Genomic DNA, 61,187 nt, shown 5'->3' on the forward strand with positions numbered 1-61,187 from the left:
GACAGTTTTCCACATTTTAGAGTAAAACTTCACAGGAGTTTACGGAAACAAGGACACGTTTAGGGACAGCACTAATGGAGACCAATTTCTTTTGCTGGCTACCTTCCCAAGGAATTTTCTTGTTTGTGTTTGGTTTGTTGGTTTTTTTTGCCAAATGGACCCAACTTAATTTCTGCAGTGAGAGATGGAAGAAGGTAGCAGTGGGAAGAGCTTTCTCCTTCTCGGAAATGAACTCCAGCCTTTCTTTTCAGAACAAAGAACTAGCTCCTCTGCATTAGGCCCTGCCTTCTCTCATCTTTGTAACTTTAAAGACTAGTCATTTCATTGGCTAGCACTGTGCCTTTTCACAAAGTGCCACCACTAGTGCTTTCCCAGAGAAAGTTACACATTGTTGAGCAAAAAATGCAGGCAGTTCCATGGCAAAACATGGCATTACAACAGTTTCAGAAGGTCACATCTGCTAATATGCCACACGTACCCCTTGGTCTACTCCTGTAAACAGTTAGGTATATTTACACAATTGACACAGCCTGCGTTCAAACAAAGTCTATTGTGTTGTCCACTCTCTAGCTACTCTGATTTATGAAATCGTGCAGCATTCAAAGAATGGATCTATAACTATAATGACTAGAAATTGAAAAATAGCCATGCAATTCTCCACGTTCCAGAAACGCCTCTAATTTGGCTGCTGCAAACCCCCTGAAATGTCCGTAACTCAGAGCCAACTAAACTCTTCTGTGAAAATTGTGTGAGTTTCCAGTGCAAAATTAACGAAAGGTATGAAAAATGGTAAACAGCTTCTGAAGTGCTGCTTCTTTGTGTCTTGAAGATGAGTAATACTGCAACATTACGTTGAGGCTGCTAAGGTACTCCCCTTCTATCTTCCCAAACTGGCGACTACTCTTCACAGGATAGTGTCAAAATACACACACACTTTAAAGTTAAAAGAAATACTTTAAATTCTTAAAAACTACATTCAAGCTTTGCTCACATTACAACAGTTATCCAGCTACAGATCACAGTATAAGATTTAAAAAGACGAAGCAAACCCTTTTTTTTTTAAAGTATTTGACAAGACTCTCGAGATACCTTAATAAGCTGGGCCAGAGGAATCGGTGCGGAAGAGTCATCAATCTGTTCAGAAAAAATTAAACACACGTTCAAGTTCTACAATCAAAACATAGCAATAGTTAACCTCTACTGTAGCCTGAAAGTCTGCACTATATCCTCTGAGTGTCACGGAAAGAGGCATTTCCAACCTAGTGTAATTTGTATTTGTTCAAAACAAAGTCCAAACCTATGACAGCTTAAGAGTGCCTATGTGGTTAATGAGGAGAAACAACAATAACCAAACCTGCTGGAGATCAACTTACTGCTCCAGAGTATCTCAGAGAGGGACCCTTGTCAAATGCTTACAACTGCTTAGAAGTCAAAGGGCTAAGGAAGCTGCCAATTTTCAGCAAAAAAAAGGATTTGAAAAAAATTTAAGTTTATTTGAGAAGGAAGCATCACTACAGGAAACTTATTTTCAGGGTAGTTTGGAAATTAATCAGTGCACGTCTCCTCATTTATAAATGCACATGGTTATGCTTTTTATGAACACAGTCTAGTTGCCGGTGAAAATGAAGCACAGGCAGATCAGCCCTGAAACACGAACTCTGCCCCTCCTGTCAGTAAGTTTAGAAACGCCAAACTCACCATACCCCACAAAACCCCAATAAAAATGCCAACCCAAAACATCAGCCATAGCAGTAACCCACCACTTTGTCTAGAAAAAAAATAAACTGCTCAAAGTATTGAAATAAAGGTGTTCACCATGACAGAGTAGCCTATAAAAAGTGATTTCTTGTATTTTATTAGACCACAGGCCATACTCTCCAAATTGGTTATGGAACTGTGAGAATTTAATATTATTCTCCTTGCTACCAGTCCAAAAGCAATTTCTAAGGATGATGAAAACATGGACTCAGAGCACAATCCTGTCATTTTTTTCTCCATTGCAGCCACACTCCTCCCTCCCTGCTGCCTACTGGAACAGCTTGCAGGAATGAAGTCCTCAGGCCACGGGGTAGTAATGGACTGCAGTGTCTAGTGAGAACTAATACCGAAGGGCAGTTTTGCCACAAGTGAAAAGGGTAACTCTTCTCTTGTTCCTTTTCCAGCATATTGAATTACATTGTGCCACCAACAGCACTTCAGCTTACACTAGTAAAACATTATCAGAAAGACACCGGAATCACTGCTTACGATGTCTGAAGTTGTTCAAAAACATGGAAAAAATTTCACCATGTAAACTGAACAGCTCCGCACGCCACTCTTCTTTACTTGTGGGAAAACAGGCCTATGTTCTCTCCTGGCAGGCACAACCACTGTCACGTGGTGCTTTTTCAGCAGCAAACAAGAAATGAGGAAAGCTCTCGACTGGAGTCTAGCATTAAACAGTCTAATATTGACCAGTAACTGAAACAGAGCAGTTAATAAACTATTAATTAGTTCTTCTGGTTTTTAGGAAGCGGTTATTATATGGCCTGCAGGCAACAGTCTCATTTCTTAACGGAGGTGATAGCACTCCTTTCTACTAAACAGCTATCAAAAGCAGCAAATAGATAATTAATGTACTATTTAGTACGTTTGCCCAACGGCCACCTTCCAATCTGCCGACATTCTTGTGTCTTTTTTTTTTCCCTTTAAATGTCTACTGGAGTATTTCCTGCCAGTCCCTCCAGTCAGTCAAGTAGAAACAACATCTCCATGAAACGTGTATACAGCCCTAAGGTAATACTGCAGAAGAACTGGGGGGGAAAAAACCCCAAACACCAAAAACTAAACCCAAAACCCCAGACTCGACAGTCAATGTATTAACTCCCATTTCAAACAGAAGACTAAACAGAAACTAACACAAAGCAAGTGGGAAAGGGGACAGAACAGAGGACGAAAAGGCTAATTTCACTGCTGGGGTGCTACATTTAAATTACAGTGGTTTCCTAAAACCCGACAGCTTGGCTAAACTAAAAATTCAGCCAGGAAGGATCCCAGTTGTGCTCAACAGCGCTAAAACGATGGGCACGACTCTCTGCATTTCTGCAGCCTCTAAGGACAAATTCCAACTAGAGATCCTTGTAGTTACTGACATAGTAATGCTAAACCAAAAAGGATCCCCTTTCTTGCCTTGGCTGTAGTAACAGTAGGCCAGCAGCACAAATTTGGAAGTGTACAACAACAACAGCTAACATAACAGCAAGACAATGAAGGAAGAGTTAAAGCATCAGCTTTTGTGCAGCCTTTTTAAAAATACCTTAACTAAACTTCATTTTGCTGCCTTACTGTTCAACAGTAATTGGCAAGCTTTCCAGTGATTTATTCCCACCACAGTAAGATCCAGGTTCTGCTTTGAAATACCTACAGAAATACGTGTATTAAAAAACCAACCAAACAAAACAAACCCCCCACCCTTCAGACCAAGACCTGAGCTAGCTTTAAGAATAAAGCTCATTGTGCCTCCAAGCCTAGAAGCACCTGAGGCTGCCGTGCTTTGACAGTGAGAGAGAGAGAGAGGACTTGTAAAGAGAGATGCAAGGCTTCCACCCTCCCTGTGGCTACCCACAACCCATGTCAGGTACAGTCAGAGCAAACAAGAAGGGAATGTTTTTGCCTGGTCTTTCATTTACTTTAATTAGTTCTAACAAACACTAAGTCTTCCCTCCCACTCCAGGAGTCTTCCTTTTTCTGGGTTTTTTTGGTTTGGTTTTTTTTTTTTTTTTTTGAGACATCTATGTTAGCTTATGGTAAGATGCTACTTAGAAATGTAACACAGACATGCCAGGGAGCACACGAGGCTAATGTTTATAACAATAACAATAACAACAACAACAACAACAACAACAATAATAATAATGTTTGAACATGAGAGTTGTGTTTATACACATGCTAGTAAGCAAAGAGGAAAACAACTGTTTTCAGGAAATAAAACCCCATCAGAATTAGACCAAATACTCTAAACGTGGTTTACATAAATGCATTACTTTAACTGCTAGGGTCACTCGGCCAGTTAAACTAACTCAAAATCACAATGAGAGGCATTCATGTCCAAAAAGGAATTTGAACCAATCAGTGATAGAATTATGGATGTCAGATTTAGACGTAGTGGTTTTAGACCTTACCTGCACAGTACACAGTCATTCAGGAAATATTCTGGCATATTCAATGTGAAACACAATGCATTACTAGGCACAAATAGCAAGATTCACATTAGAACTGTGCAAACGATGGCATGACTCAGTTATTACTATGCTGAATCCAATACATGGTATTCACAACATATACTATGGTTTACTGGAAAATATATTAAGTTAATGTTTGGAAAATTAATACAAGGCTACATTGTTGAGAATTAAGTGCAGTGTGGAGAAAAAAGTCTGAGATGGTGTTTTTACATACTGCTTTTGGTGTTCCACTCACTGGCTCAGTTCGACTTCTAGAAGAAGAAATCAAGGAGATGAGAACTTAAAGCACTTGTACCCAACATCAAGCAGTGAAAACACGTTATAAAACCTGAACATCAAAACATTATGTTCTGATAGTCTAGTGAATGGGGAAATTTCTTCCTATACATAAACTCGTCTCTCTCTTTTGATAACATTCAATGCATTAAACACCACCCCCCCACCCCCCAAATCCCACGTCTACTTTGTCTGAAATCACTCTAAGACTTAGAGATCGAGAACACAACAGTGCAAGAGGAAGTCTTCAGACATTTTGTCTCTGCTGCATTAAGTTTTGTGTTCTTAAATGCTCAACCCTCAAGATAATGAAGGTAACTTTAGCCAATCCCTATATCCCGCCCTAGTCTTACAAATAGCTACCAGAGAGAGTACTTTAGTTTCTAAGAAAGAACAGCGGTAGTCGAGACCCTTTGAAGTGCTAGTTTACTTAAGAGAAAAAATCAGTCATCTGACAAAGAAATAACAACAGTTTTAGTAGCACAGTCTTTAGAACAGTGTTTCTTTGTGGCAGCCCAAGCACTGTGTTCAGATATCTACCGTACTTAGCCATGAAAGTGCCAAAATACTACATGGGTTACATATGCTACATTGACTAAAAATAGTAGTAGAAATGTCACCTGAAAGCAGTTCCTAGGGTTTTGTGCGCTTTAGGAGCCCTGTGACAAAAAAAAAAAAAAAAAGTTCTTAATTGCCAGAATTTGCTTTAAGAAAATCTTGAAAATGCTACAATATCTTAGGAAATACTTATTACATTTGAAACCTTGCTGAGCTTCCACATACTCCTTGATCTGTATCTGCATGCTGCTCATCAGGAATCAGACATGCAACCACTGATATCGTTAACAAACCATTCACACATCATCCAAAGTGTCCCATGAGCAGAGGCAATTCAAAGGCTGCTGTGGAACTGATGTCCAAATAGAAAGGCTCATGCTTCCTGCCACTGCTAGACCACCACCGGGCTCGCAGTTAGAGCCATGTACCTCCTGAAGATGAGCAAGTTCGAGGAGATACTTTAGATTGCCACACAAGGGTTTCTTCATCCACTGACCCTGAAGAACATACTCCAAGGCGAGTAACGCATTTTGAAGGCCTCTCCACCATTACAGCACACATTCATCATTCCCAAACGTTAACCACTCTACCAGTTGTTTCTGCAATGTTTCCAGCTGAAGGAATAGAAAGCTAATCTGCCTGGTTAATTTTCAACGTTAGAACAGCAGTGCCATTCCTTCCTTACCCCCACATCCAGCTACTTATTTGATCTTTGAGGCTAGCAGCACCTATCCTCTCGTTTTAGGGCAGCGTTACAATAGCAGGAGAGGGTGACATCCAACCAGTAAGGGAGGATGCACTGACAAGACAGCACTAAGCATCCGTATTTCGATTAACCCCCCCCAAACAAGGCCACGTTTATAAGCACAACGCTGTGGCGTCCCGAATTACTAGGCAGTGCCTGAAAGCACTGCAGCAGCTACTGCAGTAATATGCCCAAAGTTTACATGCAGAGCCACATAAAATCAGGGGTTTTTGCTTGCAAATGCTTCATGGGCACCAGCACGCTGCTGCACTGTTTCTTCAAGACACACTGTAACTCATCAGTCTACTTGATTTATGAGAACCAACGTTAGAAAGACATGGCAAAACCACAAGCTAATAATAGCTACTGATTGTGGTGGAGAGGCGTACCTTTAAGGCGGCTGGAAAACATGGCCATTCAAACAATGCTAATGCAGCTGATACAGAACGGGACTGTATGAATACATACATGACATGCATTTGAAGAGCTGTAATTTTAATCAGTACACCCGATTCTCTGTCCTCCGTAAATCTTAGGAACACAGAATTAAAACCTGGAGCACAGATACCAGCTTAGGGTAAAAACAGACAAAGAAAGACAACCAGTAACATTTAGGAACGTGCGGAACTGCTTACTGAGTTTCAAGTTTGGAAAGGATTAACTGTTCCTTCATCGTGCTCGCACAAAAGGCAATACACTTTAGGATATTGTTGTTCTTCTCTTGCCTGAAACAGGCACTGTCTTTAGGAAACGAATAGGAATCACTTGTGAATGGAAGTTCTTGTTTGCCTGGCTGGCCAGCTGGCAACCCTTGGTCTTTCCTCTATAGCTAGTATGCAGAACCCCCAGATTTGGGGCGTAAGAATACCTGCCATATCCCGCCCCCCTCCCCCAAATGCAAGAAATAGTTAAACTCTCAGAATCAGACTCTTCTGAGACGGGAACAAATTACAAGTTTACACTACAGTGCGTATCTCTCTTTACTATAAAAGCAATAAAAGCAAACACATGTAATAAGGAATCTCTCCACCTAGAGGGAACAGGATCTACAACTTGGATCTCAGAACAGTCAACCCCAGGAACAAACCCCACAGAATCATCTTACAAGTTACCATTGTTGGAGTTCAAACCCCGTGCCCCAGCAGGCCAAAAAATGTAAGTCTACTTTGGGACAGATGCGCTAAAATCTACCCCCTGACAACAAAACTTAACAGCAGCTTTAACAAGAAAGATACAAGCGGAATGCCTCTGTAAACTAGTATCTGTAAAAAAAGTCAACACACTGAAACCCCTAACAAAGAATACAATGCTTTATGGATACTTACAGAACAAAGGTTTTGCTGGTAGCTTTAACTCCTCCCACAGGGATTCTTCTAACAATTACCGATGAGTTCTTAGGAATCAGGGCATGATCATCTGTGTATTCTGAAAACAACATAAAGACAGACATAAACCAACATAAATTCAGGTTTGAGAATCAAACACAAGCAGCAAAATCTCCCTCATTTTTTAAAATAGTTTGAATGCCAACAGCAAAATGGTCTCAAAGGTCACTAAAGGAGAGTCTGCTAATGCACGAGGTTCTTTCCTCATCTAGCTTAGGTTGCTTTGGCTTCCGTTAGGCTACAAAACCAATAGACCTCTGGAGAAAAACAAACCACAGCAAAGTCTCACCTGCATAAACCAGATTCTAAAGCCTGCCTAGCTTGCCCTGCAGCAAACCAGGCACTTAGCTAAAGCACGAAAACTCTGCGCCGTCGCTTTCATAGCTCTTAACTGAAAATGCTTCACCTGTGCTGCTAGTGCTCCAGACTGACAGAACACAGAAGAGAGCCTGCCATGGCTGCCTATTTCTTGGGGCTTAATCCATCAACAACCACACTTCTCAGCTGCTCAGTGCTTTGCATTTCAATGGAAACAGCACTGACGCCCAGACAAACAATGGTAGATCACGCCAGCTGCAGTTCTGGAAGCCGAAAGCAGCTGTTTCTACCTGCTGAACGGAGTCATACGGAGTATTCCTTCTGGTCCAGACCACAAATCACCAGATTAAGACCAGTCCAGAGTCTCATGTTTGTTTTGTTTGGGTTTTAATTTTGCCTGATAAGCAGAAAAGCACATTCTCCAAGTGTTTGGAGTCAGAATGTTACAGGGCAGGCAAGAGTACTGAAGAAACCTGAGTTCTGGAGTTTGCAGTTCTTCCGCTATATTGTGAGAACATCTATTGTAAAAGACAGGTCAAGAAATCCAGATCAAATTAAAAGGAGGCAAGTTTAAATGCATCATTCTTGAGTATAGGCTTTTTGAAGGGAATTCTGCCTTTATAGAACTTGCCTCTGCAGTACGCATGGAAGAGGACACCCCCCCACACCCCCCCGCACCTTTTAAAATAGGTCCCAACCATCCATTTTGCCTCCCCAGCATCTTAAAGAGAGTCCATCACATCAGTTTTTTCCACTGGTATTTAAAATCCTGTTTCCTTTTAGCTTATATTAGCATTGCTTCTATTACTAGATTGCCATGATGAAAAGTAACAATTACTGAACTGTAAAAGCTTAGAGCGCTTGGCAAAATCTGAACAAGTAGGCCACCTTCACTCAAGGTTCACTTTGTTCTTTCCACGATCATTTCAGCCTTTAGTCAGGACTCCTGCACAGGCAACGTTATAAAACCCCAATACTTTATGTCCACGTGCAAGAATGCCAAACATCCCATTTAGGCAGAATATCCGGGTCTAGTGTTTCCCTTTATCTTCTGAAGGTGAGTTTAAGCATCTACATCTGCTTAACAAAAACTGAAATTCACGGTCACGCAGAGAAACCAGAAATTGGGCATACATATACACGGCACTGAAATGTATTCTCTAGCTTTGCTCTGAAAACCACTGGGGGATTTTTGCCTTTTCACATGGAAAACACCCTTAGGAAAGCTTCAATAAGCATCAGTGTCACTCATATACGCAGTGTAAGATTTTATACTCATTTTACAACGGCCAAAGGGCAACACAACCTGCCTAGAGGAGGATCTTGTCACTGTCAAACAAGAGGGATGCTCTTTAAAGCAGGGAAGATACTCCTGCTTTAACTTCACCTTTAGGCAACACCACATTTAACAGAACCTAGTGAGGCAGATACTTTTCCTTCAGTGGATTCTGATTACGTATGAAAACAAAGCAACAGACTGTAAAACTGGTATTATGGATATAGAGTAACACTTTGGGGGGGAACATACTTACGAGCATAAGTTTTTGTTCTAAAACTTTATAACAGAATGCTATATGACTTGGTAACAGTTTCTGCTATAACAGAATCCACATGTTTGGCCTATTTCGAAACATTTCTCCTTCTGGTGATAATAATTGGTCTCCATCACAGTTTATTACCATCCACCATTCTGGTTTTAAGGCTGTGTTTGACACAGACCCAGCTATTACAGGAGTGACGTCAGCCAGTTGGCCATTCAGCCCGCTAGCATTTGTGAAGCTGAAAGGACATCAGCATCTGAAGACAAAATTCAGAGACCCTCTGCAGCAAAGCCCTTCAAGCCAATTAAACACTGTTCAAAAGCTCTTGACAATTGTATTCAATGCTACTAGAGAAATTCAAGACTTCTGAAACATATCACTACCTACGCATGTCATGCAATCCAATGGCATCCCTAAGACCCCTAACATTGTGCTGTGAAGTCTCTTCGCAACCATTCTCCTGAAAATAGTTTTAATGTCTGTAGATACGCAGCGAGCTTTCGGTCCGACCACTCTAAAGGCTAGGGCTGAAGTTACGGTCCCCACAGCATACATATTATCCTGTTTAAGCTTTAATACATCACACAGGAAGAGGAAAAAACCACCTGTACACATTTTAAAGAAAAGACGGTTGTAAGAGTGTCACAGAACCAGAGGAAAAAGACAAGAAATTTCATGTTTAAGGAATGAAAACACTTGACAAGTCTTTTTGTTTCTGAAAAGTCACAACCCAAGGTATTTAATCCCATTCAAACTCACCAAGATGGCAGACTACCAAACTGAAATGTCATACTAAGTAATACAAAACCATTATCACCTCCGAGAATCAAGCACCATTTACTAGATTTAAAAGAATATATGCCTTCTCTAAGAACATTTCTTATGTATATTGACCATAAATGTTCTGCCATAAAACTTCAGTACTGCCCTGATGTGGTTAACACCTAGTACCAGGAGAAAAAGACACGGGTAGAAAGGGATGATGAAAATGATGCTCAGTAGCATCTGAATGGCAATGTCTTTGGTGTAGAAAAGAAGGTATATTAACAAGAAATTCCAAAGCATAATTTAGATACAGAGAACACTCATGGGCAAGTGTCCTCAAGGCTTTAAAGGCTCTGTATAGCTTATAAGTCACAGATTCACTCTTGATCCAAAACGTGGCAGGGAGCAGTTTCTGTAACAGCCACAAAACCAGTTTTCCAATGTAGTGGAGTAAAACAAGTCGAAGACAAAATTAAGTCACCAAACCCACTTTTTGTCTTCCAATTAGCCATCTGTTCCATTTCTATCACTTTCAGCTTCCTCCACCAGATTTCAAAGAAATCTGGCAAGTTTGTTATTACAAGTTATCCTCCCACATTTCCTTATCATTCTACCTAGAAGAATTCCAGGAAACCAAAACGTTTGTAAGCACTACATGTCGCACATCAAGCACACATTCTTCGCCGCCTAGCTCCGCCTCTAAAACACAGATCTGAAGGTTGTTGTCAGAACAGCAACTACGAAAGAACAGCAACTATGAAAGAACAGCTCTGTGAGGCCCCCAACACAAGTCACAGCTACCGATCGTGGCCGAATCGCATTATGGCTTCCCGGCCCACTTAAACCCCGGTGCCGCTTGCCCTCCTGGTCCCCCTGCACGCCGGCGGGATGGGTCCCAGGCTGAGACACGCTACGTGGGGACGAGCCACAAAGTGTGGGTCCCGCAGGCCACGGCCGCCGTGGGGCCATCTGCGACGATGCCAGCCGCACGGTCCCCAAGGCCCCACGCCCGCTGCCTCCACGCACCTTCTTTGGTCTGGGCGTTGGTGATCTGCAGGTCGCAGTTGGCCGCCTTCAGCTTTTCACGGCCCATGATCCAGCGCTTGAGGTCGCACAGGGAGATGTGGAGGCCGCCAAAGGTGACTGTGTCATAGCTCAACTTGGAGAAGAACTTGTAGTGGACACAAGACATGGTCAGGGCCAGGCGGTGCCCGCTCCGCGACGGCGTCTACCACGGCAGATGGCGTTGCGACCTCTGCGCCCGTTAGGGCCCACGGCGGCTCGGGGAAGGGCCCACCCAGGGGGTCGGAGCAAGCAACACAGGCTGAGCTTGAGCTCCTCCTCGCAGCCCAGGCAGACAACAGGGAGAGGACCCTGCAGCCCCCGGCTTGTCCTCTGCTCCCTCCCTCGCACACAGCGCTTCCAGGCCTGACCGCTCGCTATGGCGACGCCGGAGCCCCTGCCTCAACATTCCGCAGAGGGGTTTCCCGGCCGACAACTGCACGGGGCGTGGCTAGCACATCACTGCGCATGCACAATGGCACACCGCGCCCACCCACACCCCCCTCCTCATGCGACCCAGCGCATTATGACTAAAGGCCCACCTAACGTGATCGAGGCGGCCCCGCCATCTTCTTCCTAACGCCAAGCACCCCGAGGGGAGAGCTATCACCGGTCGGGGTCACCGCCTGTCAGCCCCGGGCCTGTCACTGCCCCAGCCCGCTGGTGTCCCTGCTGTCCCCCGGCCTGTCACCGCCTGGTGTCCTGTAACCCCCCAGGCCTGTCACCGCCTGGTCTCCCTCCTGTCACCCCCCAGGCTGTCACCACCCGCTGTCCCCTCCTCTCAGCAGCCAGCCAGGGCAAGACAGCCTGGGGGAGATGCAGCGGGCTTTGCCGTGTGGCGCTCGGCTGCCCACGCCGCAGGGCCAGCGAAGGGAGGGGACATCTCTGGGTGTTTGAGCGGATCTTGGTGCATTTATGGCAAGTTCAGTCAAAGAAGCCAGTGACCATTTAAGTTTGCTGCCATAAACCAATGTACTTCCCAACCGTGGCCCAACCACAGTTGCTTGAACGCTGGAGACGAGGACTAAAGAGTAAGGAACAAACCATTAGCGTTAGGAGGTGCCCCAGGACAATACTTCTTGCTTTCTCAATCATCACAGCTGCTGCTGCCACAGCCCTAGCGGTGGAATATGGAGTCTACGTATTCTTTCCATCATTCGGCCATAGCCACAGTCCAAACTACAGCAGCAGAGGCAAATAAGCCCGACTGTTGCATATGCACTAAAAGCCCATGCTTTGCCAGAAATCAACTCTCCTAGGCATCAGTCCCACTGAATTCTCAGTGGTACAAGGATGGGCATCTACGTTACGAATTTTCCCTGAAGAAAGGAAGCATACCGCCCTTCTGCCAAGAAGGGTTTGTCGCTGGATCTGTTCCATAGATCTGTTCCTATGCCGAAAGGCTATTGCTATTCCCCCACAGATTCTTCCAAAACCTTACTATATACCACATCCAGTGAGTGTGGAAGGGAGATGCTGCAGAAGCCCTTACAGAAATCCTATTGCAACAAGCCATCACGCTGTAGAGTTCTTCCTGGAGGGAGTTTATCAGGCCCTGCAGACTCCGAGACAATGTGGATATTCGCAGACAGAGTAACTTGGTATTCGGCAGGAAGCCATAATGTTAAAAGTTTGGTTGTCGCTACAGGCCGATAGGCTCAGAGTCATCTACCCTGCGTCTGAACCTTACAGCATTACCTATCAACCAAATCCGGCACAGGCTAACCCTTTAACAGGAAATAATTTACATGATTCAGATTTATTTGAAGATTCTACTACCCTATTTGCACAACGACCAGGGCAATATTAGATAGGTGGAGAAAGGGCATTCGAGGATTTACCCTCAACCTGAGCTGAAAAGTGTATTCTAAGTGCATTAACACCCCCCGCACAGGTTAGAACCAGTATCTCTTCTGCCTCTGTAGCTCCTGGCTACTGCTATCTAGGGGAAAAAGTGTTACAGCCCTCTGATTGAACGTGGCACCGAGTTCCACCCATCTGTAACAGCTTTTATCCCACGGTTAGGGGGTGCAGAACCAGAAAGAGCTACTGCAAATGCGTCAAGAGAATTAGAAAAAGCCACTAATGAAAGCGCAGGTAGTATTACAGTCCTACAGGAAGACAGCAAATTATTATCACCAGTGGTAACATAGACTCGATTAGCCCTAGACCACCTTTTAGAAGTCCAGGACAGAGTATGTGCATTATTGCCTAACAGCTGCTGGAGTTTTATGTAAATCAAGACCAGAAAACGGAAACTGACAGAAACAAGATAAAGACTCATTTAAAAATATTACATGAAGTAAGGCAGGGATCTCCCCTAAATCTATTTGGGTGGCTAACCTCTTGGCTCCCAGGCTTAGGTGGAGGACTGTGAACTAAAAGGATTTGGGTTGTGTATCCACTCTCCTGCTTTGCTTTGTAATTATACATGTGTGTTTACACTGTTGTGTTACCTTATGAACTCGACTTACGACTTAATGAATAGTGTAGTGTGTCCCTGATGGTCAAAAGAAAAGGAGGGACTGTTAGGGAAATCTCATTCCCTAACTATTGTACAAAATAGTCTTTAGAGTATGAAATTGTATGACCTTTCTTAAGATGTATCTAGTCGACATTGTGTACTGCACAGCCATGGTTCCGTCAGCATGACTGAAGGACCCCAGCTCATTGCGTGGAGGAGAAGGAGAGCCCCCACCCTGAAGAAGAAAGGGTATCCCTGGACTGCCTAGATGACGCCAGCATCCCAGCCCCTCCGACACCTCTGGGAAACCCTCCCATGATCTGGCATCAGAGATAAGGAACTGCAGCGAGACCGACTTCAGGGATGTCTCGATTGAGGAAGAAGCAGGTGGATGACGATGCGATAGATTTAGAGTTGCTTTGCAAAACAACAGTATATGGGTGTGTTCAGTAGCCATTGGTCAAATCATGTTGTACCTGAATCCTTGAAATAGCATAAGAACCAGGTGTAAAACCACATTGGGGGTGCCCCAATTTGACTGGGACACCTCATGTGCCTGAACTGAGAATGCCTCTTGCAATTCTAAACTTTGTGTCCTAGCCTCTCTCCTCGGACGGCACGGGCCAGTTGCAAACTTTTCGTGACAACATCCCTCTCCCCATTCTGACAATTATCCTCCAAGGCCAAGAATTGCCCCTGGGGTTGGCCCAGAAGCCCACCGTTCAGCAGTGGACCCTTTACCTCCATCATCGCGCTGTCCTCCCAGGAAATGATTGTTCACAAAGGGCTCCCACTGAAACCATACCTCAAATAGGACTGCCGCAAGAATATGAGAGCGATGCACCATCCTCTCCTATGCAAGATGCTCCCTCTTTCGACCCCAGTCATACTTTCAGAGTGTGGTTTACAGACAGAAGTGCCCACTTGAAAAATGGTCTTTGGTTCGGTAAAGCCACAGCCATTTCTGCGGATGGAAAAGCAGAGTTAACTGAGGAAATAAAAGGTTCCGCCCAATGAGCTGAGTCCCCGGCCATCACCCGAGCCTTTGAAGCTGGAGCCAGCACAGTTTATACTGACTCCAACGCTGTATGGGCTGGAGCCACCCAGTGCCTTGGGAATGGGCAAGAGCTGCTGCACTCCCTTCAGAGAAGATGCAGGCAGGGATACATCTCTGCTTGTGCCTTGCCTGGGAGAACCAGGATAACAGCAGTGGCCTGGAGCCTAACCTGGTATTTGGGCCCTGCGTTGCTGCTGTCCAAGTACTTAAGAAAGGCGATTAACAATTGAACTTGTGACCGGTAACCCCTGCTCCTGACTCCTGGTAATATGGTTAGCATAACGAAGGCCATTTCATGAGGCAAACGGCCATGCTCTGTGACCGTGCTGGTCACCTAGCAGTCCCCCTTCCCCTCCTCAACAGGCCCTGAAGGTCCTGTGCACCAGGCAGACTTCTTCTCCCCCTCCCTATCTGCCTCAAGGTGCCTGGGCGCCAGGCTGACTTCTTCCTTCCTTACGGGCCTTGAAGGTCCCAGGCACCCGGCCAACCAGGTTGTGATGACCCCGTCACAACCCAGGGAGGCGCAGCAGCACACAGAGCACCATCTAGAAAATCAAGCAGCACTTCTTCCCTCTTCTCCTCCAAGGGCTAATTTGTGGAGGAAATGACAAATGCCCCCTTCCCCTCCTGTGGGGCAGAGGTTTTCTGCCTTGATACAACACATAAAATTCTACGGGAATGGCGTGAACCTCACCGAGTTGCCTGGCTCTTCCACCTGCCCTACACACCCAAAACTAACAGCGCTTAAATAACAATGCTTTAATAATGGGCAGGTACCCACCAGATGCCCAGTGGCATGAGCTCATTCTCCTGCTCTCTCCAATCCACAAACCCTTTAAAACCCCCAATGTCAGCCTGTCGTTTTTCCCACGCTGACATGAGAAAAGGGCATATGGCAACCCATTTCTAAACGGGGAATCCCTTTCTCTATCACTGAGTCCCCGGCACCCAACCAACCAGCTTGTGATCATCCCGTGACAGAGAATTAAGAGGAGGACAAACAGGAGGAGGAGAAAAAGAAGGAAGACAAACAGGATGAAGCAGAGGACGGCAGAAGGAGGACGAACGGGATGAAGAGGGTGAGGAACATAGAAAGACAATGAGAACAAGGAGGAAGAAGAGAAAGAAAAGAAGGAAGAGGAAGCACATGAGGAGGAGGAAGAGGAGGGGAAAGAAGAGGTGGAGGAGGAACACAAGGAACACTCAGAAGAGGAACAGGTGGCACAACAGGTGACACAAGAGCAGGAGGAAGAATAGGAAAAGGATGAGCCGGAGGAGGAACCAAAGACAGAAGAACATGCTATAGAAAAGAAGGAGGGGACAAACATGATAAGGAAGTTAAAAAAGGAGGAGAAAAAGGAGGAGGAGGAGGAGGAGGAGGTAGAGGGGCAGCAGGAGGAGAAGGAGGAGGGAAAAGGAGAAGGAGAATGAAGAGGAACGGGAATATAAGGAGGAGGAAGACAAAAAAAAGAAGGGGAGGATGACATACGGGGTGAAAAGGAACAGAACAAAGAGGAGGCGGTGGAGGAGGAGGGGGAGAAAGACAAGAAGGAGGAGAAGAAACAAGAAGAGGATGAGCAAGAGGATGAATAGGAGAATAAAGACGACTAACAGGAGAAGAAGGATTAGGATGAAGTTGTGGAGGAGGAGTGGGAGGAAGGGGGAGGAAGGGGAGGAGGATGAGGACAACTACAGCAAGAACAAGCTGTAGGACAGACAGAAGGAGGACAGGAAGGCTAAAAGAATGACAATGAAGAGGAGTAGGAACAGGAGGTGGAGGAAGATGATCAGGAAGAGGAAGAGGGGGAGGAGAAGAGGAAGCACTGCAAGCTAAACGCTCCAAGGCGCACACACAGCAATGTACAAGGGCATGCAGTGAAAGGACAAGGGGTAATGGCTTTAAGCTGAAAGAAGGTAGATTTAGATTAGCTATTAGGAAGAAATTCTTTACCATGAGGGTGGTGAGACACTGAACCAGGTTTCCCAGAGAAGTTGTGGATGCCCCAACCCTCGACATGTTCAAGGCCAGGTTGGACGGGGCTTTGAGCAACCTGGTCTAGGGGAAGGTGTCTCTGCCCATGGCAGGGGGTTGGAGCTAGATGATCTCAAGGTCCCTTCCAACCTAAAGCATTCTATGATTCTCTGATTCTATGAAATGACAAATAAACATACCTGGGAACAAGTCCCCATGGGCACCTTTTTTCTCCTTTTTCCCTTCCAGGTGACGCTGGTCAAGCCCAGGCACCTGCAGCCACTCGCTCTACACAAGTCCCCTGATGCTGGATAGCCGATACACGTTTAATAAAACAAGGTACCCCCCGAGGTTTTGTCTGTTCACCTTGAGCTGGGGAGAAGGTGTGTATGTGCGTGAGGACAATCTGCGTTATCCCTTTAATTTTTATACCTCAGCAAAAACACTGCAAGATTTGGACTGCAGGAGAGCACTGAAATCAAAGGGTGAGTGACCAAGAAGGCTCCAACCACACATTTCCACCCGACTGCCTTAAACAAAACAGAGTTTGGATCCTGATTGCTCACTGCGGCCTGGAATAGTCCCATGCCTCATGTGAAAACTCCTGCGTGCGTGGCTGAGGACAGACACAATCCACACAGAGAGCGATCGGAGCTCAACCCTGCACTTTCTTTGGTCCTATGGCTGGCAACAAAAAGGGGTTTTAGCTAGTGTGTACGTCTGCTGCCGTCTTTCGTGATCCAACACATGAACTGCAAGACAAGAAAAGTGCAAGCAAATCCATTCAGCCAAACCTCTGAATAGTTACGCTGACCTTTACTTAGCTATATATTTTCTCTTCCTTTGATATATAACTAAACACATTCCCTCCTACCCACAGTCTTTCCTCCCAGCCTCACAGCTCTCCTACATAAGAAACATAAGCTATAGAAGCTACAAAAGAAAAAAACCCCTGATTTGGTGAACACCAAAACACCCGTGACTTCCTCAAACCCTTCATTGCCCCATCTGAGAGTCAAGGGACAGGATCTCCTAATAGCTCTTTCACAGGCACTGCCCTGAAACCCCTCCACACTGCTTCTCTACTAGTGCACAAGGAAGACTTTCATTTTTAAGTGTATGTTGACAGATTCTCAAATTACACAAGTACTTTTGAACAAGGACAAGCCCTGTGCCTCGCATCTGGCAACCAACAGGGATGGGGACCCAGCAGCACAGACCAGTGCCATGCACAAAGCACCACCCTACGCACAGGGAAAGCACGACAAGCCAGGTGCCCAAGAATGCCGAAAAAGGGCTCCTCACATCAGTCCTCTGTATGACCCGGTTAGTTCTTTTAGTCACACACAGAAATCGGAAGGGATTTCTTCTTCTTTTGCTGAGGTACCTTTTTAAGTAGATATTGCCAAAGAATGCAAAGAACACCCCAAGAAGTGAAAGTGGGTACTTACATCCTCACTAGATGCGTATCACTGAAATGTTTCTCACATTCTCTTCTCTACTCTAGAGGGTCCCCACTTAAGATGCATTCCAGTTAGGTTACCGTTAAGCATACACCACTGCCAGACCTTTCTCTAGGCTGAAGGCTGACAGCAGGGTACAAGGACAGTCCTTTCTGGACATCTCCCTCCTGGATAGAAATACTAGAGACTTCCTGTAAGGACAGAAACACAAAGAGCTACAATAAGCTTTTTAAGTCAAACACAGCAAATAAAAAGCAAGCAAAAAAAAAAAAACAATTGACAGAAAAACCTCTGAGGCACTAATGAGGAATAAAAGGTCTCCTGTTAAGTCCACTACCCCTCACTAAACAGACAAGTGGCTTAAAGAGATGCCTGCAAAGAAACTGGGGATGGGAGATAACCATGATAACTCTAGTACAAGTGACCAACGTGGAAAAAGCAGCACTGACCCTTCTCCTGCTCCCCCTACGAGCTCCTCACCAGCCCCGTGAAGAAAAGGCCAAACCACGGATGATTGAACCACACCTCAGAAGAAGCTGCCCCCCCCAAATTCAAAATGATCAAGAAATCCATTTGAAATACGGATTCACATCCACTATCGTGGATGATGAACCTTGCCCTAAGCACACGTGGTGCCTTCAGAGGGGAGCTAAGGACTGCATGAAGTCACCGCCACGAGCAGATGTTCAAACCCAAAGCACCCAGAACATGCAGACAAACCTCCACCATCTTTTCAGCAATGTTTCAAGTCATGCGATACTCGGTCCAGGACTTCACAAAATGTCTCTAAACTTAACAATAGCAGCCTCTTTGCAGCTTTCTTACTCAAAAGCAAAAACCAAAGAGCCACGGACCCTTGGGGATACTCTTGTCCTTCCGTGTGGCTGGTGTCTTCCCATGGCTCTTCCTCACGGCAGGAGAAATGACCATGCATTTGGAAGTCCACATAAATTCAGAAGTACACGTAGCCCTCTGGCAGTCATTCCCTATGGGCCAGAAGTCCTCTCACCCCTCCCCAGAACTGCCTGTTAGTCGTCTGGCAGTCATTCTCCATGGACCGCAAGTCCTCCATACCTACCTACCTACCTGCCTACCTACCTACCTACCAACTCGCAAGAAATGAGTCGAACTGCACCAGAAGTGACACTGCCCGACCTGCAGTAGATATATTAGACCAGAAATGATGGTTTCAAGACAGAAAACACAGCACAATCCACCAGAACAGCAAAAACGCAACCAGAAGAAACACGGTACACAAACCAAAGGCCCCTATCCAAACCCTAAATGTCAAACAAGCTGAAAAAAGGACTCGCCGCAAAAAAAGACCGTGCAGAATAACCTAACCCCAGGAACCCAGGGCCAACAAACCCAGATTCTGTCCGTAACTATAACACGCTTTAATCCTAACTCACTTAAAATCTGGAACCACATAATCCTGTCACCCCATAACCATGGCACATTGTAGCCAAAGCCACCAGGACATCCCCAGCGTCCATCTTCTCCCCCTGAAAAATGCTCCCGGGAAGAAAGGTTGAGGCACTCAGAAGCTTTGAACTGGCCAGCCATGGCCACGGGGCTTCAGCTCATCATTTCTGTGCCACAGCCACCAGGCAGATGACCCTGTCCTCCCTGTGAGACCCCTCAGGGCAGCTGTACCCAGCTCCAGGCGGCTGGATACGGCCTCTGCTCTATGGGGAGGCGCTTCCCAGGAGCAGGATCTCTCACGAGGGCACTGGGAAACCCTCCTCAGGCCTGGAAGCCTGCAAAACATCTCTGCGCTGCTCCATCTCTCACCAAAACCATGGGTGGAGAGAAGGCTGCTTTGCTGGCCTCCAAGAGAACCAGCTCACCTGGGCTGCTCCGCGGCCACCGGGCGACTTTGCTGTCAGGCGGGTCTCAGCGTTACCCTGCAGCTGGCTCTCACCTCCCTGCAGGACGCTCTCCAGCACACGGTACATCTCCACTTGGTCACCCTGGGGACAAAGATTCGAAGGGAGGGATGGGATAGGGGTTGCTTTGTCCCCATTCCCAGGGTGCCACAAGAGAGACCTGCCACGCTGAAATCAGCTGTGTGTCGTGGACACCACGTACGAGCTGCAGACGTGGGTCAGGACAGCTGTGGGGAGGGGGCAAGACATTCTGTGGTGCCCCCGGCAACAGCAGAAAGCAGAGCTGGAGACAATGGGGGGCAGCCCAGGGCAGCCGGCAGCCGGCGGTGGAGCCCGGCAGGGTGCAGCGCCCCCAGAAATGCCCAGCTCCTTGAGCTTTGGCACCGCACCGGGGCTGCAGCACGCGGCCGGCATCAGCTGGGGATTTGCTGGGGAAACGCAGGAAGGGCTGACCTTGACGCCCCACACACGTACTCGGCCCCAGGATTTGATCACCTGTCTCTCTGCCCACCGCCACCACAGGATCCAGAAAGCAGCACCGCTGGCCCTGCTGCCATCCTGGGCCATCTCTTGACGTTGACTCTTTAACCAGCAGGCCTAAGAAGAGGGAAAAGTGCCCAGAATTAAGCTGGTAGTGCTCGAGGTAGTGCAGGCAGGATGGTTTTTTGAGCTGCCTGGTGCTGCCGTGCCAGTATTCTTCCTTCCTCCACTCCCTGCCCTCCTTGTCCCTCTGTCATTCTCCTCCCCTATGGCCATCTCCCATCCCTCTGTCTGTCTCCAGTTCCTCTCCTGCCACCCCACCGCCCTGCCCCACCCCTCTCCGCTGCTCTGTCCACCTCTTCTCCTCCTCTCGACTCCACCGGGGCTCAGGGGCCTGGGCCTGGGCCTGGGCCTGGGCTGGGGCAGCCCCGGGGCAGGCGGCCATGGGCCCTGCGGAGGGGCGGGGCTGGGCAAGGGGACGGTGTCCCTGAGAGGCAGCCAGCAGGAAGGGGTGCCCCGGGGCATGCTGGGAGCCGTAGTCCTGGAGCATGGGGTGGCCAGGCGGCCATGTTCCTTCCCAGCCCATGCTGGGAGCTGCCACTTCCCCACACTTGGCTTCCCCGCAGCCGTGTTCTCTCGGGAGGCACAGCCTCTGCTCCAGCTGTGGCCCGGCTGAGGTGAGGGCTGGGGGCGCCCAGGGCTGGTGGTGGGGAGCTTCAAACCGCCCGGTGCGATAGGGTCCCGGTCAGCTGGAGCCAGGCCCCGCAGGTCAGCCTCGGGAGTGACCGGAGAGCTGGGGAGGGGAAGGAGACGGAGACAGACCCCTCCGGCCACAGTCACCAGGCACCCTGACTCCCAGAACCCCCGGGAGTGGCCCCAGCATGTTTAGTGACTACAAGAATAGGAGCACTGTGGTCCTCTGTTAACTCTTACAGGGCTTTCACTGCAACTGCCCTCTTGCGGGACTGGGAATAGTCAGCTGCCTTGGAAAATTACCAGCCAGATTATTCTTGCTCGAGCCTTCTCTCCCCTGCTAGAAAAGACTTCATTTTGAAATACGTCCTTGCATCAGCAAGATCCAGGAAGTCGGGATCGTTTCCTGATGAATCCAGGCTGCTGCCGTTCAGTGGCAGAGCTGAACACTTCTCCCCACAAGCGCTCGGCCAGTGGTTTTGCAGGGGTGTGTGTTTCGGCGTGTGTTTCTGAGCAGGCATGTGCATGAAACATCAGTGTTTCTCTGTGCTGTAGCTGGGACTGGTGACAGCCGGGTGGGTGGGAACATGTGCCATCAGGGAAGACACTTCCTGCAGCTGCCCTGCCATGTACTGCAGGAGAAAAGAGCTCTTCTGGTCGTGTCCTGCCATCGAGAGCTGCTGAGTGCCTGGGAAGGTGTTGGGTTCCTCCTGCCTGCGGTCGGCACTGGTCCGTACTGGGTAGCCTCCCACAGCAGCCAGTGCTGTACGCCCCTACCAGTTGTCAGGCAAACATCTGCAGCTGGAATGTGTGGCACGTTCCTCTGATTCGTCCATTCTCCACCTCGCGCAGCAGCGCATTTAAGACACTGAACTGTGCTCTTTTTTTGCTGTTAATGTTCAAAAATCTTGCTTTGGGCTGGTCAGCAAGGGTTTTGGAAAACATCGCTGTTGCATTTTGAGAATAAAATAGGTTCCCATGCTTCCCCGTACCTCCCAAACTGTGTAGGATCCAGTCCTTTTCCCCCTACCCCACCATGTGTAGCCTGGCTTTGTTCGTTTTGCTGCCTCATACCGAGAATATAGCAAACACCTGAGAAGCGTGCTGTGTGCTCCAGGCCAAAGAAAGTTTGAAAGGGTCCCAGTTTATTTTATGCAGCCATGCAGCATGGTACATTTTGGCAGGAACACTGGGATGATGTATCAGCAGTTAGTGAAAATGAGGTGAGACTGGTAGGGGTTTATTTTCAGTGCCCGGTTTGGGAAAGAATATACTCCAATATTCTGAGATACGGAACTATTAGAACAAAGTGAGTGCAAGGTAAGGAGCATTATGCCGCATTTATTCCTAAATGTATGTTTTCATTTCATTCGAACGAGAAAGTAAACCAAGCTTGTAGCTGCAAAAGAATTCAAATAGCTGTCTCTGTTTCCCAGAGTGAGTGTACAAGCGCTGGGGAGCAGTTTGCAGGATTAGAACTTCAGCCTGCTCTGGGTGATAAACCCTCAGGAAAGGAAAGAGAAACCCCACTTTTTTAAATACAGCTCTACTTATCCTAATCTTTCTTCTTGTTAGCTTGTGTTGGCGGTCAGACTCTAAGCACGCGATGGAACCGTTAAGAAATGAAGATATTTAAGGATTATTTCCCATAGGAAATCCTCTTACAAGCATGCACTCTATGGCCCTGTGGATAGTACCATGTCATGACTGGTAATTTTCCTTTTCTTTTCTGGTACAAGGATGTATTTATGAAGGCAAATCCAGGGTACAAGTGGTGCCCCCCCAGCAAACCAACCTGTGAAAACCCAGACATCCGCTGTTACAAAGAGGAAAAAGCTGTAGGCCTTTGCTTCAGACTCCGCAAAAGATTTACCAAGCCCGAGGAAAGTGACAAAAAGTGAAGAAAAGCCACAGCGTACGTTTGAGATGGCAGGTGAGATTTCCATCCACATTCCTCAAACATAGCAGCCTCATTTTGTTTGAGGACGCAGCGTTGGAATCGAACTGCAAGAGCCCTTTTTTTTTTACTGCACATGGTATACTGTAGTGCAAATACCTTTCACGTCCCAAATTAAATTGCCAAGACTCTAGTGAAACCTCTGCATAACAGCCCAGAATTTTCCTTAGTGCGTGATTGCTTTCAAGAGTCGAGTCCAGATAGGTGGCATTTCATAAGCCATATGCCACCTGGGGTCCAGGCTTATCTGCTGTTAGAGATTTTCATTTTCTAGTGAAAAAGGGAAATGCTGATTGTGTGCATGCTTTTTCTCTTTCCTAGATTGTTGTGCTATGTTTAGTAATGTGCTGTTTACAAAAATAATTTATGGGTGTCTATGAAGTTGGAGTTGTTAAGGTTCTTGTGGATGAATGTACCAGTGGAGCTAACTTTGTATTTAAATCAAGGGAAGCGTAATGTAATTTCACTTAAAATGTGCTCTGTTGCCCCTTATACCTTGGAGGGGCAGATTCTGACCTTTTAAACATTAAAAAAAAAAAAATCAAATCGGGGAAGAAGTGGAGGTGGAACGTCTGAACTGGTGAAAGGCAAATAATCTCTCACTGATGTCCACAAATAGCAGAACTGATGCAGTCATGACCTTGAAATACAGAGACATTAATGTTAAATACCGGCAGCTTAAGAACCTAACAGTCAAGGTAGAAAATAATTTTTCCCCCACCACCCTTTTTCTTTTTTTTTTTTCTTTTTTGCATTTTAAAGTTTCTACTTGTATAAATACTGATGTATTTGAAAGGTTGCCATATCCTATGTAGCTGATGAAGTGTGGCAGATAGGACTTTTCTGCATAGAGAGATGGTAAGCTGGAGAGTGGAAAATGGTTTTATGGAACAAGTGTAAAAGTATAAAATAGGATAAAAAGGCTTGTAAAGCTTTCTGACATTTTAGTGGTATAAAAATCCCTGAATTTACTAAAATCAGAAGAGTAGCTTGATTACAGATTTGAAATGGTAATACTATACTTGCTATCGAGTCCGCACGTTGATTCACAGACGCACACGCACGGACACAAAGGTACAGCTGTATGTACAAAGGTACCTGTTAAAAATTCCCCTCAAGTTCCGTGAAATACTCACTTCATACGTCTCAGCATTTCTCAGCTGGTGAGGGTTGAGCCTCGAGGAGGAGAGGGTTTCAGGCCAGGTCCCATCGCCAGCTTTCAGCGGCGGCGCTCCGAACTTTGCAAGCTGGCGAGTGTGTGATTCCAACACTGTTTCCGATGCCATGAGTACCTTAGATGGGCTGTAGGAAATCACCATAGAAGTTGGCAGTCACCATCACTCGTGGTAATACTAGTGTCTCCCACTGTATGTTGAGGATGCGTTTTTCTGTGCAGCTCAGTGAGAAACCTGCAGAAATGCTGCTGCCAGCTTGTACTGTGTGATGGAGCACGGGAGAGAGAGGTGCAGGCTGACCAGGCACAGCGCAGCTCCTGCTATGTCTTTTAGGCCAGTTTCAACAACTGTAGAGCTGCTCAGACTCGGGAGCAAGCTTTTGTGCATACGGTCTGCCTTTCTGCAGTCCCTTAATTGCCCCAGTAATGTTGCTTTCAATTGCGAGGGCAGACCGGGATGCTCTTCCCTGAGGAGTAACATGCTCCGGTGCCTCCCGTAAACATGTCCCGAGTCTCCTGTGTTGAGATGCACCTGAGAATTGCAGTGTTTCCTCAAGACATATTTGGAAGGAGTCCGGCCCTGTCTGTCTCAAGACCCGGTCCAATTTCTAATTGAAATTGTGTCAGTTGCTCCTGCTTGTGTCTGAAGTCAGTTAGTGAGTTTGGTCAGATTTGCATACTCAAACCTGCCCATGAGATCCTGAATTCCTAAGCTGCTGCTTTGAGGGCCATTAGTTAATGCAAATGGCCTGAAAGCTGTAGTCAGTAAGAATAAGACAATGTTGAGTTGTGCAAATTGCCTTCTAAAGGTGAGCAAATGGATGCCATTTTCTCCTGAAAGTGCTGAAGAAGGGCAGTTTTCACTTGGGGCTGCTCTGCTCCGCTCCGCTCCGCTCCGAAAAGTGACTGGATGGGAAGAGCTGCCCAAGTGCTGCAGCCCTGCTGCCTCTGTGTCTGTGTATATGTGTGTGTGTCTGTGTCTGTGTGTGTGTGTGTTTGTGTCTGTGTCTGTGTGTGTCTCTGTGTCTGTGTGTGTGTGTTCAGAACTGCCTTTCTCCACCTCGCTGCTTCTCAGTCTGTTGAGCTGCAACTCATCTGTGAATGAACGCGTGCTCTTTCATTCGAGCCCATGTTGCCACATGGCTGAACGGGGTTTCATCTTGTGTCTCTGTGCAGAGTAAAGCTGGGCAAGTGTTAAACCAGGGAGAACTGGAAGGACATGAAAATTCATGAGCAAGCGATGGAAGATGGAAGATGGAAGAAGCCTGGGATCTCTCCAGCCCATGCCAAGGGAATCACAGCACCTTCCGTTTCTCGAGGTATCTTTTCCTTCTTGGGATCTATATCCTGTAACAACAAGGCTGCCGCCTCCACATATTTAGCTTCTGGAATTAAAATCTCTATTTCACCTCCCTTAAATTTAATTTCTGCTTCTAGTTTTTCAAGTAAAACCCTCCCCAGTAACAGTTTTGGAGAATCTGGCAAGTATAAAAATGGGTGGGTGACCCATTGTTTTCCTAATTTCGTTTGTAGGGGTTTAAAGAGTGGCCGAGTTTCAGGAATCCCAGTTGCGCCAATAACATTTCTGGTTTTAATACTTAATTCTCTCTCTAGTGTAATTAAAACAAAGTAGCCCCCGTGTCCACCAAAAATTGAGTTTTCTCGTTCGCTAGCTTTGCTTTAACCCGAGGTTCCTCTGGGAGAGATTCCTGCGGTTCCCTTCAGTCTTCACTGATTGAGAAGAGAGGGTTCGGAGGGGAATTTTGTTTCCGGAAAGGGCGCTCCCGTTTCCAATGCCCCTGCTTTTTTTCAGTTGGCACACTGATTCCTTCCCAAACGGGGTCTAGCCTGCAAAACGTCCCCGGGAGATTCTCCTTGTCCTTGTCCCCTTCTTTGGTATAATCCTTTTTCTTTACCCCGAGCATTTTCTTCTAACACTGCTATTAATCTGCTGTTTGTTCTTTCCTTCTGACTATCCCTGTTTCTGTATGCAACCCAAGCCACGTCTAATAATTTTCCCAAATGACAGGCATCATTTCCTTGTCATTTTTGTAATTTTCTTCTTACGTCATCCGCGGACTGCCCTATAAACAGGGGAGCTAACTGATTTCTACCTTCCTCTGGCTCAGGCTCAATAGTAGTATATTTACGGGCGGCTTCCTTTAGTTTATGCATCAAATCAGTGGGGGATTCTTTCCGATCCTGTTTAATTTTGTATCATTTAGACCAACTGATAGCTTTTGGTGATGCATTTTGAATACTAAACAAGATCCATTTCCGAGACTTTGTCAGAAGCTGTCTATGCCCATCCATGTTTGGATCCCAGTTCGGGTCTGTGGAGGGGAGGTGATTTTCCACCATTCCCTGCAGATTCCCGGAAGCAACTTGTGCTTCTACCTGGGCCCTATCCGCTTTGCGAATCATTTCCCTTTCAGTACTATCAAACAATACTTGCGTAATGGCCTCAATATCTTTCCAATCAGGATCCTGTGTCTTAATCGTAATTTCAAAGGCGTTAGCCGCCTTGTCCGGATCGTCTCTGTGATTCCCAGCTGCCAGCTTCCAATTATTAAGGTCAGTGATCAAAAAGGGAACTCTTTTAAAAGACTTACCTCTTTTTAAAGACTTGGATTTTTTTTCTTGAGTCAAGGTGCTTAATAAATCACTCAGGACAATTACCCGTGGAGTGAATTAACTTTGGTTCTTCATGAACTTCTTTTATGAATACAAAACTGGGTTTGAATCATTGGGAGTAAAGGAGAAGAAGATATTGCAGAACTGCCAGGGGGATCTCTGACTTTAGAATCCCACCGGTAACCCTGGAAGTGAGAGCTGAATTTGCCTGCCTCTTTCCCATATGTCAATCAGACTAATATTTAAAAAGCCTATGAATTCATCGCTGTACTTGTGCACAGTTTCACAGCAATGTGTAGACATTTGAAAGTAGTGCAGCCTCACCTCTTCCCTCATTTATCCCATTCATTTGCCTTGTGGAGTCCTTTGCAAAGAGGAAAGCATGGTCTGAAAATGAATGGGCTACCAGTTTTTTTTCAAGTGTCACTCAAAACATAGTTCTTAGCTGTTTTTCATCATGTCTCTTATGAATCAAAAAACCCCCCCACAAACTTCCTTTGTGTCGGAATAGTGGCATCAGCAATCTCATCACCCCAACATTCTCAGGTGGTCGTATTAAAAGCAAAATCTTCAGTCCTTTGCAGCTATCTTCCAGGCACGTAGGGGCTCTTAAAGAGAGGTAGTTGCCTTTTAGTGTCCGATGGCCTCCTGGTCAGCCAACTCCTTACCCACATCAGCTTCATCAGCAACAGCCTTCCTCTTCACTAAATGCCTGCAGAATTCATTTAAAAAGTCATCAGCGACCTTTACTCACAGTCCTGAAGAGTAAAGCTGATCCCCACAGGCAGCAGTGCCACGAACTGCATCGCACTGACCCACCAGCACTTCATTTGTTGCAGCTTTTTCAACGTCTGGGCTGATTTGGCTCTTTCTCCAAGGAAACTGCCAAAATGGAAGCTCAGTTAATGCCAGCTGTGGTTATTTTCTTCCCTAGGAGGCAGACACGCATTTTGAAAGTGGCTGGACAGACACCACCAGCCTCATGCTCAGAGCCCACCCACAGAGCCCGTCCTGCTGGAGGGCTGGATCTGCTGGTCGTGACTGCGTGGAGCTTGACTCCAGCAAGCTACCGATGGCTGAAAGCCTCCTTAACATATCTCTCAGGCTCCACCCTTCATGCTTTGATGCCATCAGATGTATGAAACAGCAAAGTTCATGGTCAGGTCTTTTAAATTTAGATTGCAGAAAACCATCATTCAAGATATGTAGGCTTCCTGCCTACTTCAGCTTGGGAAGGGAAAAAAATAAAGACACGTTCTCTGCTCTAGCCCGGGCAGACACTGTTCTTGTAGGCTCCCAAGACGATTGTGGTCTCTCACTTGCTCATAGTCCCGCGGCTGCCGGCACATGACAGGACACCAGGAGGAAAGGTTGTGGCCACGTGGCAGGAAACAGTGACCCACATGCTTCAGCAAAACCTGTGAGTGGCTGCTTGCAGTGGCACTGCATTCAGGAGCTGGCAGGTTGGGTCACTCCGGCCTCCATTCTGCAGGGCCGTTCCCCTCGGTAGCAAAACCTGCGAGTGGCTGGAGAAGCTGGGAGGGAGCAGCCGGGGCTGTGATGGAAGGTGGCTGTGGGGTCAGCAGGGATAGGGCTTTGGAGACAAAAGGACTGGCTACGACATTGCTAGACGGAGCCCACGGGATGGGGTGCAACCTGCAGCGGGTCCATGGGGACAGCATCGCTTGGGATGGGGACAGGGGTGCACGGGGCAGTGGGGCCACCAGAGATGGGAGCATGGGGAGTGCGGGAGACCGGGGCCGTGGGGCTACAGGGAGGGAGAAGGGCACTGGCTGGGCAGCTGTGGTGTGAGAGGAGGGGTGTGGGGGCCATAGGGGCTGTGGGACACTAGAGTAGGCGGGCAGCTGTGGGGTCATGGGGATCTGCAGGGAGGAAGGGAGGGGGTTTGGGATGGGTCTAGGGGGCTGTGGGTGCTAAGATTTGCCGGCCTGCGTGTAAATGTATCCCCGGCTGCTGGAGCTGGAGTAGTTTCCGACACGCTTACAGGGGTTGGCCCGCACGTAGCTAAATGTTTGCCGAAAAGGTGGAGTAAAAAAACTACCATGGCCTGAGAAGACGGTGGTTCCAGCTGATTACACAGCATCATAAATACTGCGGGGACAGAGGGCGGGAGGGCAGGTGAGGCTGGCACGCAAGGCCCTGGCTTGCATCAGGCAGGCTGGCAGTGCCCAGTGCCTAGCAGATGAGACTGGGCCTGGCCTCCAGGGGCTGCAGGGACTGGCACGCAGGGCAAGCCCCTGTCCCTGCACCCCAACAAAGACGCCCGAGCACATGGAGGTGGAGATAGAAAAGGCTTTATTGGGGGGGGCTGTCAAAAGGGCAGCAGCCCCTCACTGACCGTGGGGAGGATCTTTGCCAGTACATATGCCAGGTGGGTGTAGGTCTCCTCACACAGCACACGCAACAACAGGTGGTAGAAGAGCTCAGGGTCATATGAGGAGATGCAGAACTGGCCCTTGACAGTTCTTCTGTCAAGCTGAAAGCCTGGAGAGGCATCAGCTCAGGTTTGGCCCTTTTGTCCTGGGCTTTCGCTGTACTGGTCAAGTCTGCAGGCAGCAGACGTCTGCCATGCTCCTGCAGAGGCTCACTGCTGAGGAGGGCTGCAGACTCCTCCAGGGCATCCGTGCCTGATAAGATCATGGAGCACATCCTCCTGGAAGACTTATGAAGACATATTGAAGACAGGGAGGTGCTTACAGACAGCCAACATGGCTTCACCAGGGGCAAATTGGGCAGACAGGAGCCAAAATGGACTGAGAGCAGCCGTGCGGAGAAAGACTTGGGAATCCTGGTGGACGAAACCTTGGACTTGAGCCGGCCATGTGCACTTGCAGCCCACAAAGCCAATCGTAACCTGGGCTGCATCCAAAGAAGCGTGGCCAGCAGGTGGAGGGAGGGGATTCTCCGACCTCCGCTCCACTCTCGTGAGACCCCACCTGCAGTACTGCATCCAGCTCTGGGGTCCCCAGTACAAGAAAGACATGGTCCTGTTAGAGCGGATCCAGAGGAGGGCCACAAAAATCATCCAAGGTCTGGAAGACCTCTGCTGTGAAGAAAGGCTGAGAGAGTTGGGGTTGTTCAGCCTGGAGAAGAGAAGGCTCTGGGCAGATTTTCCTGTGTCTTTTCAATATCTAAAGGGGGCTTGGAAGAAAGATGGAGGGAGACTTTTTACCAAGGCCTGTAGTGACAGGACAAGGGGCAATGGTTTTGAACTGAAAGAGCGTAGGTTTAGCTTGGACATAGGGAAGCAATGTTTTACGATGAGGGTGGTGAGAGACTGGAACAGGTTGCCCAGAGGAGTTTTGGCTGCCCCATCACTGGAAGTGTTCAAGGCCAGGTTGGATGGGGCTTTGAGCAACCTGATCTAGTGAAAGATGTCTCTGCCCATGTCAGGAGGGTTGGACTAGATGATCTTTAAAGGTCCCTTCCAAGGCAAACCATTCTATGGTTCGATGACCTGGAGCAGCCCCTACCCAGCTGCTTGCCAGGAGTAGCACACTCCCTTGGTGCCCAGACAGCCATGGGCTAAGGAACATCCCTGGGCAGCCAGGAAGGCAGAGGAGGTGGCACAGGGCTCATCTGATAAAAGGTGATTGAAATATGGCTTGAGTTGGAAACGTCTGAGAAAGTTCTTACTGCCATGAGTACAATACCGCACTGTTCATCCCAAGTCATCAGTAATTCTTGATTTAAAAATTAGAGCTCTGAAGACAGATGGCATAGCTGACCTGGTTCCATTCACCTTCACTCACATCATGTGGAGCTAACTCACTCATGCCTCTGCGTGCAGTATTTTGTGAAGGCAGTTAGCGCTTGCCAATAAATCTCTCAAGCATGAAAGCAGAGGAGTTTCCTTTGAACCACAGAAGGGCGAGAAATGTATCCTCACCTTGTTGTAAATATTCTGATTCTTTTTAAATCAAAATATGATTATATAGAAAAGGTTAAATATAATTAATAGATAAATAAGATAGGATTGTTAAGTTAGAAACAATAACCATAGGAACCTCACCAGGGAGTCGCCGTTCCATACTGAGGAACTAACAGTAACGAGATGGAACGATGAAGAATTGAATAGAAAAGTTTTGTTTGAGTCTTGTAACAGTGTGACCTGATATGCACCAGTGATGCTGCTTGAAAAGTCCCCCTTTACCCTCCCATCTTGATATGAATATGAAGAATGCCAATCGATAGATACTAATAGAAATAAACATTGATTATTCATAGGCCTGGAAATTGACAGAAACTTATAAGCTAGAAAAGTGATTATTAAAAGATTAAGATTTTATATATATATATATATATTTTCTGTATAAGGGTAACTAGGTATGAGCTATCCCTGATTTAATCATAAACTAGCTATGAACAATGTAGCATTGTGAAGAGGTAGAATTTGCTTGTCAAGAGAATGATCAAGTTGTAGGCCTGGTCAGTAAACCGGGGAAAACTTAAGAAGATTCCAAGAATAGGATTTTGCAACCAACCTGAGCATGCGCAAAGATTGGGTTCAACTAAAGGACACCATGAGGAAGACTATGGACGACCACCAGAGGACCTTAGATGACCACCTGTGTACCTGAAGGCGCATGCGTCACGAGCATTTACATATATTAATGAGTTCTCGGAAATTGTATGAATATGTTAATTGTTTCTTAGAAAATATGATGAATATGTATATTTTGATTGTATATAACTTTGGTAGCGGAGAAGCTAGGCACGCACACTAGGTGGAGCGATCCCCTGTGCGTCCAGCGCTGCAATAAAGAAGTGCCTGCTCACCTACATACATTGTGTAGATGAGTTTTTATATTACAGATTTGTAACAACCTCAGCGTTTTGTTTTCGATTAGGTTTCAAATCCCTGAATTATAAATCAATGTGTTTTGACAGGTTTTAACTGTGATTTTTATCAGTGGCAGGAACAGAGGCGATCATCTCCCTATCTGCTTACAGGAACCTGCATGGGTAAATAACCGGAATACTTCACAGAGTAGCGATCTTCAAATGGTTAATTAAGCCATCATAACAGCTATCTCTATATGTTAGTTTAAATATATATAAATGGCATCCGAATGTCAGGTATACTAATTCTGTTTATTGATATTTCTAAGTACTTGAGTTTGGGGGTTTGCTATCCGAGGCAGTGGCAGGTTTTAAAGACTGCTGTTTTATTCCCTGTGAAACAAATATAACAGCCTTTCTCCTGAGTACTGTAGGGGCACTCCGTTCTTCACGAAGAATAGTTGTTGCCTAAGTAATGTATCTGTAGCTTCTTAGTCTTGGAAAGAACTAGGGAGTGCCCAGCAAGAGGGATCCAGGTCAGGTGAGATGATCCCCACCAGGACTTGGATGTGCCTCATTTTCATGTTAAGAATCATGAAATAATTGCATACACGAGAGTCATCAATGCTATATTTAGACAACGAAAGCCTTGATGCTTGTACATTGTTCAATGGTACTTTTACTCCGCTTTGAACTATGCTCTGTCCATTTGCCATTCTGCTCCTTGGCCCTCAGGAGTGACTCATGGTAGAGGTTTAAGCAAGTCAGGAGAATGCTCATGCCGTTAGAAGACGGAAGCATATGTGAATACGGTAATGCCTGCACCGTGTTTAGCATTTCATTTAAAAGCATGTAAACCAGGATATCCTTAGAGGAGAATTTCCCCCTTTTTTGTCCATTTCCTGTTTCTGTGGTCCTTCTGAAGCAGTGAATTACCAGGAACTAAATGTATGCTTCATGACATGTCCTTTACTTGTCCCTGTGGTGATACCTGCAGAAGGTCTTTACCCTGAGGAAGGAACAAAGAGCAGCATAGAAGCAGAACTATTCCCTGGAGGTTAAAAAGATGTCAAAATCCAATGGCTTGGTTTTAGAAAGGAAACCCACTAAAAGCATACGAAAGAAATGGCCGAGACCATGAAAGCCTCTGTATCTGCTGAGTCTCAGGGAAGGGAAGAAATTCTATTCCAGTATTCGTCAACTGAGCCATGACCCAGTCAGGAATAACCGCCTTTGCCCACTGATGCAGGTTAATGGGCTGAAAACCCCTCACAGCAAATAAAGCTGAGAGTTGATTTGCAACAATAGCTGTGTATTGGACCTGCATAGGTGTTTAAATGCAGGCTGGTTTTAAGTTAAATAGCAAAGTGAAAGTCCTGGCCGCCTCTGGGGCTTCCTGAGGAGCCCTGACATTGGCAAGCAGTACCTCTTAGCTGCCTTGCGAGACGGCACTGACTTTGTGGGTTTGGGGAGATCACTTCTGAGTAGACACCGCCGACCCCCTCAGTTGCCCTCAGACTCCCCCGACCCCCTCAGTTCCCAGCCAGGCACCACCGATTACCTCAGCTCTCCCACATACACCCTTGCTCCCCGCGGTTCCCCTCACCAACAGCCCTGACGCCCTCACTTCCCCCGCAGACACTCCCATCCCCTCCCTTCTCCCAGACTCCTCCGACCCCCTCAGGCACCCAGGTACCCGCTCCCTTGCTGCCCCTCCAGAGACCCTGGCCCTGGCCTGCTCCCCGGCTCAGGGGAATACAGCGATGACTCTTCTGGCAGTAATGCAGGAAATGAACCTTTCAGGAACGTGTAAAGACAATGAGGCCACTCAGAACTTTTGCAAGGTGTATTTGCTATCGGTGGCGGTGAGTTTGTGTTTCTTGATGGAAATACATGAAGTCTTGTAGCTTCTGGGATTGTGTGACTGTGTTGGGGCGGTGCTTAGGGCACTGTGAATGAATCCAAAGCCAATACTTAACAGCCTGGGTCTTTTTCAAGCAAATCATGATGCAAGCGACACTCTCCCATTCTGATAATTTTGATGTTAAAAGAAGTCTTTGACAGAAAGAATGAGCAAGCACAAGGCCCAGAAATTGCAGACTGACCGGGAAAAGGAATGCTTAAACCAGCCTTTGAAGAAGATGTTAAAGCAGGGTAATGTTCACCATTTTGTTACTAATAATGAAGCAAAATCCTCTGCCAGGGAGTGTCTTAACGGGATGCTCAAAACCAAGATGTGGAGCTATTTTACAGCCCAGAACACCTTTTGCTACATTGACGTGCTGTCAGAGTTTATAAAGAGCTTGTCATGCTTTAACCCCAGTGGGCAACTAAGCACCACACAGCCATTCACTCACTCCCCCCACAACGGGATGGGGGAAGAGAGTTGGAAGGGTAAAAGTGAGAAAACTCATGGGTTGAGATAAAAGCAGTTTAATAATGGAAATAAATAAATACAGAAGTTGTAATGAAAAGGAAAATAACAGAGAGAAACAGACCCCAGGAAAGCCAAGTGATGCAAATGAAAACAATTGCTCAGCACCAAAAGACCGATGCCCAGCCAGTCCCCGAGCAGTGGCCCCCCTGCCACCCTCCCCCCTAGTTTTATTGCTGAGCATTATGTCATGTGGTGTGGAATATCCCTTTGGTCAGTTGGGGTCAGCTTTCCTGGCTGTGTCCCTTCCCAATTTCTTGCGCACCCCCAGCCTACTCGCTGGTGGGGTGGTGTGAGAAACAGAAAAAGCCTTGACTCCGTGTAAGCACTGCTCAGTGCTTACTCAGGAAAACATCCCTGTGTTATCAACACTGTTTCCCGCACAAATCCAAAACATAGCCCCATACTAGCTACTACAAAGAAATTTAACTCTATCCCAGTCAAAGCCAGCACAGAGCTGTAACTAGAGTTACCCCAGAGCTGTCAGAGCCAGGCCTGTGGACGTGAACACTTCAGACTCGGCAAGGGTTTGGAAAACTGGAGATGGGGGTGTGTTTGAAATGAAAGGATCTGCGCCTCTGCTCCAAAAGGGAGACCACGTCAGGGTGTCTAGAACCAATGAGAGATTTGACAAAGGTTATGAACACACGTTCGCAAGGGAAATTTTCATAGTAGCGGAAAATGAGAGAAGGGGACAGATGCCTGCGTATCGCTTAAGAGACGATGGTTGGGAAGCAAGGGGGGGGACATTTTTCTCTAAAGAACTTCAAAAAGTGGATCCTGACAAGGACAAGAGCTGCAAAATTGAGAAGACCATTAGAGCAAAAGGGAAAGGAGGAAAGAAACAGTTGCTGGTGAAGTGGCATGTCTGGCCCCAGAAATTTAGGGTAGGAGCTTCCCAGGTATAGGACATCTCGTGACTGGCAGTGGAGTGGGGGAAGAAGAAGGGTGGCAGACGGGATTTCTACATGATGCTCCCCAGCAATGCCAGAAGCTGCCTGCAAAACACCGGCTCACACTTTCCCCTACAGCTGGTGAGGCCCCGTGGAGCTCTGTGGGAAGTGGAAGGTGAGGCTGGTAGAAACACCATAGCCAAACAGCTGGAATAGCATCAAGCAGGACACCATCTTTGAAATAGCACCGCAGGGCAAGCTGGGAATGGGGAAGATTGCATAGATCCGAACAATACCCTTCTGTACCTGTGCTGCAAGATTGTAAAAGCTGCCAGTCAAACCTTGGAGCTGGTGAGGCTGTGGGTCTCATGAATTACCCACTGGCCTCTATTTTCAGCCAGCTGGATGTTATGCTGGGGGACAGACTGAGAAGGCAGAGCAAAAACTGCTGCCCCTCCTGCACCTTCATTGAGCTGCCTGTCAATCACAGCCCTGATGCGCTGTCCACGCACTTCTCCACAAAGACCCAGCTGGGCAGCAGGAAGATTAGGGGACTGAGGCATCGCTCAGCTCTGACAGCCCAGAGTAGGAGGACTGAAGTATTCGGACCTCTCCGCAGCCATCTGTTCTTTCAAGACAAGATTTTGGTGAATGGTGTGGATGTAAAAAACTTGGGCTGACGTGCAGCAAAGACAGCTTTTTTTTGATGAGCTCTCTGGCAGTTTGTCATAATTTATTCATTTATTCATAAATTAAATAATGCGATTGCTATTCCATCCCTGGGATAAGGACGTTCCCCATTATTGTAATTACTAGCTATAATCCAGTCTTTGCTTCTTTTTCTTTTTCAACTCTGCTATTCCCGGTTGCTCATGACATTTTATCTTTTTTCTTTCCAAAACCATTTGTTTCAACTCATTTTATTTCTCTTGCTCTCTTCTTCCTCGTTCCATCCTCTCACATACCAGTTTCACTACAACATAGTATCAGCTGAACATAACCACCAAAGTTCGTAATCCAAACAATCCCCCAACAAAATATACTTTAATGCTGTGTTAAGTTACATCCACCTCTATTTCCTGTTGCAATTTGACTTTCCCCTTCATTTCGCCCTTTTGTGAGTGGTTATGACTCACATCCATTCCTCACTGCAAGTTGTCAAATTCCTCAATATGCATGGGACCAAGGATCCCAGGAAGATTATCTGAGTTGGCCATGTTGCAGTTAGGGTAGGTAACCTGAAAGAAAAGACAAATCCAGCTTCATTCCCTTTGGCTATTAGATATTTTGGATATCCACTGCTCGGAAACGAGATGTTCATTACCCTGGTGGTCAAAGCACCTTCCACATGGCACTTCGAAGGAGTGTTTGTAATAAGCAAGGAAAACTTCCTTTTTGCAGGTGGTTAACCTGGACAGTTTGTCCTACAGATAATTGATGATTATCTTTTTTGCCCAAAGTGAAAGTTACACAGGGGCTGCTATCAAAAGCTTTCCAGATCGGACTGCCAGTCATGGTCCGTCAATTTTTTCGGGCAGTGACTGCGTTGTTAAGGTGACGTGGCCACCCGTGAAATGAGGAGGTACTAGTCGAGGCTTTGGACTCACCGGTCCAAGTGCAAAGTGGTACTTGAGTCTTACGAAGTCCATTGCTGTGTTCAATAATACCATTAGACTGGGGATGGTATGGAATGTGGAAAATGCATCAAATTCCTTGGGCTTCAGACAACCTGTGTATATTTTTATTTTTGCAAGTCGGATGGGGGTGGTGCACACTGAATGGGTGAGGGCAGCATATCAGGGGGTGGCATGGCACCCCGTTGCCATTGGATATTGTACTCTGTCAAGCTCCCTGTAAGCCCCGTTCCCACCACGATCCAGGCCTGACATCACAAAATCACAGAATCGCAGAATCACTAAGGTTGGAAAAGACCTGTAAGACCATCAAGTCCAACCATCAACCCAAGACCACCATGCCCACTAAACCATGTCCCACAGTGCCTCATCCACACGTTCCTTGAACGTCTCCAGGGATGGTGACTCCACCATCTCCCTGGGCAGCCTGTTCCAGTGCTTCACCACTCTCAGTAAAGCAATTTTTCCTAATATCCAGCCTAAACCTCCCCTGGCGCAACTTGAGGCCATTTCCTCTTGTCCTGTCGCTAGTCACTTGGGAGAAGAGACCAACACCCACCTCACCACAACCCCCTTTCAGGTCACTGGAGAGAGCTATAAGGTCTCCCCTCAGCCTCCTCTTCTCCAGACTGAACAACTCCAGTTCCCTCAGCCACTCCTCATCAGGCTTGTGCTCCAGATCCCTCACCAGCTTCGCCGCCCTTCTCTGGACACGCTCCAGCACCTCAATGTCCTTCTTGTAGTGAGGGGCCCAAAACTGAACACAGCATTCGAGGTGCGGCCTCACCAGCGCTGAGTACAGGGGCACGATCACCTCTCTACTCCTGCTGGCCACACTATTTCTGATACAGGCCAGGATGCCGTTGGCCTTCTTGGCCACCTGGGCACACTGCCAGCTCATATTCAGCTGTGCCGGCTCATATTCACATGCTATGTACATTGTCATCTCCTGAATTGTACTGGAGTGTGCCATTCCCTGGGTAAGGGGAGCAGGCTCCCTCATTATTTTGAGGACAGGCAACGGGGTCTGAATTTCAAAGGTTGTGTCTGATGCCATGGGTTCAGTATCTAATAGGGCTGTGTAAGTAGCCAGTAGTGATTTTTCCAAGAGTATATACCGTGACCGGGAACCTTGCCACCCCTTTGATCCAAACCCTGCGGGAGTTATTTGGGCATTAGTGGACCACAGTCTCCATTGGCTCAGCACTTGCCCTGCCACCGAAAGGTCCCAACACACTCTCGATCTCTCTCGCCAGAGTCCATCACCGAAATTCAAAATGTCCAGCGACTGCTCCAACACAGAAGGTGCCAGCTCTGCAAGCGGTTTCTGGCCTTCACCTTCCCTTGGCAGACCAGTCTGTCACCTAAATTGAAAATGTTTATAATGTTCCCAACATTCTCTCGCACTCTCTCCAGACCCCATCAACTAAATTCAAAAAGTCCAGCGACTGTCCTGTCACGGATGGTGCCAGGACTGAAAAGCTGTTGCTGGCCCTCACCTTCCCCTGGCAGCCCTTTCACAGCCCCACCAACATTCGGGCTCTGTGCTTGCTTACCCTTTAATTGTCCCAAAACTCTCTCCACTCTCACCAGAGTCCGTCAGCTGAATTGAAAACGTCCAGGCACTGCTCCCACATGGCAGGTGCCAGGAATGAAAGCTGTTGCTCGCCCTCACCTTCCCTTGGCAGTCCTTTCACAGGCCCACCAACACTGGGGCTCTGCCCTTACCTTCGCTCTTCAGGGTTCCAACATTCTCTCCCAAACATGTTTGAGCCCAGCTCTGTAATGAAAAACGTCAGGCGAATGTTTACATATGGAAGGTGCCAGCACTGAAAGTGTTCTGGGCATCTCCATCCCTTGGCAGCCCTTTCACAGCCCAACAACGCTGGGGCTCTGCTCTTACCTAGCCACTTCACGTTCCCAACATTCTCTCACTATAGCGAAGGCGGATTCCAAAACAGGAAATGACGAGCGACTCCTCCCACGTGAAGGTGTCAGGAATAAAAGCTGTTGCTGATGCTTGCCTTTCTTTGGCAGCCCTTTCAGAGCCCTAGCAACCCTGGGCCTCTGCAATTGCCTAGTCACTTCATGTTCGCAACGCTCTCTTGTCTCTTTCACTCTGGCAAGAACTGATCACCAAAATTAAGAATGTCCAGTGACTGCTCCCACACGGATGGTGCCAGCACAGAAAGCTGTTGCTGGCCCTCACCTTCCCTGGGTAGGCCTTTCACAGCCAACCAACACTGCGGTTCAGCGCTTGCTTTGCCTCCTAACAGTCACAAGGTGCTCTCTCTCTCTCTCTCTCAATCTTATAAGAGCCCAGCCCTGAAACTGAAAATGTCCAGCAACTGCTCCCACGTAGAAGGTGCCAGCACTGAAAGCTGTTGCTGGCCCTCACCTTCCTCTGGTAACCTCTTAAATGAACCACCAACTCTTGGGCTCTGTGCTTGCCTGGACTCTTAAAGGTCCCAATATCCTCTCGCTCTCCTGCTCACTCTCTCCAGAGCCCATCACTGAAATTGCAAAAGTCCAGCCATTGCTCCTACTCTAAAGGTGCCAGCACTGAAAGCTGTTGCTGGCCCTCACCTTTGTTGCGTTTAAGGGAATGTACTTTCAAAATTTGTCTGTCAGAGTCCCAGGACTTTCACTGAGCAGTTCCACAAATATTGAGATCAGTTATTTTATTGAGAGCGACAGAAACAGATTCAAAATTGCCGTTGATAAATTCACTAACTACAATAGTGCTCCTAGTTAAGGTTAATATTGCTAGAAAACTTGATAGTGATACAACAACCCGGGGATAACTTTCACCCAGAGGGTGAGAGGCGTAGCGTGTACCGAGAGGCGTCCCTGCCTGGGGTGGAGGAAGAGAATGCAGTCCGTCGACTGGTCCGTCAGGTATCGAGGTTCTTCTCTCCCACTTGAACAATCATTTTCTCTGTCTTTTGTCCCCAAAACTTCGAGGTTCCCCCCCCACTCCGCATATGTGACGTGTAGCATGATGTGGGTGGAGAGACGAGTGCTATAGTCATATATATTTTTAGCATGACCTCTATAATCTTCACTAGCATATGCAGGGGGGTGAGTTGTAACGTGCATTTCACCGGTAATGAGGCAAAAGTCAGTTATCGGACACGAAGCCTTTTGAAGAAACAAAGAACCATTCATGTTTTTGTTATCTTGCTATCTTTGCTGACCACAAGCAGGGCTGTCCTGGCTCCACAGGGCCCCCTCCTTATCTGCACCCTCTGTTAGCCAGGGTGCAACAACACACAAGGCTAAACAACAATTACTATGATCCATGCAGTTTTCTACAGCCCAGCTGCAGGTCACTTGAGCGTGTTTACAATCCTCCTCGCCAATCTTCCATTATTTTCCCATGCTGCCCATGCTAACTTTTAGCAAATTGAGCTCAGGAAACCAGCTGGCATGGAGCTCTAGATGTTTTCTCTCAAAGCCATTTTTGTGACTGTGGTGTAAGCATGCCAAAAGGCCCACATCTTCATATCGTATTCTGCTGCTTGCAAAAATAGCCCTGTAGTTCTGTGTGTGCTACTGTCATGCAGAAAGCTAACCACGTAAATACCTGTTTGCAGGACTGCACAGTAGCTGCAGAACCTCATTTCATTTCTAGCCAGCGTTCTCCTGAAAATGAGCTGAGCGTTACCTGGGACAGCTCTTGAGCACAGGACTGGGAGGAAACAGAAGGGATATGAAATGAATTAAAGGTATTATTAAAGACAAATGCAGGGAATTAAACTAGTTTAGCCCTGTCCCTTTGCACAGCAGAACCAAGGCCTGGTTTGGAGCATCCATATGGCTATACCTTGTGAGTGGAAGCAATGGGGTGCTGTTCCTCTTGAAGGAGGTGCAGGAGGACCCCTATCAGCACCTAGCTGAGCTATATGGTTGTTGAAGCATGGACTCCGTTCTCCTCTGGAGTTCAGTGCAACGGGTCGCGTGGGTGAAGCCTTTGTATGATTTCCTCCAAGTTAGGTTTTATGTCAGCTTCAATAATAACCCATAAAGAAGTCAATGAAAGGATTTCTCCTGCCAACGTCCTCTAAGACTGCTGGAGAAGAAAAAAGAAGCTCTTCCCTTCAACACCCACCCTCCACTCCCAACTCCCCACTCCCCCCCCCAAAAAAAAAAAGAAAATTCTCATTCACTCTTCACCCTTAATCCTTCCTTCTTCAAAGCTGTACGGCAGCCATGTTACGATGAAGTGATAAAGAGCTTACTTTGGAGCTAGAGGAGGAAAAAACCATAGAGGACTCTCAAGTCTCATTCCAAGGATTGAGAAACCTTAAAACATGGAGAGGGAACATCCTTGCTGCGCCCTGAGTTTGTCAGCCACCTTCTGCTCTTTCTTAGTCAAACACGCCAATATGCTATACTCCTGTAACTAAACTGTTGCATATTTTCTGAGGTTTATGTCTTGAATAACTATTGTTTCTTTTTATTTTTACCTTCCCAGCTTTTTTCTGATCTTTACTTTCTGGAGCTCTTTGATGCATTCAATACGAGAGAGAAAGCAAATGTAAAAGGGGGCTGTCTACTGTATTGACCAATCAAGTTCATTTCCAGTGACCTGACATGCCTTGTAATAGACAACACATCTAACTCAAAACATAACAAATCAGGTTTCTTTCTATTGTATGTTGTTTTATTGTTTGAAATCATGTCTGAGTATTTTTATTACATGTAAAAACCAAAGTGACTTGTATTACTAAGATTAAAGGCATTCTAAACTCAGTCAAACTAGAATTAAACGGCACTGTCAAAGTACTATCTAATACAGCAAATCCCCAGATGAGAATTAACAAATAGTGTTGGACTACAACTAAACCATTCCATTAATCCATAATCAACGCTTATGGATTCCCAAATAAGAAATCTGGAGAGAAAGCTGCCCTTTTAATTATACATGGTCTCAGTCAGCGCAGTAAGCTTATCTGAACATCTCGCTGTTAGCCCAGCTGAGCTACTTGAAAGTCACAGTTGCAGTCCTTGGTGCTTCTACTTAATTGGGCTGTTACGGGGCAGATGTTTTCGTGTGATTTCTCTTGCTCTCTTTACAAAAAATAAGTTTTACAGCAGAGCGCTGCTCTGGAAAGGCTGGCAGCTCTAGCTAAACACTAAGAAAAGCTAATTGATGCTGTGTGCTTTTTTCCAACATGAAGAGCATGCACAAGTTCAAAAATGTTTTGCAAGAGAGAATATGAAGATGAATTAAGAACAGAAATGCATTAAGGTTGGCTGCTCCTCCTTCACTTTTTTCACAGCAGGTTCCATTGGAGGGGATTTGTCACCATCGGTGTTCACCTTCTCCTGGGAGGCTTTTGCTGGTTTTCTTAGATTGTCTGTCTTAGGAGGAACAGCCACCTCTACTTTCCGCTTTGTCTTGTCAGTTTTTGCTTCTGGCCTATCCTTCTCTTTTTTCTCCTTTTCAGGTGCTGCTTTGAAAGCCATAGAATCTGCTTCCATAGGCTCACCTCGCACAGGGGTGGCATCATCTCTGCTTGGGAGCATGAACAGAGAGTCCATTTTCACGTCTTCTGCTGTAAGTGGCTCTCTTGGTTTTCTCATTCCTTCTAACCACTCAGCATTGGGAAATCCTCCATTCTCATCCCCTTTTCTTCTCTTCCGGTGCTTTTTGTCTTTATTTCCTTTGTCACCTCCCAGTCGATGTTCCACCTCCTTCTCTTTTGATTTTGTAGGATCTTTGATGCCATGCCTCTCTCTTCCAGAAGTTTTTCCAGGGGAATTTCCAGCTGTATTACACTTTTGGTGGCTCTGCCCACCAGGATAATCCTGCCTCCGTCCCTGAGCATATGGTGAATTCTCTCGTCTGGTCCCAGGTGGACCAAACCTGTCTGGAGAAAAGTAGCCTCTTCTTGCATACGGCGGCGATCGTGAGTAGGAGCGAGAAGGGGACCGACTAAATGACCGAGAGTAGGAGCGAGAGCGGGAAGAACCGGATCTTGACTTGGAGTAGGTATACAAACTTGTAGAGGAAGATGAAGCACTACAGGGAGACTTGGGCCTTAAAAACACCACAACACACACAGACAAAAAAGATAAGTTAATTCAAAACAGTCACTCTCCCCATTTTTTTTCCTCCCAAATTTGGTTTGTTTTCTTTTTTCCTCTCCACATGCTTACGTCAAAGGTTCTTTCAGCTGCTGGCATAACGCTACTGCAAATTGCAGAACTTGCAAAAGTTTCTGCTTACAAGACAGAGCAGCTGCTGCTTTGTTAGTGTAAAACCATACAGGAAGGGTAAGTCTATTTCCACTCACTTCTATCACATGATCCATCTCCCACAGCTATTGATTGATTTACGGTGGTGTAGCCGGGCCTCTACTGGCACGTGAACGCGCACATTTTTCACTACTCCGCAGCTACATGCAGTGCAAATCATTTTTGTTGCAGTAAGATGCAAAAAGAGCAAGTCTTAATGGCTACAGTGCACTATCACTATCACTTCCATCTCCCATGTGCCGAGTGCCCACCGCTCCTCTGCGGTGATATACTCCTTGATATACTTAATACTTCCCACTTCTGATCTTCAAAGTACTGCACAGATATGAACTAATCTTCTCTCAAACTTCTTTTAACTTCTTCCACATACGCTTCCTCTGTTGTTGGCTCATGATGATGTGTTTGGCCTGTTCTTGTCCCTGACTTGTTCTTTGCTTGCTTACGGAATGTGAGATTTCAGACAGTCTGTGGGATAGATCCTGGTTTTTGTTTTATCTTTCAGATTTTATAAACACAATACACCCTGACCAGCTATCTATAACAAATATATACCAAAAGGAAGGACTAACTTGACACTGCAATAATAGATACCACAGACTCCTCTCTCTCCAACTGAGAGAAAGCAGCTTGGCTATTTGAGATGACTAAATAGAAGAAATTCAAAATTGCCATAAAATGACAGCGTTGACTCTTCCAGTACTTTGCTCAATCAGTATCAACTAAGTTGTTAAAAAAAAGAATGTTGGAGGTTGACTTCTATTGGGAAATCAAGTTCTTCATCCCTGTTCAGCTAGTAATCAAAAGGCTGGCTTTCCACCTGACCCTTTAGTTGTATTTGATTTTCATATGTAATTATGGTTTCCTCAAAAAGCGTTGATTTTTCAGAGTCCTCTTTTTGGTCACGTACTGGAGTTCTATTTTCAATAATCTTACCGCAAGCACAGATCCCCTTTGTTAAAGCCAATTCAAATGAAGCCATTTAAAAATGAATTACCACTTGTACTCTCCACAACGACCTGTGCATACGTTTTGCATTATAAACCAGCTGTTGTGTAAGCTATGTTTTACGGCCTCATTTAACAGGTTACAAGTCGTAATATATTGAATTTCTGTGGAATACTTACAGTTCCCAGCCCGGTCTGCCACCTGCTGAGCGAATTGTACTGGCACTCATTGGGCGACCTTTTGGAGTGGGGAGAGGGAAAAGAAAAAAAATCCCACTCAGTTTCTCTGAAGATCATCTTTTTAAAGAAATTCTACAGTTATAGTTACTTACCGGTGGTGGGTATTGATTGTCCTTGGGGGCCCAGAAGGCTTGGTAATGCTGGTTGTCTTGGTACAGGAACCTGATAGCCCTTGTGAATCAATGCAAACAGTCGGAAAATAAGCTCTACTAAAATACAAGAATCACTGCATATCTTGAAATAAAACTCACGTTCTCTTCCAACAAACTGCTGGCTGACAGAGAGGAAGATTTAGAAAGTTCAGCGGCACTCACCAGAGCAGAAGGAGGTGTAACAGTCAGGAGCGGTGGTGGAGGTGGTGGCGGCTGCTGTGGCTCCTGAATCTGCTGACGGAGCCTCTTTGTGTAGCCAGTTCCATTTTTGAAGTTGTTCACAGCCTAGAGGCAGAAAAACATTGACAAAAAGCTAATAGGAAACTTCAGTAGAGGGACGAACAAAGGCCTGCACAGAGTAAAATTGCTTGTGTCTTCCTGTAAATGCTATCAAGCCTAAAAGAAATGGACGTACAGATATATGAACACATCACATTAAACCCTGATACTAATGATTGGTAACTCGGAGTATCTGTATTTAAAGTACTTCAGTGTTAGCTCCAAACTTGAAAGTGAGGCAATCATGTTAAACAAAAGTGGGACCTGAACTTGCCAGATTGTCTCTTCCCTTTCAGCTTTTAAGCTCTTTTTCTTCCCTTTCAGCTTTTTACAAGTAGCCTTTTCTTACAAACAGTTTCTGTGAAAGGCATCGTGTTACCTTGCGTAGGAACAGGTTGGCAATTAAAGTGTCAGGAGAAACATCGGTTTGATAACACGCTGGGCAGGTATGCTCCTCAGAGTCCAGTAATGCTGTTCTAATACCTGTGAATCATTAGAATCATCAGAATAGTTTTAGCCAAACTAAGGCAATTTGGGGGGTTCTAGCCAAGTATAAAAACACGTATATGATTAATGGGTGAATATGGTCTTGAATTGAGAGCATGAAGCTCTCCATGTTCAGTAATGTAAAGAACTTCTAGTATGCAGCAAATCACTCCAGAGTTTTGAAATTTCACTGTTGTAACATTTGAAGTCGTAGAGTAGGCTGTGTCTTGATGTTTCGACTAGTCTTTGTTCCGCTACCTAGTACAATGAGAAGTCACCAACCTCAAGGTTCCTGAATAAAACACATCTCAAAAAAGCATTAGTAGGTTTGAGTTCTGAAGGTCTTAAGCAACTGTCCCGTGGAGAAGAATGTGGATTAAATGCCTAACTAAATGCCCTTTGTGGCAGACCACAGTGAGTCACCAGAGTTGGCTATCTAATTTTGTATGAGAGAAAGGGCTGTCGACAAACTAAATGCATTCGATATCTAATACTGTAACCACCTGCACAATTACGCACTCTTCTCATACTCGTCCTTCCGCATGTAAAGAGGATTTACCTGGATATGTAAAAAGGGAAAAAAGGTTTCTGCCTTTTTTTGCCCTTTATGCAAGAGGAGTCCTTTCCTATTCAGGGAATACTCAAGTGTTAAGTAGAACTGGCAACAAAGTAATGGCGTTATCTCCTACTTCTACTTTCAGAAGATCAGACGTGATGTTTTGAAATAACAAACATGGGAGTAACACTTACATTCGTCACAAAAACTGTTTCCACAGCAGGGAATAACAGCTGCATCAGTTATTAGCTCTTTACAAACGGGACATGACAACTCATCTGGAATGGGATCATCGGAGGAGGAGGAGGAGGGCTCCTCTGGTGAAAAGGGAGGCTTTTCCTTCTTTCCTCTAGCATAAGCTTCCCTAGAGGGCAGGTGGGGAAGGAAAAAGAAACCAGTCAGAGATGGGTAAAGGAAAACTCTTCCAAGCTTTTATCAAAGGGCAGATAATAGATGGAACTCTGCTCACTCCACATTTGGCTTCTAAAAAGTCGGCATTTAGTTTAAACTACTTTCCTATAGCCACAATACTGGAAGAGGGAGGGGGAACACTTTTCCTTCTGCAGAACTCTCCCATTCATTGGGATCAACTAAGAGATGAGCTCAGACTAGAAAAATCATTTTTTGACAGCTAGAAATCAGGTGAAGTGAATCCCACCACTCCTTTGCCAGAGGCTAAATGTAAATGGCAGGCTCAGGATGAAGTTAGTCTCCGAATAATTACGTTTTATAAATGGAAGAAGTCTACGGTGCAGCTTCTACAAAAGGAGATCCACGACAGAAAAGCAGAAGTGCGACCAAGTGCATTTTCAAACAGCCACTCTTGTCAGCACACAGTAGTATTTTCTTAGTTTAGAGGAACAGGAAAACCTCAGTCTGTTTCACACATGGCATTTGACAAGAGTCAGAGGGGGAGGAAATCTCAGTCCAGCAGCTCTGTGTTAAATTTTGCAAGAAGCCTTTGAAACATAAAAGAGAAGCAAAACGAGCTTTCCAAGAGAACGACTCCACTGTGAACACGACTGAAATGTTTTGCAGAAATACAGATTCTTAGCACACCACAAGTTGAACCAACTTCCAGGGGCACGAACAGTAGGACCACCCTATGTGAGTACTAGAAAGTATCACCGATTTTAAGGTTAAGACACAATGACAATGCTTCCTCCCCTGTAACTACAGAGGCTGGCCAACTTGGTTGCATTGCCACTCAGGCATTTACGCATGGTTTTGCTCGTTCACTTTTTGGTCAGTCCAACTAATGCCATACTTACGCATTAATAGTTGGTATTGCGTATTTTCCAGTGCTTGTCAGCATAGCACCCTTTGTGTTGGGATCTTGCACCTCCATCATGAAACTCCTTGGAATTCCTGTGCTCTTTTTAAGTCTGGGAGCAGACTCAAAATTTTTGTTCTGTTAAGAAAAGCCATGCAGACATATCTCATCTGATGACCCGCACTTAAAATGACATTTCAGTGATTATTTTACGCAGCAAAGCCTTTCATCCTCTCCTTTTGCCTAGCGTAAGGGTTGCTCAGCTGAAATACTGATTTTCCTAAAGGAGTATCGTCAGCATGTTCCAAAGGCTGGAGCAGTGTTTTGAACTCAGTCGACATTCTTTGGCTTAACTTCAGGTTCCTTCAGGGTGAAATATCCCTCAGCTCAACCAGAGACTCATGCAATTAACACACGCAAATATTCAATAGATGGGGTCAACAGAAACATCTTGGTTTTATACAAAATACAGAAAATGGTGAACTGTCATTAAAACCACAGTTAAAACCACAAAAATTCCCAGTAATATTGAAATACATAAAAATATGCATGAAAGTTCACAGAGAAAGATCTATGGACATATTTAATGTCTATGACCTAGAAAAAAGAAAATTTCACATTTGTAATTCCAGGTCTCCCTTGAATTTTGAAGGGCTTTGCAACATTGCCATATAAAGTGCATTTCACCCCAAGAGAAACAACTCTTCATATACGTGTTCATGTATTTGTTACCTAACTGCCAAGGTAAAAAAAAAAAAAAAACTAAGACCAGAAGTCCCCCACAATCTTACCCCATTTGTCGGGCAGTCCTTTATATAGTGGCCAGGGTTTCCACAACGAAAGCAAGTATATGACGGTGGAGGTGGACCCAAGGGTTTCTTCATGTAACTAAACGGTTTTGGGGAGAAAAAGAAGAAGATATGCATGTGTCTCTTGTGTTAAAACAAACATCTCTACCATTTTCCCATCAGCTTCAAAGAACAGATTTGACATTATCAGCACTTACCTGGTTGGTTCATATCCACAGCAAGACTGCATCATCATAGCTTTTATTTTGTCTTCTTCGGAAGCATTGGCTTCAGCCAGATTGGTGGTCTGTTTAAGAGGTAATTATTGGATGCACACATTAGAACCACATTTAAGCCCACACAGCCAAAGACAGCACCACTCACCCAGTCCTGTAAAGAGCAGCACAACGCTCGCTGAGGTCGCATGAAAACAGCTGCTTAGGCTCTGTTTGGACCTTACCTAAAGACCTGTCTAATCGATCCCGTTTTCTTCCAAGTGGACTGAAGCTATGTGTAGAAAAAATTAGACTATCCACTGCCTTTAAACTGATTTTTAAGCTCCAGACTATTTGAAGGAGAAGATGTCCACTGTACATTTAATTGAGAAAGATGTACGCAAATATCACTAGTTACATTTTGCAGCATTAAAAGGACACACAACTGAAGAGCCGGAGAGGTTGTTTCTCCTTGCTGAAAGCCAGCTTCAGACACAGAAGCCTTAGAAGGAATCAAACTTTTTATAACCCCTCAGCAAGACAAAAGATTCTTCTCTAACTTCTCTATGTTAAATGATTAAACTACAGTAAGCAGAACCTGCAGTTTTTTCCAGCTGACTGTGTCCTTTTAACGTACAAATTGTAATCCAAACCTTATGCAGAACTAGATCTTCCAATTATTGATGGCAGTTGATTGTTTTTAAGTAGTATTTGTTCAAATGTTTTTATCACACACTAGTCCAGGTACAAGCAGGCTCTAAGGGAGTGACTGTAAATGATGTGGACTTTCAAGCACCTATCATTCCGACCAACCACTCATGTTTTTCTTCTTCTATGCATGCATTCACAAAAGCAACCAACTACTTTCAACATTTTATTAAATGGGTGTTTCATACAGACAGTAACATTGTCCAGATCGACATCTCTGAGAGCGCTTCCGTTAACGTTTACAGAAAACTTTACAGATACTTGACTAGTTTGTGTGAACCCAAACGGTTTACAAAACACATCCAAACCCCACAAAACGTTCCCAGGAATAGAGCAAAAGTCAAAGATGGCATTTAATACATAGTAAGAGTCAAAAAGAAAACTTTTTACAACACATTGCCTCCATGCTAAGCCAGTCTGCACAAAAGAGGTTAGAGGAAGTAACAGTCTGGAGCTGCTTTATGCTATGTCCCTGCATTTTTCTGATATACTTAAATTTCCTCGGAAGCTTACATGTGTACACCACTTGGACAGTTTTCCACATTTTAGAGTAAAACTTCACAGGAGTTTACGGAAACAAGGACACGTTTAGGGACAGCACTAATGGAGACCAATTTCTTTTGCTGGCTACCTTCCCAAGGAATTTTCTTGTTTGTGTTTGGTTTGTTGGTTTTTTTTGCCAAATGGACCCAACTTAATTTCTGCAGTGAGAGATGGAAGAAGGTAGCAGTGGGAAGAGCTTTCTCCTTCTCGGAAATGAACTCCAGCCTTTCTTTTCAGAACAAAGAACTAGCTCCTCTGCATTAGGCCCTGCCTTCTCTCATCTTTGTAACTTTAAAGACTAGTCATTTCATTGGCTAGCACTGTGCCTTTTCACAAAGTGCAACCACTAGTGCTTTCCCAGAGAAAGTTACACATTGTTGAGCAAAAAATGCAGGCAGTTCCATGGCAAAACATGGCATTACAACAGTTTCAGAAGGTCACATCTGCTAATATGCCACACGTACCCCTTGGTCTAGTCCTATAAACAGTTAGGTATATTTACACAATTGACACAGCCTGCGTTCAAACAAAGTCTATTGTGTTGTCCACTCTCTAGCTACTCTGATTTATGAAATCGTGCAGCATTCAAAGAATGGATCTATAACTATAATGACTAGAAATTGAAAAATAGCTATGCAATTGTCCACGTTCCAGAAACGCCTCTAATTTGGCTGCTGCAAACCCCCTGAAATGTCCGTAACTTAGAGCCAACTAAATTCTTCTGTGAAAATTGTGTGAGTTTCCAGTGCAAAATTAACGAAAGGTATGAAAAATGGTAAACAGCTTCTGAAGTGCTGCTTCTTTGTGTCTTGAAGACGAGTAATACTGCAACATTACGTTGAGGCTGCTAAGGTACTCCCCTTCTATCTTCCCAAACTGGCGACTACTCTTCACAGGATAGTATCAAAATACACACACACTTTAAAGTTAAAAGAAATACTTTAAATTCTTAAAAACTACATTCAAGCTTTGCTCACATTACAACAGTTATCCAGCTACAGATCACAGTATAAGATTTAAAAAGACGAAGCAAACCCTTTTTTTTTTAAAGTATTTGACAAGACTCTCGAGATACCTTAATAAGCTGGGCCAGAGGAATCGGTGCGGAAGAGTCATCAATCTGTTCAGAAAAAATTAAACACACGTTCAAGTTCTACAATCAAAACATAGCAATAGTTAACCTCTACTGTAGCCTGAAAGTCTGCACTATATCCTCTGAGTGTCACGGAAAGAGGCATTTCCAACCTAGTGTAATTTGTATTTGTTCCAAACAAAGTCCAAACCTATGACAGCTTAAGAGTGCCTATGTGGTTAATGAGGAGAAACAACAATAACCAAACCTGCTGGAGATCAACTTACTGCTCCAGAGTATCTCAGAGAGGGACCCTTGTCTAATGTTTACAACTGCTTAGAAGTCAAAGGGCTAAGGAAGCTGCCAATTCTCAGCAAAAAAAAGGATTTGAAAAAAAATTTAAGTTTATTTGAGAAGGAAGCATCACTACAGGAAACTTATTTTCAGGGTAGTTTGGAAATTAATCAGTGCACGTCTCCTCACTTACAAATGCACATGGTTATGCTTTTTATGAACGCAGTCTAGTTGCCGGTGAAAATGAAGCACAGGCATATCAGCCCTGAAACACGAACTCTGCCCCTCCTGTCAGTAAGTTTAGAAACGCCAAACTCACCATACCCCACAAAACCCCAATAAAAATGCCAACCCAAAACATCAGCCATAGCAGTAACCCACCACTTTGTCTAGAAAAAAAAGAAACTGCTCAAAGTATTGAAATAAAGGTGTTTACCACGACAGAGTAGCCTATAAAAACTGATTTCTTGTATTTTATTAGACCACAGGCCATACTCTCCAAATTGGTTATGGAACTGTGAGAATTTAATATTATTCTCCTTGCTACCAGTCCAAAAGCAATTTCTAAGGATGATGAAAACATGGACTCAGAGCACAATCCTGTCATTTTTTTCTCCATTGCAGCCACACTCCTCCCTCCCTGCTGCCTACTGGAACAGCTTGCAGGAATGAAGTCCTCAGGCCACGGGGTAGTAATGGACTGCAGTGTCTAGTGAGAACTAATACCGAAGGGCAGTTTTGCCACAAGTGAAAAGGGTAACTCTTCTCTTGTTCCTTTTCCAGCATATTGAATTACATTCTGCCACCAACAGCACTTCAGCTTACACTAGTAAAACATTATCAGAAAGACACCGGAATCACTGCTTACGATGTCTGAAGTGGTTCAAAAACATGGAAAAAATTTCACCATGTAAACTGAACAGCTCCGCATGCCACTCTTCTTTACTTGTGGGAAAACAGGCCTATGTTCTCTCCTGGCAGGCACAACCACTGTCACGTGGTGCTTTTTCAGCAGCAAACAAGAAATGAGGAAAGCTCTCGACTGGAGTCTAGCATTAAACAGTCTAATATTGACCAGTAACTGAAACAGAGCAGTTAATAAACTATTAATTAGTTCTTCTGGTTTTTAGGAAGCGGTTATTATATGGCCTGCAGGCAACAGTCTCATTTCTTAACGGAGGTGATAGCACTCCTTTCTACTAAACAGCTATCAAAAGCAGCAAATAGATAATTAATGTACTATTTAGTACGTTTGCCCAACGGCCACCTTCCAATCAGCCGACATTCTTGTGTCTTTTTTTTTTCCCTTTAAATGTCTACTGGAGTATTTCCTGCCAGTCCCTCCAGTCAGTCAAGTAGAAACAACATCTCCATGAAACGTGTATACAGCCCTAAGGTAATACTGCAGAAGAACTGGGGGGGAAAAAACCCCACACACCAAAAACTAAACCCAAAACCCCAGACTCGACAGTCAATGTATTAACTCCCATTTCAAACAGAAGACTAAACAGAAACTAACACAAAGCAAGTGGGAAAGGGGACAGAACAGAGGACGAAAAGGCTAATTTCACTGCTGGGGTGCTACATTTAAATTACAGTGGTTTCCTAAAACCCGACAGCTTGGCTAAACTACAAATTCAGCCAGGAAGGATCCCAGTTGTGCTCAACAGCGCTAAAACGATGGGCACGACTCTCTGCATTTCTGCAGCCTCTAAGGACAAATTCCAACTAGAGATCCTTGCAGCTACTGACATAGTAATGCTAAACCAAAAAGGATCCCCTTTCTTGCCTTGGCTGTAGTAACAGTAGGCCAGCAGCACAAATTTGGAAGTGTACAACAACAACAGCTAACATAACAGCAAGACAATGAAGGAAGAGTTAAAGTATCAGCTTTTGTGCAGCCTTTTTAAAAATATCTTAACTAAACTTCATTTTGCTGCCTTACTGTTCAACAATAATTGGCAAGCTTTCCAGTGGTTTATTCCCACCACAGTAAGATCCAGGTTCTGCTTTGAAATACCTACAGAAATACGTGTATTAAAAAACCAACCAAACAAAACAAACCCCCCACCCTTCAGACCAAGACCTGAGCTAGCTTTAAGAATAAAGCTCATTGTGCCTCCAAGCCTAGAAGCACCTGAGACTGCCGTGCTTTGACAGTGAGAGAGAGAGAGAGGACTTGTAAAGAGAGATGCAAGGCTTCCACCCTCCCTGTGGCTACCCACAACCCATGTCAGGTACAGTCAGAGCAAACAAGAAGGGAATGTTTTTGCCTGGTCTTTCATTTACTTTAATTAGTTCTAACAAACACTAAGTCTTCCCTCCCACTCCAGGAGTCTTCCTTTTTCTGTGTTTTTTTGGTTTGGGTTTTTTTTTTTTTTGAGACATCTATGTTAGCTTATGGTAAGATGCTACTTAGAAAGGTAACACAGACATGCCAGGGAGCACACGAGGCTAATGTTTATAACAATAACAATAACAACAACAACAACAACAACAGCAATAATAATAATAATGTTTGAACATGAGAGTTGTGTTTATACACATGCTAGTAAGCAAAGAGGAAAACAACTGTTTTCAGGAAATAAAACCCCATCAGAATTAGACCAAATACTCTAAACGTGGTTTACATAAATGCATTACTTTAACTGCTAGGGTCACTGGGCCAGTTAAACTAACTCAAAATCACAATGAGAGGCATTCATGTCCAAAAAGGAATTTGAACCAATCAGTGATAGAATTATGGATGTCAGATTTAGACGTAGTGGTTTTAGACCTACCTACAAAAAGTTTTCAATTTTAAGTTGATTGCCTACCATTCCACGAGCATCAGAGGCTGTATTCTTCACACAACACAGACCCAGAGTTCATGAATTTCTAGATTAAGTTACCCTAACACCTTATCCAATGATCCAGGGTTAGTGTAATGCCTCACACCGTTCCAGTGAAGAAAAAGCAGAATGTGAAAATGGCAAAAAATACACTCCAAACACCTTTTATTGCAAGAAACAAAAAGCACACAACAACCTATACCAACATCCAGATTACTAGCTGTCGACAGACAGCTGTAGAACATGGCACCATGTTCAACTGTGCAAACCTTGAGCCTACACGATCTAAAAATTATCATACGTTACCTGCACAGTACACAGTCATTCAGGAAATATTCTGGCATATTCAATGTGAAACACAATGCATTACTAGGCACAAATAGCAAGATTCACATTAGAACTGTGCAAACGATGGCATGACTCAGTTATTACTATGCTGAATCCAATACATGGTATTCACAACATATACTATGGTTTACTGGAAAATATATTAAGTTAATGTTTGGAAAATTAATACAAGGCTACATTGTTGAGAATTAAGTGCAGTGTGGAGAAAAATGTCTGAGATGGTGTTTTTACATACTGCTTTTGGTGTTCCACTCACTGGCTCAGTTCGACTTCTAGAAGAAGAAATCAAGGAGATGAGAACTTAAAGCACTTGTACCCAACATCAAGCAGTGAAAACACATTATAAAACCTGAACATCAAAACATTATGTTCTGATAGGCTAGTGAATGGGGAAATTTCTTCCTATACATAAACTCGTCTCTCTCTTTTGATCACATTCAATGCATTAAACACCACCCCCCCACCCCCCAAATCCCACGTCTACTTTGTCTGAAATCACTCGAAGACTTAGAGATCGAGAACACAACAGTGCAAGAGGAAGTCTTCAGACATTTTGTCTCTGCTGCGTTAAGTTTTGTGTTCTTAAATGCTCAACCCTCAAGATAATGAAGGTAACTTTAGCCAATCCCTATATCCCGCCCTAGTCTTACAAATAGCTACCAGAGAGAGTACTTTAGTTTCTAAGAAAGAACAGGGGTAGTCGAGACCCTTTGAAGCGCTAGTTTACTTAAGAGAAAAAAATCAGTCATCTGACAAAGAAATAACAACAGTGTCAGCAGCACAGTCTTCAGAACAGTGTTTCTTTGTGGCAGCCCAAGCACTGTGTTCAGATATCTACCGTACTTAGCCATGAAAGTGCCAAAATACTACATGGGTTACATATGCTACATTGACTAAAAATAGTAGTAGAAATGTCACCTGAAAGCAGTTCCTAGGGTTTTGTGTGCTTTAGGAGCCCTGTGACAAAAAAAAAAAAAAGGTCTTAATTGCCAGAATTTGCTTTAAGAAAATCTTGAAAATGCTACAATATCTTAGGAAATACTTATTACATTTGAAACCTTGCTGAGCTTCCACATACTCCTTGATCTGTATCTGCATGCTGCTCATCAGGAATCAGACATGCAACCACTGATATCGTTAACAAACCATTCACACATCATCCAAAGTGTCCCATGGGCAATTCAAAGGCTGCTGTGGAACTGATGTCCAAATAGAAAGGCTCATGCTTCCTGCCACTGCTAGACCACCACCGGGCTCGCAGTTAGAGCCATGTACCTCCTGAAGATGAGCGAGTTCGAGGAGATACTTTAGATTGCCACACAAGGGTTTCTTCATCCACTGACCCTGAAGAACATACTCCAAGGCGAGTAACGCATTTTGAAGGCCTCTCCACCATTACAGCACACATTCATCATTCCCAAACGTTAACCACTCTACCAGTCGTTTCTGCAATGTTTCCAGCTGAAGGAATAGAAAGTTAATCTGCCTGGTTAATTTTCAACGTTAGAACAGCAGTGCCATTCCTTCCTTACCCCCACATCCAGCTACTTATTTGATCTTTGAGGCTAGCAGCACCTATCCTCTCGTTTTAGGGCAGCGTTACAATAGCAGGAGAGGGTGACATCCAACCAGTAAGGGAGGATGCACTGACAAGACAGCACTAAGCATCCGTATTTCGATTAACCCCCCCCAAACAAGGCCACGTTTATAAGCACAACGCTGTGGCGTCCCGAATTACTAGGCAGTGCCTGAAAGCACTGCAGCAGCTACTGCAGTAATATGCCCAAAGTTTACATGCAGAGCCACATAAAATCAGGGGTTTTTGCTTGCAAATGCTTCATGGGCACCAGCACGCTGCTGCAGTGTTTCTTCAAGACACACTGTAACTCATCAGTCTACTTGATTTATGAGAACCAACGTTAGAAAGACATGGCAAAACCACAAGCTAATAATAGCTACTGATTGTGGTGGAGAGGCGTACCTTTAAGGCGGCTGGAAAACATGGCCATTCAAACAATGCTAATGTAGCTGATACAGAACGGGACTGTATGAATACATACATGACATGCATTTGAAGAGCTGTAATTTTAATCAGTACACCCGATTCTCTGTCCTCCGTAAATCTTAGGAACACAGAATTAAAACCTGGAGCACAGATACCAGCTTAGGGTAAAAACAGACAAAGAAAGACAACCAGTAACATTTAGGAACGTGCGGAACTGCTTACTGAGTTTCAAGTTTGGAAAGGATTAACTGTTCCTTCATCGTGCTCGCACAAAAGGCAATACACTTTAGGATATTGTTGTTCTTCTCTTGCCTGAAACAGGCACTGTCTTTAGGAAACGAATAGGAATCACTTGTGAATGGAAATTCTTGTTTGCCTGGCTGGCCAGCTGGCAACCGTTGGTCTTTCCTCTATAGCTAGTATGCAGAACCCCCAGATTTGGGGCGTAAGAATACCTGCCATATCCCGCCCCCCTCCCCCAAATGCAAGAAATAGTTAAACACTCAGAATCAGACTCTTCTGAGACGGGAACAAATTACAAGTTTACACTACAGTGCGTATCTCTCTTTACTATAAAAGCAATAAAAGCAAACACATATAATAAGGAATCTCTCCACCTAGAGGGAACAGGATCTACAACTTGGATCTCAGAACAGTCAACCCCAGGAACAAACCCCACAGAATCATCTTACAAGTTACCATTGTTGGAGTTCGAACCCCGTGCCCCAGCAGGCCAAAAAATGTAAGTCTACTTTGGGACAGATGCGCTAAAATCTACCCCCTGACAACAAAACTTAACAGCAGCTTTAACAAGAAAGATACAAGCGGAATGCCTCTGTAAACTAGTATCTGTAAAAAAAGTCAACACACTGAAACCCCTAACAAAGAATACAATGCTTTATGGATACTTACAGAACAAAGGTTTTGCTGGTAGCTTTAACACCTCCCACAGGGATTCTTCTAACAATTACCGATGAGTTCTTAGGAATCAGGGCATGATCATCTGTGTATTCTGAAAACAACATAAAGACAGACATAAACCAACATAAATTCAGGTTTGAGAATCAAACACAAGCAGCAAAATCTCCCTCATTTTTTAAAATAGTTTGAATGCCAACAGCAAAATGGTCTCAAAGGTCACTAAAGGAGAGTCTGCTAATGCACGAGGTTCTTTCCTCATCTAGCTTAGGTTGCTTTGGCTTCCGTTAGGCTACAAAACCAATAGACCTCTGGAGAAAAACAAACCACAGCAAAGTCTCACCTGCATAAACCAGATTCTAAAGCCTGCCTAGCTTGCCCTGCAGCAAACCAGGCACTTAGCTAAAGCACGAAAACTCTGCGCCGTCGCTTTCATAGCTCTTAACTGAAAATGCTTCACCTGTGCTGCTAGTGCTCCAGACTGACAGAACACAGAAGAGAGCCTGCCATGGCTGCCTATTTCTTGGGGCTTAATCCATCAACAACCACACTTCTCAGCTGCTCAGTGCTTTGCATTTCAATGGAAACAGCACTGACGCCCAGACAAACAATGGTAGATCACGCCAGCTGCAGTTCTGGAAGCCGAAAGCAGCTGTTTCTACCTGCTGAACGGAGTCATACGGAGTATTCCTTCTGGTCCAGACCACAAATCACCAGATTAAGACCAGTCCAGAGTCTCATGTTTGTTTTGTTTGGGTTTTAATTTTGCCTGATAAGCAGAATAGCACATTCTCCAAGTGTTTGGAGTCAGAATGTTACAGGGCAGGCAAGAGTACTCAAGAAACCTCAGTTCTGGAGTTTGCAGTTCTTCCACTATATTGTGAGAACATCTATTGTAAAAGACAGGTCAAGAAATCCAGATCAAATTAAAAGGAGGCAAGTTTAAATGCATCATTCTCGAGTACAGGCTTTTTGAAGGGAATTCTGCCTTTATAGAACTTGCCTCTGCAGTAAGCATGGAAGAGGACACCCCCCCACACCCCCCCGCACCTTTTAAAATAGGTCCCAACCATCCATTTTGCCTCCCCAGCATCTTAAAGAGAGTCCATCACATCAGTTTTTTCCATTGGTATTTAAAATCCTGTTTCCTTTTAGCTTATATTAGCATTGCTTCTATTACTAGATTGCCATGATGAAAAGTAACAATTACTGAACTGTAAAAGCTTAGAGTGCTCGGCAAAATCTGAACAAGTAGGCCACCTTCACTCAAGGTTCACTTTGTTCTTTCCACGATCATTTCAGCCTTTAGTCAGGACTCCTGCACAGGCAATGTTATAAAAAAAACCCCAATACTTTATGTCCACGTGCAAGAATGCCAAACATCCCATTTAGGCAGAATATCCGGGTCTAGTGTTTCCCTTTATCTTCTGAAGGTGAGTTTAAGCATCTACATCTGCTTAACAAAAACTGAAATTCACGGTCACGCAGAGAAACCAGAAATTGGGCATACATATACATGGCACTGAAATGTATTCTCTAGCTTTGCTCTGAAAACCACTGGGGGATTTTTGCCTTTTCACATGGAAAACACCCTTAGGAAAGCTTCAATAAGCATCAGTGTCACTCATATACGCAGTGTTAAGATTTTATACTCATTTTACAACGGCCAAAGGGCAACACAACCTGCCTAGAGGAGGATCTTGTCACTGTCAAACAAGAGGGATGCTCTTTAAAGCAGGGAAGAGACTCCTGCTTTAACTTCACCTTTAGGCAACACCACATTTAACAGAACCTAGTGAGGCAGATACTTTTCCTTCAGTGGATTCGGATTACGTATGAAAACAAAGCAACAGACTTTGTAAAACTGGTATTATGGATATAGAGTAACACTTTGGGGGGGAACATACTTACGAGCATAAGTTTTTGTTCTAAAACTTTATAACAGAATGCTATATGACTTGATAACAGTTTCTGCTATAACAGAATCCACATGTTTGGCCTATTTCGAAACATTTCTCCTTCTGGTGATAATAATTGGTCTCCATCACAGTTTATTACCATCCACCATTCTGGTTTTAAGGCTCTGTTTGACACAGACCCAGCTATTACAGGAGTGACGTCAGCCAGTTGGCCATTCAGCCCGCTAGCATTTGTGAAGCTGAAAGGACATCAGCATCTGAAGACAAAATTCAGAGACCCTCTGCAGCAAAGCCCTTCAAGCCAATTAAACACTGTTCAAAAGCTCTTGACAATTGTATTCAATGCTACTAGAGAAATTCAAGACTTCTGAAACATATCACTACCTACGCATGTCATGCAATCCAATGGCATCCCTAAGACCCCTAACATTGTGCTGTGAAGTCTCTTCGCAACCATTCTCCTGAAAATAGTTTTAATGTCTGTAGATACACAGGAGCTTTCGATCCGACCACTCTAAAGGGTAGGGCTGAAGTTACGGTCCCCACAGCATACATATTATCCTGTTTAAGCTTTAATACATCACACAGGAAGAGGAAAAAAACACCTGTACACATTTTAAAGAAAAGATGGTTGTAAGAGTGTCACAGAACCAGAGGAAAAAGACAAGAAATTTCATGTTTAAGGAATGAAAACACTTGACAAGTCTTTTTGTTTCCGAAAAGTCACAACCCAAGGTATTTAATCCCATTCAAACTCACCAAGATGGCAGACTACCAAACTGAAATGTCATACTAAGTAATACAAAACCATTATCACCTCCAAGAATCAAGCACCATTTACTAGATTTAAAAGAATATATGCCTTCTCTAAGAACATTTCTTATGTATATTGACCATAAATGTTCTGCCATAAAACTTCAGTACTGCCCTGATGTGGTTAACACGTAGTAGCAGGAGAAAAAGACACGGGTAGAAAGGGATGATGAAAATGATGCTCAGTAGCATCTGAATGGCAATGTCTTTGGTGTAGAAAAGAAGGTATATTAACAAGAAATTCCAAAGCATAATTTAGATACAGAGAACACTCATGGGCAAGTGTCCTCAAGGCTTTAAAGGCTCTGTATAGCTTATAACTCACACATTCACTCTTGATCCAAAACGTGGCAGGGAGCAGTTTCTGTAACAGCCACAAAACCAGTTTTCCAATGTAGTGGAGTAAAACAAGTCGAAGACAAAATTAAGTCACCAAACCCACTTTTTGTCTTCCAATTAGCCATCTGTTCCATTTCTATCACTTTCAGCTTCCTCCACCAGATTTCAAAGAAATCTGGCAAGTTTGTTATTACAAGTTATCCTCCCACATTTCCTTATCATTCTACCTAGAAGAATTCCAGGAAACCAAAACGTTTGTAAGCACTACATGTCGCACATCAAGCACACATTCTTCGCCACCTAGCTCCGCCTCTAAAACACAGATCTGAAGGTTGTTGTCAGAACAGCAACTACGAAAGAACAGCAACTATGAAAGAACAGCTCTGTGAGGCCCCCAACACAAGTCACAGCTACCGATCGTGGCCGAATCGCATTATGGCTTCCCGGCCCACTTAAACCCCGGTGCCGCTTGCCCTCCTGGTCCCCCTGCACGCCGGCGGGATGGGTCCCAGGCTGAGACACGCTACGTGGGGACAAGCCACAAAGTGTGGGTCCCGCAGGCCACGGCTGCCGTGGGGCCATCTGCGACGATGCCAGCCGCACGGTCCCCAAGGCCCCACGCCCGCTGCCTCCACGCACCTTCTTTGGTCTGGGCGTTGGTGATCTGCAGGTCGCAGTTGGCCGCCTTCAGCTTTTCACGGCCCATGATCCGGCGCTTGAGGTCGCACAGGGAGATGTGGAGGCCGCCAAAGGTGACTGTGTCATAGCTCAACTTGGAGAAGAACTTGTAGTGGACACAAGACATGGTCAGGGCCAGGCGGTGCCCGCTCCGCGACGGCGTCTACCACGGCAGATGGCGTTGCGACCTCTGCGCCCGTTAGGGCCCACGGCGGCTCGGGGAAGGGCCCACCGAGGGGGTCGGAGCAAGCAACACAGGCTGAGCTTGAGCTCCTCCTCGCAGCCCAGGCAGACAACAGGGAGAGGACCCTGCAGCCCCCGGCTTGTCCTCCGCTCCCTCCCTCGCACACAGCGCTTCCAGGCCTGACCGCTCGCTATGGCGACGCCGGAGCCCCTGCCTCAACATTCCGCAGAGGGGTTTCCCGGCCGACAACTGCACGGGGCGTGGCTAGCACATCACTGCGCATGCACAATGGCACACCGCGCCCACCCACACCCCCCTCCTCATGCGACCCAGCGCATTATGACTAAAGGCCCACCTAACGTGACCGAGGCGGCCCCGCCATCTTCTTCCTAACGCCAAGCACCGCGAGGGGAGAGCTATCACCGGTCGGGGTCACCGCCTGTCAGCCCCGGGCCTGTCACTGCCCCAGCCCGCTGGTGTCCCTGCTGTCCCCCGGCCTGTCACCGCCTGGTGTCCTGTAACCCCCCAGGCCTGTCACCGCCTGGTCTCCCTCCTGTCACCCCCCAGGCTGTCACCACCTGCTGTCCCCTCCTCTCAGCAGCCAGCCAGGGCAAGACAGCCTGGGGGAGATGCAGCGGGCTTTGCCCTGTGGCGCTCGGCTGCCCACGCCGCAGGGCCAGCGAAGGGAGGGGACATCTCTGGGTGTTTGAGCGGATCTTGGTGCATTTAGGGCAAGTTCAGTCAAAGAAGCCAGTGACCATTTAAGTTTGCTGCCATAAACCAATGTACTTCCCAACCGTGGCCCAACCACAGTTGCTTGAACGCTGGAGACGAGGACTAAAGAGTAAGGAACAAACCATTAGCGTTAGGAGGTGCCCCAGGACAATACTTCTTGCTTTCTCAATCATCACAGCTGCT

The 61,187-nt window shown here is 45.5% G+C and overlaps 3 protein-coding genes across 3 annotated transcripts in view; all 3 read right to left on the bottom strand.

Annotated features, from left to right (window-relative positions):
* LOC132320026 (E3 ubiquitin-protein ligase RBBP6-like) overlaps window positions 1-11,003 on the bottom strand; it is a 12,652-nt gene extending 1,649 nt beyond the window's left edge. The window contains exons 1-4 of the mRNA XM_059832125.1: window positions 10,838-11,003; window positions 7,128-7,227; window positions 4,438-4,474; window positions 1,090-1,134 (exon numbers count right to left, since the gene is read on the bottom strand). Coding sequence (XP_059688108.1) covers window positions 1,090-1,134; window positions 4,438-4,474; window positions 7,128-7,227; window positions 10,838-11,003 — 348 coding nt within the window. The remainder of the gene's footprint in view (window positions 1-1,089; window positions 1,135-4,437; window positions 4,475-7,127; window positions 7,228-10,837) is intronic.
* A 30,649-nt stretch (window positions 11,004-41,652) lies between these two features.
* LOC132320027 (E3 ubiquitin-protein ligase RBBP6-like) lies at window positions 41,653-46,692 on the bottom strand. The gene is made up of 7 exons (XM_059832126.1): window positions 46,613-46,692; window positions 45,536-45,705; window positions 44,679-44,782; window positions 44,183-44,305; window positions 43,961-44,039; window positions 43,809-43,866; window positions 41,653-42,466 (listed from the first exon to the last, which is right to left on the bottom strand). Exons 1-7 carry the CDS (start codon window positions 46,690-46,692, stop codon window positions 41,653-41,655), a joined length of 1,428 nt encoding a protein of 475 aa, XP_059688109.1.
* Window positions 46,693-47,204: 512 nt separating this feature from the next.
* LOC132320028 (E3 ubiquitin-protein ligase RBBP6-like) lies at window positions 47,205-60,212 on the bottom strand. The gene is made up of 6 exons (XM_059832127.1): window positions 60,047-60,212; window positions 56,331-56,430; window positions 53,649-53,685; window positions 49,944-49,988; window positions 47,621-47,709; window positions 47,205-47,211 (listed from the first exon to the last, which is right to left on the bottom strand). Exons 1-6 carry the CDS (start codon window positions 60,210-60,212, stop codon window positions 47,205-47,207), a joined length of 444 nt encoding a protein of 147 aa, XP_059688110.1.
* Between the last annotated feature and the right edge of the window lie 975 nt (window positions 60,213-61,187).

The sequence above is a fragment of the Gavia stellata genome, chromosome 33 (assembly GCF_030936135.1).
Source record: "Gavia stellata isolate bGavSte3 chromosome 33, bGavSte3.hap2, whole genome shotgun sequence".
In the NCBI taxonomy this organism is placed as follows: Eukaryota; Metazoa; Chordata; class Aves; order Gaviiformes; family Gaviidae; genus Gavia; species Gavia stellata.

What these genes read in the sequence shown, in the direction of transcription:
- LOC132320027 (XM_059832126.1), bottom strand. Translation starts at nt 46,692, where the DNA reads ATGATGGAGGTGCAAGATCCCAACACAAAGGGTGCTATGCTGACAAGC. An exon ending in GCAATACCAACTATTAATGC is followed by an intron (nt 45,706 to 46,612) that starts GTAAGTATGGCA and finishes CCTGCCCTCTAG; the next exon opens with GGAAGCTTATGCTAGAGGAA. An exon ending in AAACAGTTTTTGTGACGAAT is followed by an intron (nt 44,783 to 45,535) that starts GTAAGTGTTACT and finishes AATGATTCACAG; the next exon opens with GTATTAGAACAGCATTACTG.
- LOC132320028 (XM_059832127.1), bottom strand. Translation starts at nt 60,212, where the DNA reads ATGTCTTGTGTCCACTACAAGTTCTTCTCCAAGTTGAGCTATGACACA. An exon ending in ACCAGCAAAACCTTTGTTCT is followed by an intron (nt 53,686 to 56,330) that starts GTAAGTATCCAT and finishes TTCTTCTTCTAG; the next exon opens with AAGTCGAACTGAGCCAGTGA. An exon ending in CTCTGGCCCAGCTTATTAAG is followed by an intron (nt 47,710 to 49,943) that starts GTATCTCGAGAG and finishes CCTCTTAAACAG; the next exon opens with ACCACCAATCTGGCTGAAGC.